The sequence below is a fragment of the Muntiacus reevesi genome, unplaced genomic scaffold (assembly GCF_963930625.1).
Source record: "Muntiacus reevesi unplaced genomic scaffold, mMunRee1.1 SCAFFOLD_138, whole genome shotgun sequence".
In the NCBI taxonomy this organism is placed as follows: domain Eukaryota; kingdom Metazoa; phylum Chordata; class Mammalia; order Artiodactyla; family Cervidae; genus Muntiacus; species Muntiacus reevesi.
The window spans coordinates 132,332-204,420 of NW_027077978.1; the positions used below are offsets into that span (position 1 = coordinate 132,332).

The 72,089-nt window shown below is 41.5% G+C and overlaps 2 long non-coding RNA genes and 2 other non-coding genes across 4 annotated transcripts; all 4 read left to right on the top strand.

Annotated features, from left to right (window-relative positions):
* The first annotated feature begins 14,836 nt into the window (after nucleotides 1–14,836).
* Nucleotides 14,837–27,673, top strand: LOC136155301 (uncharacterized). Its single transcript, XR_010660763.1, has 3 exons — nucleotides 14,837–15,123; nucleotides 16,625–16,792; nucleotides 27,446–27,673. It is a non-coding gene; the product is annotated as an uncharacterized lncRNA (long non-coding RNA).
* Nucleotides 27,483–27,589, top strand: LOC136155305 (U6 spliceosomal RNA). Its single transcript, XR_010660767.1, has one exon. It is a non-coding gene; the product is annotated as a U6 spliceosomal RNA (small nuclear RNA).
* A 23,701-nt stretch (nucleotides 27,674–51,374) lies between the features above and the next one.
* LOC136155302 (uncharacterized) lies at nucleotides 51,375–64,222 on the top strand. Its single transcript, XR_010660764.1, has 3 exons — nucleotides 51,375–51,690; nucleotides 53,191–53,358; nucleotides 64,012–64,222. It is a non-coding gene; the product is annotated as an uncharacterized lncRNA (long non-coding RNA).
* On the top strand, nucleotides 64,049–64,155 carry LOC136155306 (U6 spliceosomal RNA). Its single transcript, XR_010660768.1, has one exon. It is a non-coding gene; the product is annotated as a U6 spliceosomal RNA (small nuclear RNA).
* Nucleotides 64,223–72,089: the final 7,867 nt, after the last annotated feature.

Sequence of the window (72,089 nt, forward strand, 5' to 3'; positions counted from 1 at the left end):
AAGTTTATGGTATTCCCTTATTAAAGATTGCAGAAATTATAATGATAAGCCATTTCATTACTGATATTGATGATTTATGTCTTTTTATTTTCTATTTTGCAGTCTTGCTAGAAGTCTATTAACTAGTGTTTTATTGCATTTGTTTGTTTTATTTTGTTTTCTAATGTCATTGATTTCTGCTCTTTTTCCCTAACTTCTTGAGGTTATTGATATGAGACTTTCCTAATGTAATATGTCACATTTTTCTGAGCAATATTTAATGTGTAAATTACCTTCTTAGTACTACTTTAGCAACAACCCAGAAATTTTGATATGTTGTATTTTTGTTTTCATTCAGTTCTGTGGGTTTTTATTTTTTGTTTATTTTTAAAAATTTTCTTTCGGTCTTCTTTGACAAGGTATATGTGTGTGTGTGTGTGTGTGTGTGTGTTTCGGTGTGGTTTGTGGGATCTTAATTCCCCAACCAAGGATTGCACCTAGGCCCTTGGCAGTGAAAGTGGAGTCCTAACCAAGAGACTGCCAGGAAATTCAAACAAGGTATGATTTTAAAGTGTGGTGTTTAATTTCCAAGTATTTGGAAAATTTCCAGTTGCCTTTCATTGATTTTTAATTCAATTCCATAAGGGTCAGAGAACATACTTATGTCAATTCTTAAATGTGTTAACATTTGTTTTCTGACCTAGCATTTGGTCTATTATTGGTGCTTGAAGAAAAAACATGTGCATTCTGCTGTTGTGGGTAGAGTGTTCTATAAATGTCCTTTAGATCCTACTGTTTTATTGTACTGCTTAGGTCTTCTATATCTTTGCTCATTTTATGATTTTTAGTTCTATCAGTTGCTGAGAGAGGGATTTTGAAGTCCCCAGTTATAATTTCAGGGGTCCATGCCTTATGGGAGATGAATTTTTCTGTCCCTATTAAGAGAAAAAATATAAAATGTGAATACAAATTTAAGTATGAAAGTTAAGTATTTATTTAGAATGAGGAAAGAACCACAACAAATTACACATCTTGGAATGCTAACAGAAAATCAACAAACATCACAAAACCCAAGAAAGAACATAATAGGTTTATTATTTTACTACCTGATACAATTTCTATAATACTTTTTTCTTACACTTTTTGTCTAGATGCTCTTTTCTTTTCTTTGCATGTGACAGTTATTTTATCGTATTTGTATCAACTGAACAGATCATTCAGTTTTTCTTCAACTATGGTTGATCAAAAAATTTTTTATTGCTGATAGTTTTCATTTTTCCCCCCAGCTTGACAACTTGTAATTTTTTTTTAAGATTGTAGTCACATTTGGGGATGCTTCTATTAGGTTTCATTTATAGGAATTATAAAATTTGGAATAATTTCCCACAAATAGCTTCTGGCTCTATACATACTTCTGGTACAGATAACATAGGCTGTGTTCGTATTGCCACAGAACCTCTGGCCCTGCACCTTGGTGTTACAATCCTGGGAGAGCAGACAGTGGGCTGGAGGCAGATAGCTGGAAGCTATTCTTCTACAGCAATGGTTAACAATAAAATGCTACTTACATAAGTGACTGTGAATCATATAAATATCCTCCTACTCAATTCTAACAACTTGTATTTCAAACTAAACTTCCCTTTAACTGGAACCTCAAAATTACTCCAACCACTCTAATACTATCAGACACAAGGAGAACTGTGATAAAGGAGAACAATACAAACACATGAACATATTACTAAGGCACCTTCCAGGGCCTTGGAAAGGGCGTGTGTAAATGGGGGGCTTTGAAGCTTAACCCTCATTAGTTTCATTGAAAATTAAGCCCTGCTGCTGACATTTTACTGGGATGCATAGAGAAGGATGTAAATACTTGTACTTAGTTGGCTATCTTGAAGCAGAAGTTTCTTGGATGTCCTTTATAACACTTTTTATTATGAAAATTTCCAATTATACACCAAAGCAGTGAGAATGGTATAACAGATATTCATGGTTTACATCAAGTTCTAAAATGATCAGATTTTGCTGATCTTGTTTACTTGGGTGTGTCCAGTTCCAGAAATTTTTAGGGGATAGATACAAAGAAGAATGAGTCACAGGCTCTGCCCTCATGTATGTATCTGATGAGGAAGATGTGGCATGAGTCCAGCAAACCCTGTCACTGCCCACGGGAGACCTCGGATCTGGGAAGGAGAGAACACCCTCAACCAGGAATGACCAGTAATGGATTTGAGGAGGAAATAAGCTACTTAGCAAACAAGTACCAAGCTGAAACAGAATTGAAATATCTGAAATACATATTCTGGTTTTCACTCTAGAATCTTCCTCTCAGCTTTGGAGAAAAAGTTCAATCTCTTTGCTACTTACCTAAATCTTTAATACTCAAATTTATTCAGATGTAGAACTTCCCTTTCACTTTCATCAAGAGGCTCTTAAGTTCTTCTTTGCTTTCTGCCATAAGGGTAGTGTCAACTGCATGTCTGATGTTATTGATATTTCTCCCAGCAATCTTGATTCCAGCTTGTGCTTCATCCAGCCCAGTGTTTCTCATGATGTACTGTGCATATAAGTTAAATAAGTGCAGTGACAATGTATAGCCTTGATGTATTCGTTTCACTATTTGGAATCAGTCTGTTGTTCCATGTCCAGTTCTAACTGTTGCTTCCTGACCTGCATACAGATTTCTCAACAGGCAGGTCAGGTGGTCTGGTATTCCGGTCTCTTTCAGAATTTTCCACAGTTTGTTGTGATCCACAGAGTGGAACACTTTGTCATAGTTAATAAAGCAGAAGTAGACAATTTTCTGGTATTCTCTTGCTTTTTCGATGATCCAGTGGATGTTGGCAATTTGATCTCTGGTTCCTCTGCCATTTCTAAAACCAGCTTGAACATCTGGAAGTTCACAGTTCACATATTGTTGAAGCCTGGCTTGGAGAATTTTGAGCAGTACTTTACTAACGTGTGAGATGAGTGCAATTGTGCAGTACTTTGAGCATTCTTTGGCATTGCCTTTCTTAGGGATTGGAATGAAAACTGACCTTTTCCAGTCCTGTGGCCAATGTTGAGTTTTCCAAATTTGCTGGCATATTGAGGGCAGCACTTTGACAGCATCATCTCTTAGGATTTGAAATAGCTCAACTGGAATTCCATCACCTCCACTAGCTTTGTTTGTAGTGATGCTTCCTAAGGCCCTCTTGACTTCACATTCCAGGATGTCTGGCTCTAGGTGAGTAAGCATACCATCCTGATTATCTGGGTTGTGAAAATCTTTTTTGTACAGTTCTTCTGTGTATTCTTTTTTTTTTCCTTCTGTGTATTCTTGCCACCTCTTCTTAATATCTTCTGCTTCTGTTAGGTCCATACAATTTTTCCTTTATTGTGCCCATCTTTGCAAGAAATGTTCCCTTGGTATCTCTGATTTTCTTGAACAGATTTCTCGTCTTTCCCATTCTTTTGTTTTCCTCTATTTCTTTGCACTGGTCACTGAAGAAGGCTTTCTTATCTCTCCTTGCTATTCTTTGGAACTCTGCATTCAAATGGGTATCTCTTTCTTCTTCTTCTTTGCCTTTAGCTTCTGTTCTAGTCACAGGTATTTGTAAGGCCTCCTTGGACAACCATTTTGCCTTTTTGCATTTCTTTTTCTTGGGAATGGTCTTGCTCCCTGCCTCCTGTACAATGTCATGAACCTGTGTCCATAGTTCTTCAGGCACTCTATTAGATCTAATGCCTAGAATCTATTTCTCACTTCCACTGTATAATCGTAAGAGATTTGATTTAGGTCACAGGAGTGGCTGCAAGGAGATACACCACGTCCAGGGTCAGAGAAACCCCCATAAGACAGTAGGCGCTGGAGCAGCTATGAGGAGATACCTCACGTCGAAGGGCAAAGGAGAAGCCCTAGCAAGACAGTAGGAGGGGCAAATTCACGTTTAGAATCAAACCCCGTTCCTGCCAGAGATGCTCAGAGGGCTCAAACAAACCTTGTGCACACCAGGATACCGGGATCCCACAGAGACTGAGCCAGAACTGTGTTTGGGCGTCTCCTGTGGAGGTACGGGTCGGCAGTGGTCTGCCGCAGGGACAGGGGCTCTGGGTGTGGGTGTGGTGTAAGCCCTCTTGGAGGAGGTCAGCATTGACCCCACCACAGAGCTGTCAGAACTCACACAGGACTGGGAAACAGACTCTTGGCGGGCAAAATAGAGCCTTGTGCACTAGAAACCAGGAGGAGGGAACAGTAACCCCACAGGAGACTCTCCTCTGGGTGTCCCGGAGTCTCTGACAGAGGCATGGGTTGGCGGTGGCCTGCTGCAGGGCTAGGGGCATGGACTGCAGCAGTGCATGCATGAGATTTTTTGAGGGAGGTCACCATTATCTTCATTACCTCCACCATAGTTTGGCCCCAGGTAAATAGCAGGGAGGGAACACAGCTCCACCCATCAACAGAAAATTGGATTAAAGATCTATTGAGCATGGCCCTGGCCATCAGAACAAGACCTAGCACCCTCTCAGTCAGTCTATCCCATCAGGAAGTGTTCATAAGCCTCTTATCCTTCTCCATCAGAGGGCAGAGACTGAAAACCACAATCACAGAAAACTAACTAATTTAATCACATGGACCACAGCCTTGTCTAACTCAATGAAACTATGAGCCATGCAGGACCATTCATGATGGAGAGTTCTGACAAAACGTGGTCCACTGGAGAAAGGAATGACAAACCATTTCCGTATTCCTGCCTCGAGAACCCCATGAACAGTGTGAAAAGGCAAAAAGATAGGACACTGAAAGATGTAGTCACTGAGTTGGTAGGTGCCCAATATGCTCCTGGAGATCAGTGGAGAAATAACTTCAGAAAGAATGAAGAGACGGAGCTAAAACAAAAACAACACCCTGTTATGGATGTGACTGGTGATGGAAGCAAGGTCCGATGCTGTAAAGAGCAATATTGCATAGGAACCTGGAATCTTAGGTCCATGAATCAAGGCAAATTGGAAGTAGTCAAACAGGAGATGGCAAAACTGAACATCGACATTTTAAGAATCAGCAAACTAAAATGGACTGGAATGGGTGAATTTAACTCAGATGCCCATGATATCTACTACTGTGGGCAGGAATCCCTTAGAAGAAACGTCATAGTCAACAAAAGCACCCGAAATGTTTGGGTGCAGTCTCAAAAATGACAGAATGATCTCTGTTCATTTCCAAGGCAAACCATTCAACATCACAGTAATCCAAGTCTATACCCCAACCAGGAATGCTGAAGAAGCTGAAGGTGAACGGCTCTATGAAGACCTACAAGACCTTCTAGAACTAACACCCAAAAAAGATGTCCATTTCATTATAGGGGACTGGAATGCAAAAGGAGCAAGTTACTCCAAGTTACACCTGGAGTAACAGGCAAATTTGGCCTTGGAGTACAGAATGAAGCAGGGCAAAGGTTAATAGAGATCTGCCAAGAGAAAGCACTGGTCATAGCAAACACCCTCTTCCAACAACACAAGAGGAGACTCTACACATGGACATCACCAGATAGTAAACACCGAAATCAGATTGATTATATTCTTGGCAACCAAACATGGAGAAGCTCTATACAGTTAGCAAAAACAAGACTGGGAGCTGACTGTGGCTCAGATCATGATCTCCTTATTGCCAAATTCAGACTTAAGTTGAAGGAAGTAGGGAAAATCATTAGACCATTCAGGTATGACCTAAATCAAATCGCTTATGACTATAGAGGGGAAGTGAGAAATAGATTTAAGGAGCTAGATCTGACAGACAGAGTGCCTCATGAACTATGGACGGAAGTTCATGACATTGTACAGAAGACAGGGATCAAGACCATCCCCAAGAAAAAGAAATGCAAAAAGGCAAAATAGCTGTCTGAGGAGGCCTTACAAATAGCTGAGAAAAGAAGAGAAGCCACAAGGAAACAAGAAAAGGAAAGATACACCAATTTGAATGCAGAGTTCCAAAGAATAGCAAAGAGAGATAAGGCAGTCTTCCTCAATGATCAGTGCACAGAAACAGAGGGAAACAATAGAATGGGAAAGACTAGAGATGACTTCAAGAAAATCAGAGATACCAAGGGAATATTTCTTGCAAAGATGGGCTCAATAAAGGACAGAAATGGTATGGACTTAACAGAAGCAGAAGATGTTAAGAAGAGGTGGCAAGAATACACAGAAGAATTGTACAAAAAAAGATCTTCACAACACAGATAACCACCTTGGTGTGCTCACTCACCTAGAGCCAGACATCCTGGAATGTGAAGTCAAGTGGGCCTTAGGAAGCATCACTATGAACAGAGCTAGTGGAGGTGATGGAATTCCAGCTGAGCTACTTCAAATCCTAAAAGATGATGCTGTCAAAGTGTTGCACTCAGTAGGCCAGCAAATTGAGTGGCCACAGGACTGAAGAAGGTCAGTTTTCATTCCAATCCTTAAGAAAGGCAATGCCAAAGAATGCTCAAAGTACTGCACAATTGCACTCATCTCACACACTAGTAAAGTACTGCTCAAAATTCTCCAAGCCAGGCTTCAACAATATGTGAACCATGAACTTCCAGATGTTCAAGCTGGTTTTAGAAACGGCAGAGGAACCAGAGATCAAATTGCCAACATCTGCTGGATCGTCACAAAAGCAAGAGGGTTCCAGAAAAACATCTATTTCTGCTCTACTGACTATGCCAAAGCCTCTGACAGTGTGGACCACAACAAACTGGAAAATTCTGAAAGAGACGGGAATGCCAGACCACTTGACTTGCCTGTTGAGAAACCTGTATGCAGGTCAGGAAGCAACAGTTAGAACTGGACATGGAACAACAGACTGGTTCCAAATAGGAATAGGAGTACGTCAAGGCTGTATCTTGTCACCCTCCTTATTTAACTTATATGCAGAGTACATCATGAGAAACCCTGGGCTGGATGAAGCATAAGCTGGAATCCAGATTCCTGGGAGAAATATCAATAACATCAGATATGCAGATGACACCCTCCTTGTGGCAGAAAGTGAAGAAGAACTAAAGAGCCTCTTGATGAAAGTGAAAGAGGAGAGTGAAAAAGGTGGCTTAATGCTCAACACTCAGAAAACAAAGTTCATGGCATCTGGTCCCATCATTTCATGGCAAACAAATGGGGAAACAGTGGAATCAGTGGTAGACTATTTTTCTGGGCTCCAAAATCACTGCAGATGGTGACTACAGCCAAGAAATTAAAAGATTCTTACTCCTTGGATGAAAATTATGACCAAGCTAGACAGCATATTAAAAAACAGAGACATTACTTTGCCAGCAAAGGTCTGTCTAGTCAAGGCTATGGTTTTCCCAGTAGTCATGTATGGATGTGAGAGTTGGACTATAAAGAAAGTTTAGCACCAAAGAATTGATGCTTTGGAACTGTGATGTTGGAGAAGACTCTTGAGAGTCACTTGGACTGCAAGGAGATCCAACTAGTCCATCCTAAAGGAAATCAGTCCTGAATATTCATTGGAAGGGCTGATGTTGAAGCTCAAACTCCAATACTTTGGCCACCTGATGTGAAGAGCTGACTTATTTGAAAAGACCCTGGTGCTGGCAAAGGTTGAAGGCAGGAAGAGAAGGGGATAACAGAGTATGAGATGGTTGGATGACATCACCGACTCAGTGGACATGAGTTTGAGAAAACTGCAGGACTTGTTGATGGACAAGCATGCTGCAGTCCATGGGGTAGCAAAGATTCAGACATGACTGAGTAACTGAATTGAACTGAACTAAGTGCTTCCTTGGTGGCTCAGATGGTAAAGAATCCGCCTGTAATGCAAGAGACCTGGGTTTGATCCCTGGGTTGGGAAGATCCCTTGGAGGAGGGCATGGCAACCCACTCCAGTAATGCATCACTAGCTGCATTTCAGCGCCACAGGCTTAAATGATATTTTGGATGCAAGTGTACCTGTTAAGTCATCACTTAGCAGACATCTCAGACTCTTTTGTACGCCATGGGCTATTGCCCATCACGCTCCTTTACCCATGGGGTTTTGCCAGAAAAAATACTGGAGTGGACAGCCCATCCTCATCTCTTTCCTCTGCTTCAAGCAGTGACAGTTTCTTTCCTTTACTTCACGGCCTCACACACACACACACACACACACACACACACACACAGACACGAAGAGAGAGTGGGGTGTATTAGACTTTAAGGCCGCTATAACAAATTGCCATGAACTGGGTAGCTTAAAACAATGGATATTTATTGTCTCACAGTTTTGGAGCCTCTACATCTGATATCAAGTTGTTGACACGACTGTGTTTCCCCTCAAATCTGTAGAGAAATCCTCAATTGCCTCTTCCTCAGTTTTGGTGGCTGGCCAGCAGTCTTTGTTGTTCCTTGGCTTGCAGGTGCACGACACCAATCTTTGCCTTTGCCAACAAACAGCCTTCTCCCCGTGTGTCTCTTCCTCCATTTGGCTGTCTTCTTATAAGGACCCTAGTTATTGGATTAGGGGTCCACCTACTCCAGTATGGCCTCATTTGAACTTAATTACATCGGCAATGATCCTATTCCCAAATAAGCTCATATTGTTCAGTACTTGAGGTTAGGAATTCAACATATCTTTTGAAGAGTGGGTGAATATTCAACCAACAACAGATGGTAACCATGAGGAGAGCATCCCACAGAAACCAAAGACATTGCCTTGATTCCAGAATTTATTCCAAGAAGGAGTCCTACTACAGTGGTGGTAGAAGATCGAAGAATCTTTTGAAGTATGTATTCCCACCTACTATGTGGTTTGCTTAGGGACTAACTGGGTTTGATCGACAGGTGTATGCCATCATGAGTTAATGATATTAAAAAATCTGAATGCCTTCATGTAAAGGCTGAATGGCCCTGGATACAGGATAGCGGCCCTATCCTTTCTCGTAGTTTCCCCGAGCTATCCCGTTTGGAGGGAAATGATGGTGTATAATTTTGATGAGCAAATGGGATAAGTGATTGATGTGAAGAGGCTGTCACTCTTTGCCAGAGAACTGTCTTTGATGTCTAAAGTATTACTTGGGACCTAGATGAAAGAGTCATAAAATAACAAGCCTAACCAAGGGGATGCAGCTAGCATTTAGGAAATGCACCCATTTTTCTGTACCTCCTCTTTTCCTTTGATCAAACGTGTACACATTATTAATAAAAAGAAATACAAATTTTAAAAAGACATGAAGAGGGAATGGTAAAATGAACCCTGCCATAGTCCAAAAGAAAAAAAAAAATCACAGCAATTTCACATCAGGCCCTTTGTTGAGATCCTATACAAGAACAGCAGTATGATTGGGATTCTTAAATGGCAGTGGCTGAAATGTCTAATAAAAGCCTGCTAATGACACAGAATCAAATCACCAAACAAACCCATCTCAAAATCCAGTTTCTCTCGAAGGGAAGGGCATCAACTTTATGGTTGGCACTGTCTCTTAATGTAGGACCTTAGGCAAGTTACTTAATCTCTCTCAAGTTTGCTATGTATGAAACTAAGGATAACTACCTAGCAAGGCTGTAGTGACAATTAAGCCAAACGCAGGACACATGTAACAGGTGCTTCACTAAATCGAAGCCTTCCACCTCCCAGCCCTGCAATTATGCAAAATACAATCTTTGCACACTACCCGTCACCTACTCTTCGTCTCATTCTCTTCCTCTCTCTCTCTCTCTGCCAAAGTTCTTATTTATAGTCTAGCAGAGGGTATATAAACAGGAGATGACTTGCATTTATTTTTAAAAACCAGTGTAAAACAATGTAGTATACCACTGACTACTTAAGTGCTGACAAACTCGACATTCCTAAAAACAGCAAACACATATTGAGTGATCATTCATGCCAGGCATGGTGCTAGGCAAGAAGTATTCACTAGTAAGAGAAACAAATTCCCTCCCTGGTGGAGTTCAGTTTAGTGAACTGAATGGTGAAGAAGCAATGAATATATAATTGAAAAATATGTTCAGTGCCCATAAAGAAATGATCAGGTGCAATGATGGAGACTAATGAAAGGGCAGGTGGGATACTTAGTTTAGGAAGGATGGCCTTTCTGAGGTGACATTTAAACTGAAACCTGAAAGATGAGAAGCTAGATGTGTAAAGAACAAGAGCAAGTGTCTTCAAGACAGTGGAATCAGCATGTCCAGCGAGGCAGTCAGGAGATAAAAGTGTTTGAGGAGGAGTTCTGGCAGTGTCAGCAAGATGGAGGGTCTGCCATGAGGTAAAAATCCAGTTCTTACCATGGCCTCAATGTCCCACCTAAACTGCCTCTGACCCCACATCGCCCCCCCACATATCCTCCCCAGGTGTCCACATCACCTAGTCTTTCTGTCCTTTATGTGCTGGTCTCACTCCCACCTCAAGAATGAGAGGTTTGCTGCATTTGCTGTTCTTCTGTCTAGAATGCTCTGCCTGGATGACTCTCATAGCTTCTGGCCCCCGTGGTCAGTCAGGCCTCAGATCAAGTGTCATCTCTGGAGAGAGATCGCTAATTACCACCCCTCACCCAACATTAACTTTTGGTGTTTTTTTCCTCTTCCCATCCCTCACCACTATCAAACGTTATTTCGCTGATTGTTTGAAGTTTGTTTTTTTGTTTGTTTTATACTCTCCCCTAAAATAAAAGTCTCATGAGTTTATTTTCCTTATTGCTATAACCTAGAAGCATATCTAGAATATAAATGAAACTCAAATATTACTTGTTGAATTTACAATGAATGAAATAAAGCTCAAAGAGGTAAGGCGAGGTATTAAAAAAAAACTAACCAAATTGTGTGAGAGTAAGGACTTCCTGGAAGAGGTATGTTTTCAGTTATTAAAATCAAAGGGGCAAGAGAGCGAAGGTGGTGTGCAGGTAACAAACAAGAATTGTGGAAATCACTCGTTCATCCCCGTCCTTTTTCACTAGATTAGGAACACCTTTAGCACTGGACGGAGAAGGTGATGGCACCCCACTCCAATACTCTCATCTGGAAAATCCCATGGACGGAGGAACCTGGTGGGCTGCAGTCCATGGGGTAGCAAAGATTCGGACATGACTGAGCAACTGAATTGAACTGAACTGAGTGCTTCCTGGGTGGCTCAGATGGTAAAGAATCCGCCTGTAATGCAAGAGACCTGGGTTTGATCCCTGGGTTGAAAGATCCCTTGGAGGAGGTCATTGCAACCCACTCCAGTAATGCATCACTAGCTGCATATCAGCGCCACAGGCTTAAATGATATTTTGCATGCATGTGTGCCTGCTAAATCATCACTTAGCAGACATCTGAGACTCTTTGGTACCCCATGGGCTATTGCCCATCACGCTCCCTTGCCCATAGGGTTTTGCCAGAAAGAATACAGGAGTGAAAAGCCCATCCCCATCTCTTTCCTCTGCTTCAAGCCCTGACAGTCTCTTTCCTTTACTTCACGTCCACACACACACACACACACACACACACACACACACACACACACACACACACACACACAAAGAGAAAGTGCGGTGTATTAGATTTTAAGGCCGCTGTAACAAATTGCCATGAACTGGGTAGCTTAAAACAATGGGTATTTATTGTCTCACAGTTTTGGAGCCTCTACATCTGATATCAAGTCTTTGACACGACTGTGTTTCCCCTGAAATCTGTAGAGCAATCCTCACTTGCCTCTTCCTCAATTTTGGTGGCTGGCCAGCAGTCTTTGGTGTTCCTTGGCTGCAGGTGAACGACACCAATCTTTGCCTTTGCCATCAAACAGCCTTCTCCCCGTGTGTCTCTTCCTCCATTTGGCTGACTTCTTAGAAGGACACTAGTTATTGGATTAGGGGTCCACCTACTCCAGTATGGCCTCATTTGAACTTAATTACATCGGCAATGATCCTATTCTGAAAAAGTTCATATTGTTGAGTACTTTTTGTTAGGAATTCAACATATCTTTTGAGGAGTGCGAGAATATTCAACCAACAACAGATGGTAACCATGAGGAGAGCATCCCACAGAAACCAAAGACATTGCCTTGATTCCAGAATTTATTTCAAGAAGGAGTCCTACTACAGTGGGGGTAGAAGATCGAAGAATCTTGTTAAGTATGTATTCCCACCTACTATTTGGTTTCCTTATGGACTAACTGGGTTTGATTGACAGGTGTATGCTATCATGAGTTAATGATATTAAAAAAACTGAATGCCTTCATATAAAGGCTGAATGGCCCTGGATACAGGATAGCGGCCCTATCCTTTCTCGTAGTTTCCCCCTGCTATCCTGTTTGGAGAGAAATGTTGGTGTATAATTTTGATGAGCAAATGGGATAAGTGATTGTTGTGATGAGGCTGTCACTCTTTGCCAGAGAACTGTCTTTGATGTCTAAAGGATTACTTGGGACCTAGATGAAAGAGTCATAAAATAAAAAGCCTAACCAAGGGGATGCAGCTAGCATTTAGGAAATGCACACATTTTTCTGTATCTCCTCTTTTCCTTTGATCAAATGTGTACACATTATTAATAAAAAGAAATACAAATTTTAAAAAGACATGAAGAGGGAATGGTCAAATGAACCCTGCCATAGTGCATAAGAGAAAAAAAAATCTCAGCAATTTCACATCAGGCCCTTTGTTGAGATCCTATACAAGAACAGCAGGATGATTGGGATTCTTAAATGACAGTGGCTGAAATGGCTAATAAAAGCCTGCTAATGACACAGAATCAAATCACCAAACAAACCCATCTCAAAATCCAGTTTCTCTCGAAGGGAAGGGCATGAACTTTATGGTTGGCACTGTCTCTTAATGTAGGACCTTAGGCAAGTTACTTAATCTCTCTCAAGTTTGCTATGTATAAAACTAAGGATAACTACCTAGCAAGGCTGTAGTGACCATTAAGCCAAACGCAGGACACATGTAACAGGTGCTTCACTAAATCGAAGCCTTCCACCTCCCAGCCCTGCAAATATATGCAAAATACAATCTTTGCACACTACCCCTCACCTACTCTTCATCTCATTCTCTTCCTCTCTCTCTCTGCCAAAGTTCTTATTTATAGTCTAGCAGAGGGTATATAAACAGGAAATGACTTGCATTTATTTTTAAAAACCAGTGTAAAACAATGGAGTATACCACTGACTACTTAAGTGCTGACAAACTCGACATTCCTAAAAACAGCAAACACATATTGAGTGATCATTCATGCCAGGCATGGTGCTAGGCATGGAGTATTCACTAGTAAGTGAAACATCTTCCCTCCCTGATGGAGTTCAGTTTAGTGAACTGAATGGTGAAGAAGCAATGAATATATAATTGAAAAATATGTTCAGTGCCCATAAAGAAATGATCAGGTGCAATGATGGAGACTAATGAAAGGGCAGGTGGGATACTTAGTTTAGGAAGGATGGCCTTTCTGAGGTGACATTTAAACTGAAACCTGAAAGATGAGAAGCTAGATGTGTAAAGAACAAGAGCAAGTGTCTTCAAGACAGTGGAATCAGCATGTCCAGCGAGGCAGTCAGGAGCTAGAAGTGTTTGAGGAGGAGTTCTGGCAGTGTCAGCAAGATGGAGGGGCTGCCATCGGGTAAAAATCCAGTTTCTTACCATGGCCTCAATGTCCCACCTAAACTGCCCCGGTCCCCCGCCCCGCCCCCCCCACATATCCTCCCCAGGTGTCCACATCACCTAGTCTTTCTGTCCTTTATGTGCTGGTCTCACTCCCACCTCAAGAATGAGAGGTGTGCTGCATTTGCTGTTCTTCTGTCTAGAACGCTCTGCCTGGATGATTCTCATAGCTTCTGGCCCCCGTGGTCAGTCAGGCCTCAGATCAAGTGTCATCTCTGGAGAGAGATTGCTAATTACCACCCCTCACCCAACATTAACTTTGGTGGTATTTTCCTCCTCCCATCCCTCACCACTATGAAATGTTATTTCGTTGATTTTTTGAAGTTTGTTTTTTTTGTTTGTTTGTTTTATACTCTCCCCTAAAATAGAAGTCCCATGAGTTTATATTTCTTATTGCTATAACCTAGAACCATATCTAGACTATAAATGAAACTCAAATAGTACTTGTTGAATTTACAATGAATGAAATAAAGCTTAAAGAGGTAAGGCGAGGTATTAGAAAAGAACTAACCAAATTGTGTTAGAGTAAGGACTTCCTGGAAGAGGTATGTTTTCAGTTATTAAAATCAAAGGGGCAAGAGAGCGAAGGTGGCGTGCAGGTAACAAACAAGAATTGTGGAAATCACTCGTTCATCCCCGTCCTTTTTCACTAGATTAGGAACACCTTTAGCACTGGACGGAGAAGGTGATGGCACCCCACTCCAATACTCTCATCTGGAAAATCCCATGGACGGAGGAACCTGGTGGGCTGCATTGCCTGGGGTTGCTAAGAGTCGGACAGGGCTGAGCGAGTTCACTTTCAGTTTCATGCATTGGAGAAGGAAATGGCAACCCACTCCAGTGTTCTTGCCTGGAGAATCCCAGGGACCGGGGAGCCTGGTGACCTGCCATCTATGGGGTGGCACGGAGTCGGACACAACTGAAGCGATTTAGTAGCAGTGGCAGTTAGCGCTGAAGCCGCGTTTTACTAATCTTTCACCAGCGCCTGTCCCGGGACCTGGCACACAGATAGGGTTTTACACAATGACTGACTGTGAGGTGCGCAGAAGGGTCTATTAACTCGGCTGCGGTGCAGTTTGTGGCTGGCCACTAAGCTTGGCAGCACCCGTGCGAGGGAGCAGACGGCTTTGCGGAAGACGGCCTCGGCGGGTGGGGGTGGGGGGTGGGGTGGGAAGCGCCCCCCGCGCCTGCGCGTTATGGCGGGGAGCCGGCAGCGTCGGCGCGCGCCTGCGCAGTGCGGTCTTTCCCGCCTCCGACAAGATGGCGGCGGCCGAGTAGCGCGGGGGCGGGTTGTGGCCGCAGGAAGCCCGGCCGCTGCAGCGGGCCGAGGCGGGATGCTGTTCCCAGGGAGCGCAGTTGGCCACCGGTGAGGAAGGTCAAGCACAGAGCTGCCTTCCCGAGCCCCCCGGCGCCCCCTACGTACACCCCCGTCTGCTCGAGTGCGGTCGCCGCTTTGCCTACTTCGCTACCGCCCTGTGCTGTCGGGTCCGGAGCTCCGGCGGCGGCAGGGGCTGTGTCCGGCAGGAGAGGAAGCGCCCGTGCTTCTGTCCGCGGGGCGAGCGTCTGGCAGGTGGGTGAAGCTGCAAGCTTCGGTGTCTCCTCTTGGGGCAAAGCTTTCTTGGCTTTGCCCCGCCGTGGCTCAGACCCTGGTGGTGTTCAGCCAGAGTCCACCGCTGCTTTGTCTCCACGTCCCGCCCCCTCTCCGCGCCCCACTCCAGGCCTCCGGCTGGCCCCTGACTTTGCGTGCCCTCCATTCCCACGCAGGGGCCGGGGGTCGCAGCGCCGGCCGCCCTCCGAAACCTTTCCTGCCTCCTGCTGAAGCGTCAGCCCTTGCAAGCGGTCTCTCCTTCGCGTTAGGTGGGTGGGTCGTCTGCCTGTTTTAGTCACCTCCCCATCTTCCTGGTCTCGACCTTTTGCTTCCTTGAGAAGTCTTTTTAACTGTCTGGAAAGCTTTCCCAGGCTTATAGACTTACAGAGAAAAGCTTGCTATCCAGACGCCAGTGGATTTTGTTCATCTTGTCGGGGGGATCCAGCCCCCAGGAGACTTTGATGGTTTTGAGGAATGGTGCCAGTGACGGCAAGTGATTCTTCATCTAAATTAATCCTTTTCTGACTACAGCGAGTCTTCAGTCTCTAACCTTTTTTTGGAGGGGGGGGGGGCAGACGGAGGGACATATGTATACTAGATCCAGGGAAAGAATTGAGAAGTGGTCCTGGTTTTAAAAGAAGGCTTTGTGAGGGTAAGAAATGTAATAGCCCAAGAAAGGATAAGCGATTTTAGTGATTCTTTTATTCACTGTTAGCTAAATCGTCCGTTGAAGCTTCACAATCTTGTGTTGTCCAAGCCCTTTGTTTTATTTGGAAAGGACTGAAATGGAGAAAACGCTTTTTAAACTTGAAACTTCTCAAATTTCTTGGGTTCTCAATTGTTACTAGTACTACTTGGCAATCTTTCTTGTACTTGATATTTTCTGCAAAATTTAGATTGTGCCAGTGTCATTTCTTCTTCATTTATTACTAGGGCAAGAGTAGTCAGAATTAATGGTGTAAAAAGTGCAAACTGAAGGAGGGATGTGGTAGTGGAGGTTGCCATGTCTGATTTTTCCCAATTTTTTCCTGTAATTGGATAATGTGTCAAGAGCAGCAGAATGGTGAAAAATGAAGCTATGAGTATAAATGGTAGTGTATCCACTGAGATTGCAATGGGTGGAGCTTTTAAAATTAAATTGAGTGATATCCTTTTTTTGAAGCCATGCTAGGTGCTCTCCAGAGTTTCTAAAGCACAGACTGTTGTTGCCTTATTGGAAATTTATGCTAAAAGTCTTTTAACAGGTGGGTTACAATTGGCCTGACAGATTTAACTTTTTGTTCTACCTCCTGACACACATCTGCCTTAACCTTTATTGTAGACTTTTAGCCTCTTGATGAATTTCTTAAATTTGGAGATAGAATTGTTCATTTTAAAAGGAGAGGAGATATTTTAAGTGTTTGATTCCTGTACGGGCAGATTCATTCACTTGTTTGTTGCTGTGCTATGCTAAGTCGCTTCAGTCACGTCCATCTCCTTGCAGTCTCCACAGGACAGCCAGACTCCTCTGTCCATGGGACTTCTCCAGGCACGAATATTGGAGCAGGTTGCCATTTCCTCCTCCACAGGACTTTCCCGACCTAGGGATCAGAGCCACATCTCTTCTGTCTCCTGCGTTGGCAGGTGGGTTCTTTACCACTAGCGCCACCAGGTAAGCCTGTTTGTTTCCTGCACCCGAGGACTGCGTGTTTTTACAGGCACTTGTCTCTCAATTCTGTGCTTTTAGCTGACGGGGTAGTGCTCAGCCCTAGGCAGTAGCTCATTGCCTGAGGCATTGTGTCAAGACCTGTCTGACCACAAACAAGCACTCTTCCACACTTATGGAACCCGTTTTCTCTCTCTCTTTCTTCCCCTCTTCCTGTCTTTAGGAACCCTCCCGTCTTTGTGTCTATTCATTCAATTCTTTAGCCTACTGCTCTTTTCATTTGCCTCCCCTAGTCACCAGGATCCCATGGTCATCAGTTTTTACCAGCCCATCATTGATACCTTAGAATACTTAACTTTATGTCAATTTATCTTTCTAGTGCCCAGTTCTGAACAGGCCTAATCACTATCTTGATCCCTGAAGGATACAAGAGACAGTTGTGTGAGGATTTTGGATTGTTTTCATACCAGTTAGTGTTCTGTTATCCTCCAGATCTATAATGTCGATTGTGAGGGGTTTTTTTGTCTTACTTCATGAAAGTGTTTATAGCAAATAACTTGATCTTTTCCTTTCCTGAGAAAAATCTCAAGCATCTGAGGTATAATCTTTTCTATCCTGATATCATTTCTTTATTTACTCTTCTCTGAAAAGAAGGAATTGTCCTTCCTTTTCTTCAAGAGCAACCTTCTCCAGATGTGTCCATGATCATCCCTCTTTATCTTTCTTTCTCAGTAATTATCCATGATCACTCCTTTTTAAGTTTTGCCCTCTCTAGCCTCCATGCATGCTTAAATATACCTTTGCCAGGGCTGCCAAACACCATGCTGTGTGCCGTGCAGCTCACAGAAGCCAGTCTGAATTTTGAGCCTGCTGTGCCACTGTATTTTTATTCTTTAATCCTAGGAGCCTGGTGTAGTTGTTGTTCAGTCGCTCAGTTGTGTCCAACTCTTTGCAACACCAAGAACTGCAGCATGGCAGGCTCCTCTGTCCTCCATTACCTCCTGGGGTTTGCTCAAATTTATGTTCATTGAGTCGGTGACACTACCTAGCCATCTCATCCTCTACCACCTCCTTCTCCTTTTGGCTTCAGTCTTTCCTAGCATCAGGGTCTTTTCCAGTGAGTTGGCTTTTCGCATCAGGTGGCCAAAGTATTGGCGCTTCAGCTTCAGCATCAGTGCTTCCAGTGAATATTCAGGGTTGATTTCCTTTAGGATTGGTTGATCTTCTTGCAGTCCCAGGACGCTTAAGAGCCTTCCCCAGCACCACAATTCTCAATTCTTTGACACTCAGTCTTTATGGTCCAACTCTCACATCCATACATGACCACTGGAAAAACCATAGCCTCGACTCGACGGACCTTTGTCGGCAAAGTGATGTCTCTGCTTTTTAGTATGTTGTTGAGGTTTGTCATAGCATTTCTTCCAAGGAGCAAGCATCTTTTAATTCCATGGCTGCAGTCACCATCCACAGTGATTTTGGAGCCCCAAAAAATAAAGGTCTGACACTGTTTCCACTGTTTCCCCATCTATTTCCCATGAAGTGATGGGACCAGATGCCATGATCTTAGTTTTCTGAATGCTGAGTTTCAAGCCAACTTTGTCATGCTCTTCTTTAACCCTTATCAAAAGGCTCGTTAGTTTCTCTTCACTTTCTGCCCTTAGAGTGATATCATCTTCATATCTGAGGTTATTGATATTTCTCCCAGCAGTCTTGATTCCAGCTTGTGCTTCATCCAACCCAGTGTTTCTCATGATGTACTCTGCATAGAAGTTAAATAAGCAGGGTGACAAGATACAGCTTTATTATAACTCTTTCCCAGTCAGTTGTTCAATGTCCGATTCTAACTTGCTTCTTGACCTGCATACAGGTTTCTCAGGAGGCAGGTAAGGTGGTCTGGTACTGGTGTTTCTTTAAGAATTTTCCACAGTTTGTTACGATCCACACATTCAAAGGCTTTAGCGCAGTCAATGAAGCAGAAGCAGACGTTTTTCTGGAATTCTGTTGCTTTCTCTATAATCGAACAAATGTTGGCAGTTTGCTCCCTGGTTCCTCTGCATTTTCAAAACCTAGCTTGTACATCTGAAAGTTCTAGGTTCACATTCTTTTGAAGCCTAGCTTGAAGGATTTTGAGCGTAACCTTTTTAGCATGTGAAATGAGTGCCATTGTATGGTAGTTTGAACATTCTTTGACATTACCTTTCTTTGGGATTGAAATGAAAACTGTGAACTTTTTCAGTCTTGTAGCCACTACTGAGTTTTCCAAATTTGTTGACATATTGAGTGCAACACTTTAACAGCATCATCCTTTAGAATTTCAAATAGCTCAACTGGGATTCCGTCACCTCCACTAGCTTTGTTGGTAGTAATGTTCCCTAAGGCCCCCTTGACTTCACGCTCCAGGATGTCTGGCTCTGGGTGAGTGACCACAGTGACTGGTGTACTGTTCTCTGTGTATTCGTGCCACCTCTTCTTGATATCTTTTCCTTCTATTAGGTGCGTACCATTTCTGTCCTTTATGGTGTCCATCCTTGCATGAAATGTTCCCTTGATGCCTCCAGTTTTCTTGAAGAGATCTCTAGTCTTTCCCATTGTGTTGTTTTCTTTGCATTGTTCACTTAAGAAGGGTTTCTTATCTCTTCTTGGTATTCTCTGGATCTCTGCACTCAGTTGAGTATATCTTTCCCTTTCTCCCTTGCCTTTCACTTCTCTCCTTTCCTCAGCTCTTTCTAATGTCTCCTCAGACAATCACTTAAGCTTCTTGCATTTCTTTTTCTTGGACTAGTTTGGTCACTGCCTCCTATACAATGTTACGAACCTCTTTCCAGTGATGAACCTCGTATATAAACTCATATAAAACATATGAATCTCTTTCAATAAACTCATATATGAACCTCTTTCAGTTTTACGAATCTGGTAGACACTTTCTCTACCAGATCTCATCTCGAATCCATTTGTCACCTCCACTGTATAATCATACGGGATTTAATTTAGGTCGTATCTAAATGACCTAGTCGTTTTCCCTACGTTCTTCACTTTAAACCTGAATTTTGCTATTAGGAGCTCACGACCTGAGCCACAGACAGCTCCAGGTCTTCTTTTTGCTGTCTGTGTAGAGCTTTTCCATCTTCAGCTGCAAAGAACATAATCTGATTTTGGTATTGACCATCTGGTGATGTCCGTGTGTATAGCTGTCTCTTGGTTGTTGGAAAAGGGTGTTTGCTATGACCAGCGTGTTCTTTTGACAAAACTCTGTTAGCCTTTGCCCTGCTTTTGCCCTCCAAGGCAAAACTTGCCTATTATTCTGGGTGTCTCTTGGCTTCCTATTTTGTATTCCAATCCCCTGTGATGAAAAGGACATCCTTTTTTTTTTTTTTTTGGTGTTTGTTCTAGAAGGTGTAGTTCGAGAACTACAGCAGTTCTACTTCATAGAACTGTTCAGCTTCAGCTTCTTTGGCATTAGTGGTTGGGGCAGAGACTTAAGATAACACTGATATTGAACAGTTTGCCTTGGAAATGAACTTAGATTATTTTTTTTTTTCCTGAGGTTGCTCCCAAGTACTGCATTTAGAACTCTTGTTGACTTTTAAGGGCTACTTCCTTTCTCCTAAGGGATTCTAGGCCACAGTAGTAGACATAACAGTCATCTGAATTAAATTCGCCCATTCTCATCCATATTAGTTCAGTGATTCCTAAGATGTTCATTCTTGCCATCTGCTTCACCACATCCGATTTGCCTTGATTCACGGACCTGCCGTTCCAGGTTCCCATGCAAAAAAAGAGCAATAGCTCTTTACAGCGTCGGACTTGACTTTAACCATCAGACACATCCACACAACTGAGCGTCATATCCGCTTTGGTCCAGCCACTTCATTCTTTCTGGAACTAACGACTGCCCTCCACTCTTCCCCAGGAGCATATTGGACACCTTTTGATTGTGGTGCTCATCTTCGGTGTCTTATTTTTCTGCCTCATGCTGTTCGTGGGGTTCTCGCAGCAGGACTGCTGGAGTGGTTTGCCGTTCCCTCCTCCAGTGGGCCACGTTTTGTCGGAACTCTTCACCAGGACCCGTCTGTCTTGGCTGGCCCTGCACGGCATGGCCCATGGCTTCACTGAGTTACACAAGCCCCTTCACCACGACGAGTCTGTGATCCATGAAGGGGTATAGTAGGAAGGACATTTACTTTTAAGCTTCAAAGATCTGATTTTGAAGTCTACTGAAACCAGTTACTGTCTGTGTGGCTGTGGGCAACTTACTACTCAGGCTGTGTTCTTTGTCTGTAAAGTAGAATGTTATACGAGGAAGACATGGCAACCCAATGCAGTATTCTTGTTGGAGAGTCAGCATAGACAGAGGAGCTTGGTGGGCTGTAGTCCATGGGGTCACAAAGAGTCGGACAAGACTGAGCGACTAAGGACACCACAGAATGTTATACTTACCTCACAGAGTTGTAATCGACGGAGTTTAACACACGTTACATGTCTTTCCAAGGGTTTGGTGCATTATGGAGTTCTTAAAAGTGTAAATTATTCTTTCCTTTGCACTCTGACTTCCCTTACCATCGCAGCACCGAAATTGGTTTTTAAAAAGTCATCTTGATGATCTAATTACCAAAGCTAACGGCCTTATCTCAATCATCCAGGTTTTCTTAGACCACTTCTGAAATATACTCCATAGGAATGAAATGATCTGATTTCTTGTTTCTTGGCTTTATAGTTCCTGATTCTCTTACGTCTGAAAGTTTCTTTACATTCCCTGCAGTGTCTCGATTTTGCTCTTTCCCCTAAACATAGCTGTTTCCTGTATCAGTTAGGATGCAAATAGGATTTAAAAACAGAAGAAGTGTATTAGCTCAGGTAATTGGCAAAGGCATAGGTAGGATTAGTTTAAAGGGCAATTTGTGCATAAGCTTGGCTTTGCTCAGTCCTCAGTCCTCAGTCAGCACAGAGGTTCTGTGTTTCCGTTTCCTCTAAACTGCCCTCCCATTTGGGTTCCTGCTCAGACTGGCTTCCCCTCTAGATTGAATCCAAGTGCTTTCCATCTTTATCTGTAGTGTGGCGACCTTTGTGCTCAGGTTTATCCTTTCATAGTTGCATGTTTCTCTTTCTGCTCCAGGCATCACATTCTGACACAACCACCAAAGACGGGAGGAAGTTTGCCCTCTCATCTCTTGATGAAGCAAGTAAACCTTTTACAGAAAGCCTGTATCAGATTTCATTTTGGCCTTATTACTTATGCCCTAGTTGCAAGGGGACTAGAAAAACCAATATCTAGCATTTCAGTCTAGGAAGAAATTAAATGAATGGCTACAGGGAAGATAACCAACATTGTCAGTGACATATATTGATAATATTGTATGGAGAAGTAAGCTTAAATGAATGAGAATTTTCAGATAGTAGTGGCATTCTTAAAGCACTGCTTATCTCAAGAGCAGGTATAAGCTGTGCTTAGGACTGAATCAGTCATTTAGATAGTCATGAATGACTAATTAAAATGGATTACTATATAAAATTAGTATATTTGAGTGGTATATCCCAGTTCTTTTAAGGTTGTTGTTAAGAACATTTACGCGTGCACTGTGAGGAATGGATACAGGTAGCAACTAACAGGGAATAGACCTGTGGTTCTTCTTGAAGATGAGTGGTGTTTGGAAATCTGTGGGTCTGGTAGAGACGAGATATACCAAGTGTCCTGTGATGTTTGCCCGCAAAACAAGAATTGTCCCTTCCAGAATACCAATAGTGCCCCTGTACACTGAAAAAACAAATGCTTTGGTTTTTTCCAAAGAATTCGCTGAGATTCCTCTGTATACTTATATTGCAAGTGACAGAAAACCAAATTCAGACTGGCTACACAGTAAAGGGCATGATTAGGTCTTGTCCTTGAACTTCATCTGGGGCTTCATCCAGTCTGAAATCATCAAGGACTTGGCTTAGTTTCTCTGGTCCTGCTCTGGCATTCCTCTTGTTTTGGTTTCGCTCTCAAGCGAGCTTATCTCATGGTAGCAAATTACTGTAGCACTTTCAGACTTAATACTCTCATTTCATATGTAAAGTAAAATGAAGCATATCTTTTGTTATTTGGTTTTGCAAGTGTTTGTTGAATGTCATCACTGTTGAAACTTCCCTGAACACCTGCCCCTAAAAGTGGATTACTTCCTCTGTTATGTTACAACTTCACAGAACTCTGTTGCATGCCATGTTCTATGGTTATTATGCTCATATGTCTCATGCATTAACTTGCCTTAATTGTCTGTGTGTTCTTAATGTGTAGAATACTCTCTGACTTAGTGGTACACAGTAACCATTTATGGATGAATGAGAGGAAGGAAGGATATGGAAAGGGGCAGAGAAACATAAGAAGTCCCCATTCCTTCCTGTTACTGAACCCTGAATTGTGAACGTTGTACTCCTACCACCAAAGTATGTGTGTCATGCTCTTGTGATTGAGAATGAATTCATTTGAAAGCTTTACTGAATTCTAGTAGTGTTCCATCATTATTTTCTCAGCAAAACTAAAACCAGTTACCATCTTTTGTTCTTTCAACAAGTATTTTTGAAAGCCTGCTATTGGCAGTCATGTGACACAATGGTAAACAAAGTAGAGCTGTGCTTCCTGAGCTTAAATATCAGCGAGGGGCATAGACATTATTCATGTGTGCACACTCAGTCGCACACACACGTCAGGGAGCTCACAGGTTTTGAAGCAGAATAAGATAGATTCAGGGGATTAAAAAGTAACAGGATACTGTAATACTTCAGGTAGTTTGGTGAGAAAAGGCTTTTTGAGAAGCCCTTTTCTGAGTGAAGTGGATTAAGCCATGGAACTATCTGGAAGGAAATGTTCGGGTAGAGCAAGCAGCAGCTTCTAACGTGGAAATGTCCTTGGCATGTTGGAAGAGCAGCATGTGGGAGGCCGTGGCTGAAGCGGGGGTGGGGGGTGTGTGGCAGGGCAGGTCAGAGGGTAGGTGTGGGCAGGGTAGACCAAGGGGAGTTCTGAAGGTCATTTAAGGACTTGATTTTATTAGCTAGAAAGTCTGGAGAAGGCAATGGCACCCCACTCCATTACTCTTGCCTGGAAGATCCCATGGATGGAGGAGCCTGGTGGGCTGCAGTCCCTGGGGTCGTGAAGAGTCAGACACGACTGAGCGACTGCTCTTTCACTTTTCACTTTTGTGCTTTGGAGAAGGAAATGGTAACCCACTCCAGTGTTCTTGCCTGGAGAATCCCAGGGATGGGGGAGCCTGGTGGGCTGCCGTCTATGGGGTTGCACAGAGTTGGACACGACTGAAGCGACTTAGCAGCAGCAGCAGCTAGCTAGAAAGTCACTCAGTCGTGTCTGACCTTTGTGACCCCATGGACTGTACCAGGTCTCCCACATTGCAGGCGGATTCTTTATCAGCTGAGCCACAGGGAAGCCTCAAGGGAACTTCCCTGGTGGCTCAGATGGTAAAAGCATCTTCTTGCAATGCAGGAGACCCGGCTTTGATCCCTGGGTGGGGAAGATCCTCTGGAGAAAGAAACAGCAACTCTCTCCAGTACTCGTGCCTGGAAAATTCCGTGGATGGAGGAGCCTCGTAGGCTACAGTCCATGGGGTCGCAAAGAGCTGGACACAGCTGAGTGGCTTCACTTTCACTTTTCACTTTCTAGCCAGAAAATTGGAGATGATATATCTTTGGAAATCTAATTATTATTTTTAAGTTATATTATTTTAAGTACTAATTATGATTAAAGTTCTCTCTGTGCTAAGTAACTAGCATATGATAGACTTAACACAATTTAAATGTTAAATAATTTATCTGAATAAAATGGTACTGAGATAAAAGTTGAAATTTTAAAGTTACCCTTTGAAGGAACTTCTTAAAATATTTAGGATACTTTACTTAGGTTTGTGATTATTTTCTTCAGCTCTTATGTACCCCATTACTAAAGTTTTCTGTAGTCATTAAAGAAAATTCAGGAAATGCAGAAGTACAGATGACATTCATAAGCTCAACATATGAAGAAAACCAGTTGAGTTTTCGTCTCTCCCAACCCTTCCCTCCCGCTTTCAGTACCCTCTGTCCCTCTCTTCTTCCCTCTGTCTTTCACTTTCTTCTTTGTGCCTATGACTTTTTCCCCCTGTTACAGTGTAAACATGTGTATATGTCTAATTTTTTAAAAATTAGGTTATATTCATTTCTTGGAATATTTGATAAATCTTATTTTTATTGACTGTATAATCCCATTGTAAAAATTATTTTTCTTAATTGTTTCCTGGAGTTGGTTATTTAGTTTAGGTTTTCTATTTTATCATCATGTGGGCAGTGAATGTCTTAACACATGGATTTTTTTCTCTTTGTCTTTTTCCTTAGAATGGAATGATTGGCACTGGAGTAATGTAATGGAATAAGGTTTCATCTTAGACATTGTTAAGGTTCATGATACATGTTGCCACATTGTACCATGTCTTGTAAGCCCAATAAATGTTAACTGGTTTGAAAGTAACGGTAGCTGGGTGGTGGTGGGGAGGTGAGGACCTACGGAGTTGCCAAGCTTGAGTGATAGGCTAGGTTAGCCTTTTATTTCCAAATATTTCTTTCTTTTTTATCTTTAATATATATTTCAAGGTGTATATAAAAGCACCATGGAGAACTTTACATGTTACTGCAAACACACAAACACACATGAACTTATTGCTCAGGTCAAGACGCACAGCGCTGCCGCCACCCCAGAGCTCCTGCCCTTCTGGTTCCCGGTCTCCAAGAGGAAGCTTTCAGCATTTCCCTCCAGGCCTGTTTGCTCAAGTTCGTTTTGTTTTGTTTCTGTGAAACCCTTCATCATGTTTAAAGAAGTTCCCTTCTGTACCGGTTTACTAAGAATTTTGTGTTTTGTTCTGTTTGTTTGAATTTAATGCTTTTTTTGTTGTTGTTGCAGCTTTTCATTACTGTATGACTTTTCTCCTTCACTATGTTAATATATTGAATTACATATTATTTAAAATCTTAAACCTAACCTGATTTCTGAGGTAAACCTAATTTGGTTTTACAGTATTACTCTTTTTATGTATTTCTGGATTCAGTTTGATATTCTGTTAATAGTTTTGTATCAGTGAGGTGGCCTATATTGTCCTTGTCAGGATTTGAAATCAGCGGTTATCTCATACTAGCCTTATAAAATGAGCTGACCCTCATTTTCTATTCTGAAAAAGTTTAAGTAGGACTGAATTGTTCCATTAAATTTCTGTGAGAATCTGGCCGAGAAGCCATCTGGGCTGGTAATTTTCTTTGTGGAAAGATTTTTAATTACTCCTTTGATTTTTAATTTTTAACCTTCTCAGATTTTCTGTTGATTATTTTGGTAGTTTTCCCCCTAAGAAGTTGTCCTTTTCATCTAAACTTTTTAAATTTACTAGCATAAAATTATTTATAATAAATATTAGTATCCGTTTAATGGTTGCAGTAAAGAATTATCTTACTGTATCTGTTATAGGCTAAAACTACCTTCTGTTTTTCCTCATTCAGTCTCCCTGGGAATTTAGTAGTCATTCAAAGGAACCAAATTTTGAATCTTGCTGATTCCTTTTCTTTTTATTATATATTTGTTCTCTATTGCATTGATTTCCACTCTTTATTTCCTTCCTTCTACTTTTTGGGATTTACTTTTTTGTTCTTTTGCTAACTTCTTGTAGATCACTACTTTTCAGCATTTCTCCCTTTTAAATATATGCATTTAAGGCTGAGCATTTCCCTCTAAGTACTGTTTCAGCTAGCAACATTACTCAAATTTTAATATATAGTACTTTTATAATTCACTTTAAAATGGTTTCTAATTTTCACTGGTATCTACTTTAACACTTGGATAATTTGAATGTATTATATTTCTCGATTTCTGAACACATGGAGATTTTCTAGTTGTTTTCAAATGTCTTTTATTTCTAACAACATAAGGTATGTCATCAGAGAACGCTTAACAACATAGCAATGTCATCAGAGAACAATCTCAGTGTTTCAAAGGTCTGTGATTTCAGACCTTTAACATTTGAGATCTGCACTGTGGCCCCAGTATATTATTTTTTCCCTATAGCTATTGAATGTGGTGTTCTAATATATTTACATTGGATCTTGCTGGTTAATTCCGTATTTCAAATCTTCAGGGTCATAAGTGACCTTTTGTTTGCTTGTATCAATTACACAGACAAGAGTGTATTAAAATATCCCATTTACCACTGTAGATATTTCCCCTTGTATTCTCTCAGCTTTTGCTTTATTTATTTGAGACATTGCTAGTAGATGAACATATATATATACACTGTGCTTGGTTGCTCAGTCATGTCTGACGCTTTGCAACCCTTTAGACTGTAGCCCTCCGAACTCCCCTGTCCTTGTGATTTTTTAGGCAAGAATACTGGAGTGGGTTGCCATTTCCTTCTCCAGGGGATCTTCTCGACCCAGGGATTGAACCCACATCTCCTGTGTCTCATGCGTTGCCAGCAGATTCTTCCCCTGCTGAGCCATCAGGGAAGCCTAGTATTTGGATAGAAATGTGTAATAGTTATATCTGCTTAGTGACTTACTGTTACGAAGTATTCCACTTTTATTCTGAAAGTGCTTTTTGCATGAAGGTCTAGTTTGTCTGGGATTGATATAACAACACCAGTTTTCTTTTTATTGTTTTCTAAGGCTGATCTACATACGTGGTTTTAAAAAATCATATTCTGTGCTCGCTTCGGCAGCACATATACTAAAATTGGAACGATACAGAGAAGATTAGCATGGCCCCTGCGCAAGGATGACACGCAAATTCGTGAAGCGTTCCATATTTTTAACGGACCACCAGCCCAGGTGGGATGCATGAATCAGGTGCTCTTGCCTGGTGCACTGGGAGGACCCTGAGGAGTCGGGTGGGGAGGGAGGTGGGAGGGGGGATCGGGATGGGGAATACGTGTAACTATATGGTTGATTCATGTCAATGTATGACAAAACCCACTGAAATGTTGTAAAGTGATTGGCCTCCAACTAATAAAATAATATTTAAAAAAAAAATAAAAAAAAAAATAAAAAATCATATTCTGCTTTTATGTTATCAAAGCCTGATTGTTTCTTGTCGTATCATCTTGGGTGTTTCTAGCATTGTAACATGTAACTTGCTTCAAATGTAGGCACTAATAAGATACTGAGATAATGTCTTACTTGGTTGAATTTAAAAAGTAATGAGCATGATTTTGAATAAGTACTGAAGTTGTTTTAGGTTTCTCTTATTTTAAACATTAAAAAATGTAGTTTTGTCAGGAAGAGACTTAAAGATTTATATTCTTGAGCAGATATTACCGGCGTGCAGTATACATATCAAAACCTGCAAGAGAAAACGAAATGAAAATAAATATGCTGTCCCTGTCTCTTCCCTGGTGGCTTAGACGGAAAAGAACCTGCCTGCAATGCAGGAGACCCTGCTTCAGTTCCTGGGTTGGGAAGACACCCTGGAAAAGGAATGGCAACCCACTCCAGTATTCTTGTCTGGAGAATTTCCTGCACAGAGGAGTCTGGTGGGCTATAGTCCATGGGGGTCACAGAATCAGACACAACTGAACGACTCACACTTTGACTTTTCATCCGTGTCTCTTAGTTACACATGTCCCCTCCACAGAAGCAATCACTGTGTGATTAACACAGGTAACAGTGTAATCACTGTGACCAGTTTCTTGATTAGCTTTTCACACTGTAGTCCACAGAAACCCAAATTTTGCAAATTCAGCTTGTTAGGTGGGCAAATATATACACTACTGTGGTAAACTCTAATTTGTGTCTTCATCACAAGGTAGCATTCTAGAACATGCATTTTAAATCATAATGATAACTCTCATTCAAGCTCCAGAACAGTTTTTTTTTTACTTCAAAAGTTACAAAGCAGATACTGGAAGAGGATAAACAGCTTTCTGCTTCAGTCTGATTAGCCAGTCCTTCAGTTTCGAAATCCTACTGGTTTGGGCTTTAACAGAAGTGGTCCCATGGTTAAGATAATTGGGGAAATTCTGACAAGGATGGCTCATTTGCTAGTTATTCAAGGGGGTGGTTAGGAGGAATTTCTGTTATGGATTACAGTAAGGTGAAAGAATCTGTGTATTTTGCTTATTCTCTGTCTACATGAGCAACAAGTGCTGAGTAGGGCTAGAGGATCGGCTTCCGGGGTCATTCACTCACTCATCTGGCTGGCAAGTTGGTAGTCATTGTAAGGACACTCAGGTAACCTTATGGAAAGGCCATCCTGGGACCCAAATGTTGACCTTTCCATAAGGTTACCTGAGTGGCCTGAGTGTCCTGATAACCCAGAGGCTGGCTCCACAGTAAGCAATCCAAGGGACCAGGGTAGAAGCCACAGTGTCTTACAGTGACGTAGCCTCAGAAGTCACACGCTTCTGCAATGTTTTATTGGTCACTCATGTGTGCTTAGTCATGTTCAATTCTTTGTGACCCTGTGAACAGTAGCCCAGCAGGCTCCTTTGCTCTTGGGATTCTCCAGGCAAGAATACTGGAGTGGGTTGCCATGTCCTCTTCCAGGGGATCTTCTGACCCAGGGACCGAATTCGAGTCTCCTGCGTCTCCTGCATTGGCAGGTGGATTCTTCACCGCTGAGCCACTGGGAAGCCACTGGTCACTCAGGTCAGCTCTGTTCAGCATAGGTGAACACTGTGCTAAAGCTTGCATATCAGAATTTAAAGATTTTTAAGGATAGTCTTTGAAAGTGGCTCTGGTGCCACTCCCCATTTAAATAAGCATTGGATCAGCGATCTTACAACTGCTGTTTTTGGTAATCTCAAGGTGAATTTATTCAAAAAAGTAATGCTTTTAGGGTGCTGCATACTTTTCTATTATGCATTGCTCAGGAAAATGCCTGTTTGATTGCCAACGTTTTCACAGTGATTTATTTTTTGTTGTATTTGATGCCTGATAAGAACAACATTCACGTAATCTGGGAATATCTAAAGAATTAGCATTCTGGCTTCCTCTTAGAAATTGTAGAATACATCCTCGAGCTTTAATGTGGTGCTGAGATCTTGCCTGCCTTATCTATTGATGTTACTGCTTTAATCTAGCCATTGGATCCAGGTGTCATTCAGAACCCTCACTGTATATAGGGCGTTTTTATTCAGAAAATAATGAATTCTGACTATACTCTTCACAAAATAAGGTGGTGTGAGTGGTAAAGAACCCACCTGCCAGGGCAGGATATGTAAGATACGTAGGTTCAATCCCTGGGTTGGGAAGATCCCCTGGAGGAGGACATGGCAACCCACTCCAGCATTCTTGCCTGGAGAATCCAATGGACAGAGGAGCCTGGTGGGTTACTGTCCATAGGGTCGAAAGAGTCAGACACGACTGAAGTGACTTAGCACATACATACTCAGGCTGCTGTAATAGTGTGGAAGAGCAAGGCTGCCCCTGTAAGAGAAGAAAAAAAAAATTGTCCCTGTATTCTTTGTGACAGAAATCTTCAGAGGAGTAGGTATTTGAAGATTTAAATCTCATAGGGAGAGGGCCAGGAAATTTGTGAATCAGGTATCTGTTTATTTTAAATGTATCCAAGTGAAATATCAGATAGATAGTTGGATATTCACAGAAGAGGGTTAGGATTTAAATTTGAGATTTAACATCATTCAGTTCAGTTCAGTCACTCAGTCGTGTCCGACTCTTTGCGACCCCATGAACTGCAGCACGCCAGGCCTCCCTGTCCATCGCCAACTCCTGGAGTCCACCCAAACCCATGTCCATCGAGTCAGTGATGCCATCCAACCATCCCATCCTCTGTCTTCCCCTTCTCCCCCTGCCCCCAATCCCTCCCAGCATCAGGGTCTTTTCCAATGAGTCAACTCTTTGCATGAGGTGGCCAAAGTACTGGAGTTTCAGCTTCAGCATCAGTCCTGCCAATGAACAGCCAGGGCTGATCTCCTTTAGGATGACCTGGTTGGATCTCCTTGCAGTCCAAGGGGCTCTTCAGGAGTCTTCTCCAACACCACAGTTCAAAAGCATCAATTTTTCGGCGCTCAGCTTGCTTTATAGTCCGACTCTCACATCCATACATGACCACTGGAAAAACCATAGCCTTGACTACGCGGACCTTTGTTGGCAAAATAATGTCTTCTTTTTAATAGGCTGTCTAGGTTGGCCATAACTTTCCTTCCAAGGCGCAAGCGTCTTTTAATTTCATGGCTGCAATCACCATCTGCAGTGATTTTGGAGCCCCCCAAAATAAAGTCAGCCACTGTTTCCACTGCTCCCCCATCTATTTGCCATGAAGTGATGGGACCAGATGCCATGATCTTAGTTTTCTGAATGTTGAGCTTTAAGCCAACTTTTTCACTTTCATCAAGAGGCTCTTTAGTTCTTCCTCACTTTCTGCCATAAAGGTGGTGTCATCTGCATGTCTGAGGTTATTGACGTTAAAGCCTTGGGAGTAGGTGAGAAAACAGGAGAGAAAGCAGTCCTGGTACAAGTCCTCAGGCACTCATGTTTTAGAAGACGCCTGAAGAGACAAAACAAACCAATAGAGGAAATCAGAGGGAGGAGGAAAGCCAGAAGAACAAGTAGAGGACAAGAGAAGACATCTACTTCAAGTAGAAGAGAGTGGTCTGCTTGGTCTAATGTTCCTGAAGAGGTTACTGTACTAAGATGAGGCAATGGAATTAGGCCACTGGGTAGTCATTAGTGACCTTGACAATTGAGTTTCAGGAGATTGTTTAGGATTAGGGTGGGTTAAAGAGTAAATTAAAGGTGAGAAAATAGAGATAGGAAATGAAGGCCACTAGATGAAGAAGTTTTGCTGTGAGTAGAACAAAGAAATGGTCATATGTAATTGGTGGGGTGGGGGAGGTGAAGGGGAGCTGAGGTCAGGAGAGGAATTTCCTGGCCCAGAGATCGAAACCAGGTCTCCTGCATTGCAGTCAGATTCTTTACCATCTGAGCTATCGGGAAGTCCTGAGGAATTTCTTAAGATGTGTAATAATAGAGCACATTTGTTCATGATAGTGGTTCAGTAGAAGAGGAGAAACTGACTATACGGGAGAGAGAGAGGTTAGTCAGTGGTTTTCTTGCAAAGACAGGAGTAGTTGGACTCCATGCCCACGTTAGGGTATTGATCTTTGATAGAAGCAGTGCTGCTTTTTCTATTTTAATAGAAGAGAAGCAGTGTAGAAGCACTACAATTCTACCGATCTTACGGGACTTGGCAAAGAAAGTTTTTTTAAAGATTTATGAAGTAAATATAAGTTTCAGTTTTAAAAATATTTATCTATATTGAAAGAAGGAATTAAATTTGTTAGTTTGCCTTGATTTTCCTTTCTCTCTTTCACTTTCATAGTGTGAAGTGTTCATGTTGAACTCTTACTGTGATTCATTCTCTCAATCCCTAAAATGAATCTGTGTATTAGATCTACTCTGAGTAGTGCAAGTGACCCAGAGGTTTCTGATTTGATTGACACAATCCAGTAATGCCAGGTAGATTTGGTTTTGTCATTTTACTTAAGAATAAATTTGGATTGTTTACCCTGTAATAGAAAACATTTATCTTCAGATACTCAGAAATGAAATAATTTCATAGGCTATACATTGCCTTACATGCTAAAATTCAGCATAAAGCAGGAGGGAGGGACGACATTAAAAAAAGCAGGAAATGGTAGTATTAGGCAATGCTATCTTCAGTATATCGGGTATTGAAAAGGTCATTGTTTTCTCATCCAAGGTAAGAACTTGAGGATACCGTGTAAGAATAAAAGTCTTGACCCAAGTATTTGGTTTGAGGTTCTAATAAATAAACATCATTGTTACGCCATAAATTTATTCTTGCATATACAGTAGATTTTGTCTTTAATGTCAATTTAAAAATTGGACTTTTTCTTATCAAATCAAATGTATTTCCAGGGCTCTTTTGTGTGCTATAAACTGATAAAATGATTGGCCAAGTGATCTAAGTATTTTAAATGTTAAGGTGATGGTAGTTTTAATTGTGTTTTGGAAAAAAGGCTATTTTTTAAAAACTCATTCTGTGTGCTCCTTTTTCTTGAATTCACAGTGATACCGTAAACATTTGGTGCTGTTTTGGTAATTTAAGTCCCTGAACTCTTTAGTGTTGACATCTCATCTTTATGGAGGAGGGTTTCTAAGTTTGTATTGTAAATTGTACCTTTGGGAGCAGTGTTATAGCTGTTTTAGGTTTTTAGTAAAGATCAAAGCTGAAAACATTAAACAAGACAACAAGACATGATTTTAAAAAGACACATGGGGAGACATAAAATTCTGCTTTAAACATTTATTAAAAAAAAATTAATCAGAATTTGATTTTTTTTTCCCCAGACGAAAGATTGCTTAAAACATTGGATGACCAGAAAGTGGAATTTTATCAGATTAGAGCACATTAAGAATTTAGAAAAAACGTTTCCTTTACTAACGAGGAGATGTTTGAATATTTTTTAATTTGGTAAAATGATTGTCAGAGGTGATTTTTTAGTTCTTTGTCTTATTAAAAACATAAATTAGTAAGTATGCTGTCAAAATTGTCAAAATAAGACTAATTAAAACAATTAAGTTTATTATAGAGTGTAAAATTTTGTGTTTTTTTTTTTCCTGTTGTCATGTTTTTCAATTGAAAAAGTCTTTGGTCATTAGTTTTAACTATAAATTAGTAGTATATGCATATAATGCTTGGTTATTTCTTCTCTAAAGTAAGAAATATCAACTGGTTCTATTAACTTTTGTAAATCTTGCCATAATCATGTATCCTTCCTTATTTGAAATGTCTGTATTTTTCATTGCCTATAAGAAGATGTCTAAAGTTTTTAGCCTACCAGACAAAATGTAAAACTGCCCTAAAATTCCTAAATATCTTTAAAGGCTACTTCTCTTGCTACTTTCTCTCTGAACTCATTCTTGATTGCCTAGCCAGAAATTATCAAATCTCTCATCCTTTGGTACAGATGTTACCTCGTATTAAAACTTTTCCTGTGCACATTTGTAAGTTGATATCTTACTCCTCTTTGTATCATCTACATTCATACATTCAGCAGTGTTATTGGATGTCTGCTGTGCCCCAAACACTGTTGTAGGTGTGAAGGCAACAGCAGTGCATGAGAATCCAGGTCCCTATCCTCATGAAATTTATGTTCTAGTTTGGGAATGATAATGAGGGAGACAAAATTAAATAAACAGATAGATGCCTAGAGCCTTTTAGATGTTAAATGTTTTGAGGAGAAAACAGTGTATATGATAGAAGGTTTAAGGACAGTACCAGTGTTGATTTGATGGCGATGGAAGATCTCTTTGAAGATGTGACATTTATGCCAAAGCTGAACGATAACAGTGAAGATTTGGGAGCAGAGTTCTCGAACTGAAAGACACACAGTGCAAAGGCATTAGAGAGAGGAAAGAACGGGGGAGGTGGGGGAAGAGGGTGGGAATGGAAGCAGGAGGTAGGTTATACAGTCTTGTAAGCAGAGGTAAGGGATTTGAAATTTATTCTAATTTAATTTCGAAGCCTGAGAATTGTTGTTTAGTTGATAAGTTGTGTTTGACTTTGCAACCCCATAGACTGTAGCCCATCAGGCTCCTCTGTCTGTGGGATTTCCCAGGCAAGGCTACTGAAGTGGCTTGCCATTTCCTTCTCCAGGGCATCTTCCCCACACAGGGATCAAACCTGCATCTCCTACATTGGCAGGCGAGTTCTTTACTACTGAGCCACCAGGGAAGCCCCGCATTTACGGGTTCATGTGATTACATTGGGCCCACTCAGGGCCACGCTCCCCCTCCTTTATTGAGAGTGTACTATACAACCAGCACAGTACTAGGCACTGATGTGTATTGCTGAGCAAGCAAAGATTTTAATCCAAAAGCCACATAAAAACAAGACGGAAGTGACCTCCATTCTCAAGGAAAGTCCATGTCAAAATGTCCAGGACCATAGTGCTCTGGAATTGGCCTACTTGAATCATAGGAGTTTGACTGTGGTTGTAAGAGTTATTCCTTACAAGTTACAAGGTAACTTTCTCATGTCTCTCAGTTCAGCTCAGTTCAGTCACTCGGTCGTGTCTGACTCTGTGCGACCCCATGAACTGCAGCACACCAGGCCTTCCTGTCCATCCCCAAATCCCAGAGTCCATCCAAACCCATGTCCATCGAGTTGGTGATGCCATCCAACCATCTCATCCTCCATTGTCCCCTTCTCCTCCTGCCCTCAGTCTTTCCCAACATCAGGGTCTTTTCAAATGAGTCAGCTCTTCACATCAGGTGGCCAAAGTATTGGAGTTTCAGCTTCAGCATCAGTCCTTCCAATGAACACCCAGGACTGATCTCCTTTAGGATGGACTGGTTGGATCTCCTTGCAGTCCAAGGGACTCTCGAGTCTCCTCCAGTACCACAGTTCAAAAGCATCAATTCTTCGGTGCCCAGCTTGCTTTATAGTCCAACTCTCACATCCGTACATGACCACTGGAAAAACCATAGCCTTGACTAGACGGACCTTTGTTGACAAAGTAATGTCTCTGCTTTTTAATATGCTGTATAGGTTGGTCATAACTTTCCTCCCAAGGAGTGAGCGTCTTTCAATTTCATGGCTGCCATCACCATCTGCAGTGACTTTGGAGCCCAGAAAAATAAAGTCAGCCACTGTTTCCTCATCTGTTTGTCATGATGTGATGGGACCGGATGCCATGATCTTCGTTTTCTGAATGTTGAGCTTTAAGCCAGCTTTCTCACTCTCCTCTATTTCACTTTCATCAAGAGACTCTTTAGTTCTTCTTCACTTTCTGTCATAAGGGTGGTATCATCTGCATATCTGAGGTTATTGATATTTCTCCCGGCAGTCTTGATTCCAGCTTGTGCTTCCTCCAGCCCAGCATTTCTCATGATGTACTCTGCACATAAGTTAAATAAGCAGGGTGACAATGTACAGCTTTGACATACTCCTTTTCCTATTTGGAACCAGTCTGTTGTTCCATGTCCAGTTCATTTTTTGTTTGTTTGTTGTTTTTTGGTTTTTTCCATGTCCAGTTCTAACTGTTGCTTCCTGACCTGCATACAGGTTTCTCAACAGGCAGGTCAGGTGGTCTGGTATTCCCGTCTCTTTCAGAATTTTCCTGTTTGTTGTGATCCACACAGTCAAAGGCTTTGGCAAGTCAACAAAGCAGAAATAGATGTTTTTCTGGGACTCTCTTGCTTTTTCGGTGATCCAGCAGATGTTGGCAATTTGATCTCTGGTTCCTCTGCCTTTTCTAAAACCAGCTTGAACATCTGGAAGCTCACGGTTCACGTATTGCTGAAGCCTGGCTTGGAGAATTTTGAGCATTACTTTACTAGCGTGTGAGATGAGTGCAATTGTGTGGTCGTTTGAGCATTCTTTGGCATTGCCTTTCTTTGGGGTTGGAATGAAAACTGACCCTTTCCAGTCCTGTGGCCACTGCTGAGTTTTCCAAATTTGCTGGCATACTGAGTGCTGCACTTTGACAGCAAGCATCATCTCTTAGGATTTGGAACAGCTCAACTGGAATTCCATCACCTCCACTAGCTTTGTTCATAGTGAGACTTCCTCAGGCCCATTTGACTTCGGACTCCAGGATGTCTGGCTCTAGGTGAGTGATCACACCATCGTGATTATGTGGGTTATGAAGATCTTTTTTCTCATGTCACTACATGGTTCTTTATTGCATCCATACTGGTCTTAACTAAAGCAGATATTTTCAATGCCAGCATTGGATAAATGTCAGCCAAACAGAGCCAAAACAAACTTTGCCATTGTTCTGAGCTTTAGGGCAAGGGTCACAGTGCTCTGGGGCTCATCTTCCCCATGTAAGCTCATTCTTTAGAGTGTGTTCCTTCTTTAGGGTTGCAGGCTACCATATGGCATGCAGAGAAAGTGCCAAACGAGTGACAGTGAATCTTGTCTCCTTTTTTTTAAAGTCTGCTAATTAATAACTTTAGTTACATCTGCCAAGTCCTTCTTACCATGTAATATAGCGTATTCACTACCGTAACACCAGGGCATACATGTTTGACGTCTTTAATATCATATAAGAGCAGTGAAGCAGAATTAACTCTGACAGAGTTAATTTTTGAGTCATTCCAGTTTTTAAATTTCTTTTACCTTTACTTGTATGCCTACCTTCAAGGATTACCTTGATAGTGACGCCTGATAGATTAGCCATACTCCATAAGACAACCCGAAACTGTTTATCTTTAGTTTTAGTTATTTAACTAACTGAACATAAAAATGTGGAAATGCCTCTTGCATTTAAAGAGATTTTGTTCTAGATATCTTCCAGAGAAAGCTGTGGTTACTCATTGATAAAAAGTTGTGGGTCAAGAGAATTTATTGATACTGTCTAAGCTGTTTGAGATTTTTTGTTTTCACTTATTCTGATTATTTAAGAAATGTATTCACTCAATAAATGCTTATTGAGCAGCGCTAGGTGCTAGGATGATAATAACTGAACACGTAACTTCTTTTGGTAATTAATTAATTTATTTCAATTGGAAGCTAATTACTTTACAGTGTTGTAGTGTGTTTTGCAGCACATTGACATGAATCAGTCATGGGTGTACATGTGTCCCCCATCCTGAACCCCCCTCCCACCTCCCTCCCCATCCCATCCCTCTGGGTCATCCCAGTGCACCAGCCCTGAGCACCGTGCCTCATGCATCAAGCCTGTCCGGGTGATCTGTTTCACATATGATAATATACATGTTTCAATGCTATTCTCTCAAATCATCCCACCCTCGCCTTCTCCCCCAGAGTCCAAAAGTCTGTTCTTCACGCATGTGTCTCTTTGGCTGTCTCGCATATAGATAGGGTCATCGTTACCGTCTTTCTAAATTCCATGTATATGCGTTAGTACACTGTATTGGTGTTTTTCTATCTTCACTCTGTATAAATAGGCTCCAGTTTCATCCACCTCATTAGAACTGATTCAAATGCATTCTTTTTAATGGCTGAGTAACATTCCACTGTATATATGTACCACAGCTTTCTTATCCGTTCGTCTGCCGATGGACAGCTAGGTTGCTCCCATGTCCTGGCTATTGTAAACAGTGCTGCGATGAACATTGGAGTACATATGTCTCCTTCAATTCTGGTTTCCTTGGTGTGTATGCCTAGCAGTGGGATTGCTCGGTCGTATGGCAGTTCTATTTCCAGTTTTTTAAGGAATCTCCACACTGTTCTCCACGGTGGCTGTACTAGTTTGCATTCCCACCAACAGTGAAAAGACAGCCTTCAGAATGCGAGAAAATAATAGCAAACAAAGCAACTCGCAAAGAATTAATCTCAAAAACATACAAGCAACTCCTGCAGCTCAGTTCCAGAACAATAAAAGACCCAATCAATAAATGGCCCAAAGAACTAAACAGACATTTCTCCAAAGAAGACATACAGATGGCTAACAGACACATGAAAAGATGCTCAACATCACTCATTATCAGAGAAATGCAAATCAAAACCACAATGAGGTACCATGTCACGCTAGTCAGAATGGGTGCTATCCAAGAGTCTGCAGGCAATAAGTGCTGGAGAGAGTGTGGAGGAAAGGGAACCCTCTTACACTGTTGGTGGGAATGCAAACTGAACACGTAACTTTTTAGGAATCATGAGACTCTGAAGGAGAAACAAGCTGCTCTGGGAGATAACACAGTCATCGTTTAGTAACTGTGAGTGGTTGGTTCTGAGACCTTGGAGGATATCAAAACCCAGAGATGCTCAAGTCCCTTTCATTAATATAAAACAGTATAGTATTTACATATAGTCTACATATATCCCTCCCATTATACTTTAAGTCGTCTCTAGGTTTGTTATAATAACCTTGTAAGTGCTATGTAAGTAGTTGCCAGGCTGCTTGGCAAATGCAAGTTTTGTCTTTTGGAACTTTCCCCAGATCTTTTCTGTATAGTTTTGACCCGTGGCTGGTTGAATCCACAGTGGTTGAATGGAGAACCCAAGGATACAGAGCACCTACTGTACGTATATCTAGGTAGGTGGTCTAGCATGATCTGCTCATGAGGATTTGACCAACACTGGCTTGCCACTTCACTGTGGGTGGACCTGAATTAACCTTGAAATTTCTTTGAGCGTCAGTTTTCTATGTATGTGAATAGTAATCTTTAATTGGAGTTCCTGTGCCCTTTTGCAGTAGCACTAGCAATTTTGAATTAATTTGTATTAAGAAAGGCTCCCCCACAATTTATATATGTACCTGAATCTGCCTTTGGCTCCCTTACTTTTCTTCTCCTTCAAATGTGATGATTTCAAATTGTGTCCAAACTAGAGGTACTTAACTTTTGGAGGAAAAAATACAGAAATAATGTGTGTTAGTTGGTAGAAGTGTTATAAAATTTAGAAAAATCACGATTTTTATCATTTCTACACCCAGGGAAGACCCTTGACATTTTAGTGATCTTTCAGTCTTCTCTGTGCACATACATAGTTCATTTAAAAAAAGACAAGGCTAGTTGGCTAGATAGTATCATATTACAAATACAGTATGTATTTAACTTTAATTCATAATTATTATGATCACTGTCATTTAATAAATTTATATAATTATTAGATTATATAAATTATACAACTATCATAATTTATATAATTTAACAAAATATTTATAATATATGTTATCTAGTTATAAATATTTGTGTATTAATAATTTGATAATTCTGCATTTTCACTTAATGCCACATGAATTACATAATACAATTGTATCTAATTATCTTCTATGACATAATTTAATTTTGTTAAGGTTGGAATGATGCATTTCTCAAATGTTTGGTAGAAGGTGTTTATAAAGCCATTTGAATCTGGTATTTTTGTGTGTGTTGGACAGAGGAAAGGGGAAACATTTAAACTCCTCTAGCTTTCAGTAGTTGTAGAACTATTAAGATTATCTATTTCTTTCTTGAGTCAATTCCCCCCACCTTTAAACTGTGTTCACTTTATATATTTGGGATCTTGTCTGTCTCTAATATTCAATCTTTTAAAGAAACTAACCTTTTGCTCTGAGCTTCAAACTTTACAAAAACGTATACAATGAAAAGGAAGGCATCTTCTCAGCAGAGCTGAGACCTTTCCAGAGGCAGTCAGTGTACTTTTTCTCAATGACATTTTTATCTTTTTACAACCCTTTTATTTTTTACTAAAACAGGATGAACCGTATGAGACGTAGTGATCTGTACTCTCTTGTTTTCTCTCTTCTTTTTGTTTGTTTATACATCAACCTCATTTTTAATGCCAGTGTAATATTCCACTTCATGGATGTATCCTGTTTAATTAAAAGTAGTTATGCTTTTTTCCCAGTAAAAACCTGTCCCATTTGTTTGATATAACCTAAGAACTTGATTTATTAACCCTATTGTAGTAATAGACATAATCATTTCAGAGGTCCAACAAGCCTTCCATGTGCCTTACCCTTTCACAAATAAGTTGAAATTAAAATGTTCGTTGCTCTATAATAGCCTCCTTGGAAGAGGGTATGTTCCATTTAAGTATTTTTAATTACAAACACAACTCTCTTCTGTAATTTAAATGCCATGTGATGTTGTTAGCACTTGAACCCCTGTTTCTTCTATAACTTACCCTAATGTGCAGTTTGAGAGATAGGTGCCGTCTTATGCTTCCTCATGGCTGCCCTTGCCACTTATTTATTTATTTATTTTTCATTTATTTTTATTAGTTGGAGGCTAATTACTTTACAGTATTGTAGTGGGTTTTGTCATACATTGACATGAATCAGCCATGGATACACATGTGTTCCCCATCTCGATCCCCCCTCCCACCTCCCTCTCCACCCGATCCCTCTGGGTCTTCCCAGTGCACCAGCCCCGAGCACTTGTCTCATGCATGCAACCTGGGCTGGTGATCTCTTTCACCATAGATAATATACATGTGTAGATGCTGTTCTCTCGAAACATCCCACCCTCGCCTTCTCCCACAGAGTCCAAAAGTCTGTTCTGTACATCTGTGTCTCTTTTTCTGTTTTGCGTATAGGGTTATCATTACCATCTTTCTAAATTCCATATATATGTGTTAGTATGCTGTAATGTTCTTTATCTCTCTGTCTTACTTCATTCTGTATAATGGGCTCCAATTTCATCCATCTCAGTAGAACTGATTCAAATGAATTCCTTTTAATGGCTGAGTAATATTCCATGGTGTATATGGACCACAGCTTCCTTATCCGTTCGTCTGCTGATGGGCATCTAGGTTGCTTCCATGTCCTGGCTATTATAAACAGTGCTGCGATGAACATTGGGGTGCACGTGTCTCTTTCAGATCTGGTTTCCTCGGTGTGTATGCCCAGAAGTGGGATTGCTGGGTCATATGCTTGCCGCTTATTTCAAGTTCATCTTCTTACATGTCTTTGAGATGCTACCTTTACTATGACTAACTTTTCATATACTTCTGGAATTTAAAAAAATGTGTTCCCTTGGTTGATCTGCCAGTATCATAGCTTTTTAAAGTCTTTTTATTTTTAAATGACTTTGTACTTATAAAAGAGAAAAATAAGAGAGTTCCTATGTACCCTTCAGTTAGTTTCTCCTAATGTTAACATCTTATATATCCATAGTATAATGATAAGAGCTAAGAAATTAGCTTACTGATACAGTACATTTGACTTCGTACTCTTTTACTTATAATGGCTTTGCAGCAATTATTTAATATGTCATAGGAATACTCTTGCTCTTCCCTTCATATTTTCCCTTTTTTTTGCTTGTTTTTTCTTTCCAGTTGTCTAGCTGTAGCAAACAAAATAAAAAAAAATTTATATAGTATTTATTTGGGGACCATGTAAAATTAACTCAGGGAGAAAGAACATCATTATGCTACTGAATCTTTAGTACAGAAGCAAGATATGTCTTTCCATTTGTTGAAATCTACCTTTGTGTCTCTCAGAAGTGTTCCATAGTTTTTCTCATACATGTTTTGAACTCTTTATTCAGTTTATACCTGTCTTTTTAAAAATTATAGATAAGATCTTTTCTTTCATTTTATCGTTTATCTGGTTTCTCTTTGTACATATAAAGGAAAGATTTCTTTATGATTTGTACTTGACTAAACTACTAGATTATCTTGTTGTAGTAATATTTAGTTGGTTCTTTTGGATATTCTAGTTATTTAATTGTACCCCTACCAGTAGTATTCCTTTCTAATTTCATTCTCTGTGTTGACTGATAAAAATGAGTAACAGTGGTAAAAATGGGGCTTTCCCTGACTCTAGTAATATAGTATATCTAGTATTTCCTCATCGGGTGGTGTTGGCTTATTGTGGGTCTGAAATATATTGTGTTTAAAAAGTGTGCTTTTATATCCAGTATTTTCAGTAAGAATGGGCATTGAGTTTTTAAGGCGTCTTTTCATCACCTTCGGCATGATAATATTTTTCTTCTATGTAGCTCTATTAATGTGTTGGGTGATATCAGTTTTACAACAGTGACTTTTGTTGTAAATTTTTGTTGATCTAAGTCAAATCCCTTGTGACTATACAGTGGAAGTGAGAAATAGATTTAAGGAACTAGATCTGACAGACAGAGTGCCTCATGAACTATGGACGGAGGTTCATGACATTGTACAGAAGACAGGGATCAAGACCATCCCCAAGAAAAAGAAATGCAAAAAGGCAAAATAGCTGTCTGAGGAGGCTTTACAAATAGCTGAGAAAAGAAGAGAAGCCACAAGCAAACAAGAAAAGGAAAGATACACCAATTTGAATGCAGAGTTCCAAAGAATAGCAAAGAGAGATAAGGCAGTCTTCCTCAATGATCAGTGCACAGAAACAGAGGGAAACAATAGAATGGGAAAGACTAGAGATGACTTCAAGAAAATCAGAGATACCAAGGGAATATTTCTTGCAAAGATGGGCTCAATAAAGGACAGAAATGGTATTTACCTAACAGAAGCAGAAGTTGTTAAGAAGAGGTGGCGAGAATACACAGAAGAATTGTACAAAAAAAGATCTTCACAACACAGATAACCACCTTGGTGTGCTCACTCACCTAGAGCCAGACATCCTGGAATGTGAAGTCAAGTGGGCCTTAGGAAGCATCACTATGAACAGAGCTAGTGGAGGTGATGGAATTCCAGCTGAGCTACTTCAAATCCTAAAAGATGATGCTGTCAAAGTGTTGCACTCAGTAGGCCAGCAAATTGAGTGGCCACAGGACTGAAGAAGGTCAGTTTTCATTCCAATCCTTAAGAAAGGCAATGCCAAAGAATGCTCAAAGTACTGCACAATTGCACTCATCTCACACACTAGTAAAGTAATGCTCAAAATTCTCCAAGCCAGGCTTCAACAATATGTGAACCATGAACTTCCAGATGTTCAAGCTGGTTTTAGAAACGGCAGAGGAACCAGAGATCAAATTGCCAACATCTGCTGGATCGTCACAAAAGCAAGAGGGTTCCAGAAAAACATCTATTTCTGCTCTACTGACTATGCCAAAGCCTCTGACAGTGTGGACCACAACAAACTGGAAAATTCTGAAAGAGACGGGAATGCCAGACCACTTGACTTGCCTGTTGAGAAACCTGTATGCAGGTCAGGAAGCAACAGTTAGAACTGGACATGGAACAACAGACTGGTTCCAAATAGGAATAGGAGTACGTCAAGGCTGTATCTTGTCACCCTCCTTATTTAACTTATATGCAGAGTACATCATGAGAAACCCTGGGCTGGATGAAGCATAAGCTGGAATCCAGATTCCTGGGAGAAATATCAATAACATCAGATATGCAGATGACACCCTCCTTGTGGCAGAAAGTGAAGAAGAACTAAAGAGCCTCTTGATGAAAGTGAAAGAGGAGAGTGAAAAATGTGGCTTAATGCTCAACACTCAGAAAACAAAGTTCATGGCATCCGGTCCCATGATTTCATGTCAAATAGATGGGGAAACAGTGGAATCAGTGGTAGACTTTATCTTTCTGGGCTCCAAAATCACTGCAGATGGTGACTACAGCCAAGAAATTAAAAGATGCTTACTCCTTGGATGAAAATTATGACCAAGCTAGACAGCATATTAAAAAACAGAGACATTACTTTGCCAGCAAAGGTCTGTCTAGTCAAGGCTATGGTTTTCCCAGTAGTCATGTATGGATGTGAGAGTTGGACTATAAAGAAAGTTTAGCACCAAAGAATTGATGCTTTGGAACTGTGATGTTGGAGAAGACTCTTGAGAGTCACTTGGACTGCAAGGAGATCCAACCAGTCCATCCTAAAGGAAATCAGTCCTGAATATTCATTGGAAGAGCTGATTTTGAAGCTCAAACTCCAATAATTTGGTCACCTGATCTGAAGAGCTGACTAATATGAAAAGACCCTGGTGCTGGCAAAGGTTGAAGGCAGGAAGAGGAGGGGATAACAGAGGATGAGATGGTTGGATGACATCACCGACTCAGTGGTCATGAGTTTGAGAAAACTCCACCACTTGTTGATGGAAAAGCATGCTGCAGTCCATGGGGTAGCAAAGATTCGGACATGATGAGCAACTGAATTGAACTGAACTGAGTGCTTCCTTGGTGGCTCAAATGGTAAAGAATCCACCTGTAATGCAAGAGACCTGGGTTTGATCCCTGGGTTGGAAGATCCCTTGGAGGAGGGCATGGCAACCCACTCCAGTAATGCATCACTAGCTGTATTTCAGCGCCACAGGCTTAAATGATAATTTGGATGCATGTGTGCCTGCTAAGTCATCACTTAGCAGACATCTCAGACTCTTTGGTACCCCATGGGCTATTGCCCATCACGCTCCTTTGCCCATGGGGTTTTGCCAGAAAGAATACTGGAGTGGGCAGCCCATCCCCATCTCTTTCCTATGCTTCAAGCCCTGACAGTCACTTTCCTTTACTTCACGTACACACACACACACACACACACACACACACACACACACACACACACGAAGAGAGAGTGGGGTGTTTTAGACTTTAAGGCCGCTATAACAAATTGCCATGAACTGGGTAGCTTAAAAGAATGGATATTTATTGTCTCACAGTTTTGGAGCCTCTAAATCTGATATCAAGTTGTTGACACGACTGTGTTTCCCTGAAATCTGTAGAGAAATCCTCACTTGCCTCTTCCTCAGTTTTGGTGGCTGGCCAGCAGTCTTTGGTGTTCCTTGGCTTGCAGTTGCACGACACCAATCTTTGCCTTTGCCATCAAACAGCCTTCTCCCCGTGTGTCTCTTCCTCCATTTGGCTGACTTCTTAGAAGGACACTAGTTATTGGATTAGGGGTCCACCTACTCCAGTATGGCCTCATTTGAACTTAATTACATCGGCAGTGATCCTATTCCCAAATAAGCTCATATTGTTGAGTACTTGAGGTTAGGAATTCAACATATCTTTTGAGGAGTGGGAGAATATTCAACCAACAACAGATGGTAACCATGAGGAGAGCATCCCACAGAAACCAAAGACATTGCCTTGATTCCAGAATTTATTCCAAGAAGGAGTCCTACTACAGTGGGGATAGAAGATCGAAGAATCTTTTGAAGTATGTATTCCCACCTACTATTTGGTTTGCTTATTGGCTAACTGGGTTTGATTGACAGGTGTATGCTATCATGAGTTAATGATATTAAAAAAACTGAATGCCTTCATATAAAGCCTGAATGGCCCTGGATACAGGATAGCGGCCCTATCCTTTCTCATCGTTTCCCCCAGCTATATTGTTTGGAGGGAAATGATGGTGTATGATTTTGATGAGCAAATGGGAGAAGTGATTGTTGTGATGAGGCTGTCACTCTTTGCCAGAGAACTGTCTTTGATGTCTAAAGTATCACTTGGGACCAAGATGAAAGAGTCATAAAATAACAAGCCTAACCAAGGGGATGCAGCTAGCATTTAGGAAATGCACCCATTTTTCTGTATCTCCTCTTTTCCTTTGATCAAATGTGTACACATTATTAATAAAAAGAAATACAAATTTTAAAAAGACATGAAGAGGGAATGGTCAAATGAACCCTGCCAGAGTCCAAAAGAAAAAAAAAAATGACAGCAATTTCACATCAGGCCGTTTGCTGAGATCCTATACAAGAACAGCAGTATGATTGGGATTCTTAAATGGCAGTGGCTGAAATGGCTAATAAAAGCCTGCTAATGACACAGAATCAAATCACCAAACAAACCCATCTCAAAATCCAGTTTCTCTCGAAGGGAAGGGCATGAACTTTATGGTTGGCACTGTCTCTTAATGTAGGACCTTAGGCAAGTTACTTAATCTCTCTCAAGTTTGCTATGTATAAAACTAAGGATAACTACCTAGCAAGGCTGTAGTGACCATTAAGCCAAACGCAGGACACATGTAACAGGTGCTTCACTAAATCGAAGCCTTCCACCTCCCAGCCCTTCAAATATATGCAAAATACAATCTTTGCCCACTACCCCTCACCTACTCTTCATCTCATTCTCTTCCTCTCTCTCTCTCTCTGCCAAAGTTCTTATTTATAATCTAGCAGAGGGTATATAAACAGGAAATGATTTGCATTTATTTTTAGAAACCAGTGTAAAACAATGGAGTATACCCCTGGCTACTTAAGTGCTGACAAACTCGACATTCCTAAAAACAGCAAACACATATTGAGTGATCATTCATGCCAGGCATGGTGCTAGGCATGGAGTATTCACTAGTAAGTGAAACATCTTCCCTCCCTGATGGAGTTCAGTTTAGTGAACTGAATGGTGAAGAAGCAATGAATATATAATTGAAAAATATGTTCAGTGCCCATAAAGAAATGATCAGGTGCAATGATGGAGACTAATGAAAGGGCAGGTGGGATACTTAGTTTAGGAAGGATGGCCTTTCTGAGGTGACATTTAAACTGAAACCTGAAAGATGAGAAGCTAGATGTGTAAAGAACAAGAGCAAGTGTCTTCAAGACAGTGGAATCAGCATGTCCAGCGAGGCAATCAGGAGCTAGAAGTGTTTGAGGAGGAGTTCTGGCAGTGTCAGCAAGATGGAGGGGCTGCCATCGGGTAAAAATCCAGTTTCTTACCATGGCCTCAATGTCCCCCCTAAACTGCTCCTGTCCCACCCTGCACCCCCCCACATATCCTCCCCAGGTGTCCACATCACCTAGTCTTTCTGTCCTTTATGTGCTGGTCTCACTCCCACCTCAAGAATGAGAGGTTTGCTGCATTTGCTGTTCTTCTGTCTAGAACGCTCTGCCTGGATGATTCTCATAGCTTCTGGCCCCAGTGGTCAGTAAGGCCTCAGATCAAGTGTCATCTCTGGAGAGAGATCGCTAATTACCATCCCTCACCCAACATTAACTTTTGGTGGTTTTTTCCTCTTCCCATCCCTCACCACTATGAAACGTTATTTCGTTGATTGTTTGAAGTTTGTTTTTTTTGTTTGTTTGTTTTATACTCTCCCCTAAAATAGAAGTCCCATGAGTTTATATTTCTTATTGCTATAACCTAGACACATATCTAGACTATAAATGAAACTCAAATAGTACTTGTTGAATTTACAATGAATGAAATAAAGCTTAAAGAGGTAAGGCGAGGTATTAGAAAAGAACTAACCAAATTGTGTGAGAGTAAGGACTTCCTGGAAGAGGTATGTTTTCAGTTATAAAAATCAAAGGGGCAAGAGAGCGAAGGTGGCGTGCAGGTAACAAACAAGAATTGTGGAAATCACTCGTTCATCCCCGTCCTTTTTCACTAGATTAGGAACACCTTTAGCACTGGACAGAGAAGGTGATGGCACCCCACTCAAATACTCTCATCTGGAAAATCCCATGGACGGAGGAACCTGGTGGGCTGCAGTGCATGCGGTAGCAAAGATTCGGACATGACTGAGCAACTGAATTGAACTGAACTGAGTGCTTCCTTGGTGGCTCAGATGGTAAAGAATCCGCCTGTAATGCAAGAGACCTGGGTTTGATCCCTGGGTTGAAAGATCCCTTGGAGGAGGTCATTGCAACCCACTCCAGTAATGCATCACTAGCTGCATATCAGCGCCACAGGCTTAAATGATATTTTGCATGCATGTGTGCCTGCTAAATCATCATTTAGCAGACATCTCAGACTCTTTGGTACCCCCATGGGCTATTGCCCATCACGTTCCCTTGCCCATGGGGTTTTGCCAGAAAGAATACAGGAGTGGGCAGCCCATCCCCATCTCTTTCCTCTTCTTCAAGCCCTGACAGTCTCTTTTCTTTACTTCACGTCCACACACACACACACACACACACACACACACACACACACACACACACACACACACTAGGAGAGAGTGGGGTGTATTAGATTTTAAGGCCGCTGTAACAAATTGCCATGAACTGGGTAGCTTAAAACAATGGGTATTTATTGTCTCACAGTTTTGGAGCCTCTACATCTGATATCAAGTCTTTGACACGACTGTGTTTCCCCTGAAATCTGTAGAGCAATCCTCACTTGCCTCTTCCTCAATTTTGGTGGCTGGCCAGCAGTCTTTGGTGTTCCTTGGCTGCAGGTGAACGACACCAATCTTTGCCTTTGCCATCAAACAGCCTTCTCCCCGTGTGTCTCTTCCTCCATTTGGCTGACTTCTTAGAAGGACACTAGTTATTTGATTAGGGGTCCACCTACTCCAGTATGGCCTCATTTGAACTTAATTACATCGGCAATGATCCTATTCTGAAAAAGTTCATATTGTTGAGTACTTTTTGTTAGGAATTCAACATATCTTTTGAGGAGTGCGAGAATATTCAACCAACAACAGATGGTAACCATGAGGAGAGCATCCCACAGAAACCAAAGACATTGCCTTGATTCCAGAATTTATTTCAAGAAGGAGTCCTACTACAGTGGGGGTAGAAGATCGAAGAATCTTGTTAAGTATGTATTCCCACCTACTATTTGGTTTCCTTATGGACTAACTGGGTTTGATTGACAGGTGTATGCTATCATGAGTTAATGATATTAAAAAAACTGAATGCCTTCATATAAAGGCTGAATGGCCCTGGATACAGGATAGCGGCCCTATCCTTTCTCGTAGTTTCCCCCTGCTATCCCGTTTGGAGAGAAATGTTGGTGTATAATTTTGATGAGCAAATGGGATAAGTGATTGTTGTGATGAGGCTGTCACTCTTTGCCAGAGAACTGTCTTTGATGTCTAAAGGATTACTTGGGACCTAGATGAAAGAGTCATAAAATAAAAAGCCTAACCAAGGGGATGAAGCTAGCATTTAGGAAATGCACACATTTTTCTGTATCTCCTCTTTTCCTTTGATCAAATGTGTACACATTATTAATAAAAAGAAATACAAATTTTAAAAAGACATGAAGAGGGAATGGTCAAATGAACCCTGCCATAGTGCATAAGAGAAAAAAAAATCTCAGCAATTTCACATCAGGCCCTTTGTTGAGATCCTATACAAGAACAGCAGGATGATTGGGATTCTTAAATGACAGTGGCTGAAATGGCTAATAAAAGCCTGCTAATGACACAGAATCAAATCACCAAACAAACCCATCTCAAAATCCAGTTTCTCTCGAAGGGAAGGGCATGAACTTTATGGTTGGCACTGTCTCTTAATGTAGGACCTTAGGCAAGTTACTTAATCTCTCTCAAGTTTGCTATGTATAAAACTAAGGATAACTACCTAGCAAGGCTGTAGTGACCATTAAGCCAAACGCAGGACACATGTAACAGGTGCTTCACTAAATCGAAGCCTTCCACCTCCCAGCCCTGCAAATATATGCAAAATACAATCTTTGCACACTACCCCTCACCTACTCTTCATCTCATTCTCTTCCTCTCTCTCTCTGCCAAAGTTCTTATTTATAGTCTAGCAGAGGGTATATAAACAGGAAATGACTTGCATTTATTTTTAAAAACCAGTGTAAAACAATGGAGTATACCCCTGGCTACTTAAGTGCTGACAAACTCGACATTCCTAAAAACAGCAAACACATATTGAGTGATCATTCATGCCAGGCATGGTGCTAGGCATGGAGTATTCACTAGTAAGTGAAACATCTTCCCTCCCTGATGGAGTTCAGTTTAGTGAACTGAATGGTGAAGAAGCAATGAATATATAATTGAAAAATATGTTCAGTGCCCATAAAGAAATGATCAGGTGCAATGATGGAGACTAATGAAAGGGCAGGTGGGATACTTAGTTTAGGAAGGATGGCCTTTCTGAGGTGACATTTAAACTGAAACCTGAAAGATGAGAAGCTAGATGTGTAAAGAACAAGAGCAAGTGTCTTCAAGACAGTGGAATCAGCATGTCCAGCGAGGCAGTCAGGAGCTAGAAGTGTTTGAGGAGGAGTTCTGGCAGTGTCAGCAAGATGGAGGGGCTGCCATCGGGTAAAAATCCAGTTTCTTACCATGGCCTCAATGTCCCACCTAAACTGCCCCGGTCCCCCGCCCCGCCCCCCCCACATATCCTCCCCAGGTGTCCACATCACCTAGTCTTTCTGTCCTTTATGTGCTGGTCTCACTCCCACCTCAAGAATGAGAGGTGTGCTGCATTTGCTGTTCTTCTGTCTAGAACGCTCTGCCTGGATGATTCTCATAGCTTCTGGCCCCCGTGGTCAGTCAGGCCTCAGATCAAGTGTCATCTCTGGAGAGAGATTGCTAATTACCACCCCTCACCCAACATTAACTTTGGTGGTATTTTCCTCTTCCCATCCCTCACCACTATGAAATGTTATTTCGTTGATTTTTTGAAGTTTGTTTTTTTTGTTTGTTTGTTTTATACTCTCCCCTAAAATAGAAGTCCCATGAGTTTATATTTCTTATTGCTATAACCTAGAACCATATCTAGACTATAAATGAAACTCAAATAGTACTTGTTGAATTTACAATGAATGAAATAAAGCTTAAAGAGGTAAGGCGAGGTATTAGAAAAGAACTAACCAAATTGTGTTAGAGTAAGGACTTCCTGGAAGAGGTATGTTTTCAGTTATTAAAATCAAAGGGGCAAGAGAGCGAAGGTGGCGTGCAGGTAACAAACAAGAATTGTGGAAATCACTCGTTCATCCCCGTCCTTTTTCACTAGATTAGGAACACCTTTAGCACTGGACGGAGAAGGTGATGGCACCCCACTCCAATACTCTCATCTGGAAAATCCCATGGACGGAGGAACCTGGTGGGCTGCATTGCCTGGGGTTGCTAAGAGTCGGACAGGGCTGAGCGAGTTCACTTTCAGTTTCATGCATTGGAGAAGGAAATGGCAACCCACTCCAGTGTTCTTGCCTGGAGAATCCCAGGGACCGGGGAGCCTGGTGACCTGCCATCTATGGGGTGGCACGGAGTCGGACACAACTGAAGCGATTTAGTAGCAGTGGCAGTTAGCGCTGAAGCCGCGTTTTACTAATCTTTCACCAGCGCCTGTCCCGGGACCTGGCACACAGATAGGGTTTTACACAATGACTGACTGTGAGGTGCGCAGAAGGGTCTATTAACTCGGCTGCGGTGCAGTTTGTGGCTGGCCACTAAGCTTGGCAGCACCCGTGCGAGGGAGCAGACGGCTTTGCGGAAGACGGCCTCGGCGGGTGGGGGTGGGGGGTGGGGTGGGAAGCGCCCCCCGCGCCTGCGCGTTATGGCGGGGAGCCGGCAGCGTCGGCGCGCGCCTGCGCAGTGCGGTCTTTCCCGCCTCCGACAAGATGGCGGCGGCCGAGTAGCGCGGGGGCGGGTTGTGGCCGCAGGAAGCCCGGCCGCTGCAGCGGGCCGAGGCGGGATGCTGTTCCCAGGGAGCGCCGTTGGCCACCGGTGAGGAAGGTCAAGCACAGAGCTGCCTTCCCGAGCCCCCCGGCGCCCCCTACGTACACCCCCGTCTGCTCGAGTGCGGTCGCCGCTTTGCCTACTTCGCTACCGCCCTGTGCTGTCGGGTCCGGAGCTCCGGCGGCGGCAGGGGCTGTGTCCGGCAGGAGAGGAAGCGCCCGTGCTTCTGTCCGCGGGGCGAGCGTCTGGCAGGTGGGTGAAGCTGCAAGCTTCGGTGTCTCCTCTTGGGGCAAAGCTTTCTTGGCTTTGCCCCGCCGTGGCTCAGACCCTGGTGGTGTTCAGCCAGAGTCCACCGCTGCTTTGTCTCCACGTCCCGCCCCCTCTCCGCGCCCCACTCCAGGCCTCCGGCTGGCCCCTGACTTTGCGTGCCCTCCATTCCCACGCAGGGGCCGGGGGTCGCAGCGCCGGCCGCCCTCCGCAACCTTTCCTGCCTCCTGCTGAAGCGTCAGCCCTTGCAAGCGGTCCCTCCTTCGCGTTAGGTGGGTGGGTCGTCTGCCTGTTTTAGTCACCTCCCCATCTTCCTGGTCTCGACCTTTTGCTTCCTTGAGAAGTCTTTTTAACTGTCTGGAAAGCTTTCCCAGGCTTATAGACTTACAGAGAAAAGCTTGCTATCCAGACGCCAGTGGATTTTGTTCATCTTGTCGGGGGGATCCAGCCCCCAGGAGACTTTGATGGTTTTGAGGAATGGTGCCAGTGACGGCAAGTGATTCTTCATCTAAATTAATCCTTTTCTGACTACAGCGAGTCTTCGGTCTCTAACCTTTTTTTGGAGGGGGGGGGGCAGACGGAGGGACATATGTATACTAGATCCAGGGAAAGAATTGAGAAGTGGTCCTGGTTTTAAAAGAAGGCTTTGTGAGGGTAAGAAATGTAATAGCCCAAGAAAGGATAAGCGATTTTAGTGATTCTTTTATTCACTGTTAGCTAAATCGTCCGTTGAAGCTTCACAATCTTGTGTTGTCCAAGCCCTTTGTTTTATTTGGAAAGGACTGAAATGGAGAAAACGCTTTTTAAACTTGAAACTTCTCAAATTTCTTGGGTTCTCAATTGTTACTAGTACTACTTGGCAATCTTTCTTGTACTTGATATTTTCTGCAAAATTTAGATTGTGCCAGTGTCATTTCTTCTTCATTTATTACTAGGGCAAGAGTAGTCAGAATTAATGGTGTAAAAAGTGCAAACTGAAGGAGGGATGTGGTAGTGGAGGTTGCCATGTCTGATTTTTCCCAATTTTTTCCTGTAATTGGATAATGTGTCAAGAGCAGCAGAATGGTGAAAAATGAAGCTATGAGTATAAATGGTAGTGTATCCACTGAGATTGCAATGGGTGGAGCTTTTAAAATTAAATTGAGTGATATCCTTTTTTTGAAGCCATGCTAGGTGCTCTCCAGAGTTTCTAAAGCACAGACTGTTGTTGCCTTATTGGAAATTTATGCTAAAAGTCTTTTAACAGGTGGGTTACAATTGGCCTGACAGATTTAACTTTTTGTTCTACCTCCTGACACACATCTGCCTTAACCTTTATTGTAGACTTTTAGCCTCTTGATGAATTTCTTAAATTTGGAGATAGAATTGTTCATTTTAAAAGGAGAGGAGATATTTTAAGTGTTTGATTCCTGTACGGGCAGATTCATTCACTTGTTTGTTGCTGTGCTATGCTAAGTCGCTTCAGTCACGTCCATCTCCTTGCAGTCTCCACAGGACAGCCAGACTCCTCTGTCCATGGGACTTCTCCAGGCACGAATATTGGAGCAGGTTGCCATTTCCTCCTCCACAGGACTTTCCCGACCTAGGGATCAGAGCCACATCTCTTCTGTCTCCTGCGTTGGCAGGTGGGTTCTTTACCACTAGCGCCACCAGGTAAGCCTGTTTGTTTCCTGCACCCGAGGACTGCGTGTTTTTACAGGCACTTGTCTCTCAATTCTGTGCTTTTAGCTGACGGGGTAGTGCTCAGCCCTAGGCAGTAGCTCATTGCCTGAGGCATTGTGTCAAGACCTGTCTGACCACAAACAAGCACTCTTCCACACTTATGGAACCCGTTTTCTCTCTCTCTTTCTTCCCCTCTTCCTGTCTTTAGGAACCCTCCCGTCTTTGTGTCTATTCATTCAATTCTTTAGCCTACTGCTCTTTTCATTTGCCTCCCCTAGTCACCAGGATCCCATGGTCATCAGTTTTTACCAGCCCATCATTGATACCTTAGAATACTTAACTTTATGTCAATTTATCTTTCTAGTGCCCAGTTCTGAACAGGCCTAATCACTATCTTGATCCCTGAAGGATACAAGAGACAGTTGTGTGAGGATTTTGGATTGTTTTCATACCAGTTAGTGTTCTGTTATCCTCCAGATCTATAATGTCGATTGTGAGGGGTTTTTTTGTCTTACTTCATGAAAGTGTTTATAGCAAATAACTTGATCTTTTCCTTTCCTGAGAAAAATCTCAAGCATCTGAGGTATAATCTTTTCTATCCTGATATCATTTCTTTATTTACTCTTCTCTGAAAAGAAGGAATTGTCCTTCCTTTTCTTCAAGAGCAACCTTCTCCAGATGTGTCCATGATCATCCCTCTTTATCTTTCTTTCTCAGTAATTATCCATGATCACTCCTTTTTAAGTTTTGCCCTCTCTAGCCTCCATGCATGCTTAAATATACCTTTGCCAGGGCTGCCAAACACCATGCTGTGTGCCGTGCAGCTCACAGAAGCCAGTCTGAATTTTGAGCCTGCTGTGCCACTGTATTTTTATTCTTTAATCCTAGGAGCCTGGTGTAGTTGTTGTTCAGTCGCTCAGTTGTGTCCAACTCTTTGCAACACCAAGAACTGCAGCATGGCAGGCTCCTCTGTCCTCCATTACCTCCTGGGGTTTGCTCAAATTTATGTTCATTGAGTCGGTGACACTACCTAGCCATCTCATCCTCTACCACCTCCTTCTCCTTTTGGCTTCAGTCTTTCCTAGCATCAGGGTCTTTTCCAGTGAGTTGGCTTTTCGCATCAGGTGGCCAAAGTATTGGCGCTTCAGCTTCAGCATCAGTGCTTCCAGTGAATATTCAGGGTTGATTTCCTTTAGGATTGGTTGATCTTCTTGCAGTCCCAGGACGCTTAAGAGCCTTCCCCAGCACCACAATTCTCAATTCTTTGACACTCAGTCTTTATGGTCCAACTCTCACATCCATACATGACCACTGGAAAAACCATAGCCTCGACTCGACGGACCTTTGTCGGCAAAGTGATGTCTCTGCTTTTTAGTATGTTGTTGAGGTTTGTCATAGCATTTCTTCCAAGGAGCAAGCATCTTTTAATTCCATGGCTGCAGTCACCATCCACAGTGATTTTGGAGCCCCAAAAAATAAAGGTCTGACACTGTTTCCACTGTTTCCCCATCTATTTCCCATGAAGTGATGGGACCAGATGCCATGATCTTAGTTTTCTGAATGCTGAGTTTCAAGCCAACTTTGTCATGCTCTTCTTTAACCCTTATCAAAAGGCTCGTTAGTTTCTCTTCACTTTCTGCCCTTAGAGTGATATCATCTTCATATCTGAGGTTATTGATATTTCTCCCAGCAGTCTTGATTCCAGCTTGTGCTTCATCCAACCCAGTGTTTCTCATGATGTACTCTGCATAGAAGTTAAATAAGCAGGGTGACAAGATACAGCTTTATTATAACTCTTTCCCAGTCAGTTGTTCAATGTCCGATTCTAACTTGCTTCTTGACCTGCATACAGGTTTCTCAGGAGGCAGGTAAGGTGGTCTGGTACTGGTGTTTCTTTAAGAATTTTCCACAGTTTGTTACGATCCACACATTCAAAGGCTTTAGCGCAGTCAATGAAGCAGAAGCAGACGTTTTTCTGGAATTCTGTTGCTTTCTCTATAATCGAACAAATGTTGGCAGTTTGCTCCCTGGTTCCTCTGCATTTTCAAAACCTAGCTTGTACATCTGAAAGTTCTAGGTTCACATTCTTTTGAAGCCTAGCTTGAAGGATTTTGAGCGTAACCTTTTTAGCATGTGAAATGAGTGCCATTGTATGGTAGTTTGAACATTCTTTGACATTACCTTTCTTTGGGATTGAAATGAAAACTGTGAACTTTTTCAGTCTTGTAGCCACTACTGAGTTTTCCAAATTTGTTGACATATTGAGTGCAACACTTTAACAGCATCATCCTTTAGAATTTCAAATAGCTCAACTGGGATTCCGTCACCTCCACTAGCTTTGTTGGTAGTAATGTTCCCTAAGGCCCCCTTGACTTCACGCTCCAGGATGTCTGGCTCTGGGTGAGTGACCACAGTGACTGGTGTACTGTTCTCTGTGTATTAGTGCCACCTCTTCTTGATATCTTTTCCTTCTATTAGGTGCGTACCATTTCTGTCCTTTATGGTGTCCATCCTTGCATGAAATGTTCCCTTGATGCCTCCAGTTTTCTTGAAGAGATCTCTAGTCTTTCCCATTGTGTTGTTTTCTTTGCATTGTTCACTTAAGAAGGGTTTCTTATCTCTTCTTGGTATTCTCTGGATCTCTGCACTCAGTTGAGTATATCTTTCCCTTTCTCCCTTGCCTTTCACTTCTCTCCTTTCCTCAGCTCTTTCTAATGTCTCCTCAGACAATCACTTAAGCTTCTTGCATTTCTTTTTCTTGGACTAGTTTGGTCACTGCCTCCTATACAATGTTACGAACCTCTTTCCAGTGATGAACCTCGTATATAAACTCATATAAAACATATGAATCTCTTTCAATAAACTCATATATGAACCTCTTTCAGTTTTACGAATCTGGTAGACACTTTCTCTACCAGATCTCATCTCGAATCCATTTGTCACCTCCACTGTATAATCATACGGGATTTAATTTAGGTCGTATCTAAATGACCTAGTCGTTTTCCCTACGTTCTTCACTTTAAACCTGAATTTTGCTATTAGGAGCTCACGACCTGAGCCACAGACAGCTCCAGGTCTTCTTTTTGCTGTCTGTGTAGAGCTTTTCCATCTTCAGCTGCAAAGAACATAATCTGATTTTGGTATTGACCATCTGGTGATGTCCGTGTGTATAGCTGTCTCTTGGTTGTTGGAAAAGGGTGTTTGCTATGACCAGCGTGTTCTTTTGACAAAACTCTGTTAGCCTTTGCCCTGCTTTTGCCCTCCAAGGCAAAACTTGCCTATTATTCTGGGTGTCTCTTGGCTTCCTATTTTGTATTCCAATCCCCTGTGATGAAAAGGACATCCTTTTTTTTTTTTTTTTGGTGTTTGTTCTAGAAGGTGTAGTTCGAGAACTACAGCAGTTCTACTTCATAGAACTGTTCAGCTTCAGCTTCTTTGGCATTAGTGGTTGGGGCAGAGACTTAAGATAACACTGATATTGAACAGTTTGCCTTGGAAATGAACTTAGATTATTTTTTTTTTTCCTGAGGTTGCTCCCAAGTACTGCATTTAGAACTCTTGTTGACTTTTAAGGGCTACTTCCTTTCTCCTAAGGGATTCTAGGCCACAGTAGTAGACATAACAGTCATCTGAATTAAATTCGCCCATTCTCATCCATATTAGTTCAGTGATTCCTAAGATGTTCATTCTTGCCATCTGCTTCACCACATCCGATTTGCCTTGATTCACGGACCTGCCGTTCCAGGTTCCCATGCAAAAAAAGAGCAATAGCTCTTTACAGCGTCGGACTTGACTTTAACCATCAGACACATCCACACAACTGAGCGTCATATCCGCTTTGGTCCAGCCACTTCATTCTTTCTGGAACTAACGACTGCCCTCCACTCTTCCCCAGGAGCATATTGGACACCTTTTGATTGTGGTGCTCATCTTCGGTGTCTTATTTTTCTGCCTCATGCTGTTCGTGGGGTTCTCGCAGCAGGACTGCTGGAGTGGTTTGCCGTTCCCTCCTCCAGTGGGCCACGTTTTGTCGGAACTCTTCACCAGGACCCGTCTGTCTTGGCTGGCCCTGCACGGCATGGCCCATGGCTTCACTGAGTTACACAAGCCCCTTCACCACGACGAGTCTGTGATCCATGAAGGGGTATAGTAGGAAGGACATTTACTTTTAAGCTTCAAAGATCTGATTTTGAAGTCTACTGAAACCAGTTACTGTCTGTGTGGCTGTGGGCAACTTACTACTCAGGCTGTGTTCTTTGTCTGTAAAGTAGAATGTTATACGAGGAAGACATGGCAACCCAATGCAGTATTCTTGTTGGAGAGTCAGCATAGACAGAGGAGCTTGGTGGGCTGTAGTCCATGGGGTCACAAAGAGTCGGACAAGACTGAGCGACTAAGGACACCACAGAATGTTATACTTACCTCACAGAGTTGTAATCGACGGAGTTTAACACACGTTACATGTCTTTCCAAGGGTTTGGTGCATTATGGAGTTCTTAAAAGTGTAAATTATTCTTTCCTTTGCACTCTGACTTCCCTTACCATCGCAGCACCGAAATTGGTTTTTAAAAAGTCATCTTGATGATCTAATTACCAAAGCTAACGGCCTTATCTCAATCATCCAGGTTTTCTTAGACCACTTCTGAAATATACTCCATAGGAATGAAATGATCTGATTTCTTGTTTCTTGGCTTTATAGTTCCTGATTCTCTTACGTCTGAAAGTTTCTTTACATTCCCTGCAGTGTCTCGATTTTGCTCTTTCCCCTAAACATAGCTGTTTCCTGTATCAGTTAGGATGCAAATAGGATTTAAAAACAGAAGAAGTGTATTAGCTCAGGTAATTGGCAAAGGCATAGGTAGGATTAGTTTAAAGGGCAATTTGTGCATAAGCTTGGCTTTGCTCAGTCCTCAGTCCTCAGTCAGCACAGAGGTTCTGTGTTTCCGTTTCCTCTAAACTGCCCTCCCATTTGGGTTCCTGCTCAGACTGGCTTCCCCTCTAGATTGAATCCAAGTGCTTTCCATCTTTATCTGTAGTGTGGCGACCTTTGTGCTCAGGTTTATCCTTTCATAGTTGCATGTTTCTCTTTCTGCTCCAGGCATCACATTCTGACACAACCACCAAAGACGGGAGGAAGTTTGCCCTCTCATCTCTTGATGAAGCAAGTAAACCTTTTACAGAAAGCCTGTATCAGATTTCATTTTGGCCTTATTACTTATGCCCTAGTTGCAAGGGGACTAGAAAAACCAATATCTAGCATTTCAGTCTAGGAAGAAATTAAATGAATGGCTACAGGGAAGATAACCAACATTGTCAGTGACATATATTGATAATATTGTATGGAGAAGTAAGCTTAAATGAATGAGAATTTTCAGATAGTAGTGGCATTCTTAAAGCACTGCTTATCTCAAGAGCAGGTATAAGCTGTGCTTAGGACTGAATCAGTCATTTAGATAGTCATGAATGACTAATTAAAATGGATTACTATATAAAATTAGTATATTTGAGTGGTATATCCCAGTTCTTTTAAGGTTGTTGTTAAGAACATTTACGCGTGCACTGTGAGGAATGGATACAGGTAGCAACTAACAGGGAATAGACCTGTGGTTCTTCTTGAAGATGAGTGGTGTTTGGAAATCTGTGGGTCTGGTAGAGACGAGATATACCAAGTGTCCTGTGATGTTTGCCCGCAAAACAAGAATTGTCCCTTCCAGAATACCAATAGTGCCCCTGTACACTGAAAAAACAAATGCTTTGGTTTTTTCCAAAGAATTCGCTGAGATTCCTCTGTATACTTATATTGCAAGTGACAGAAAACCAAATTCAGACTGGCTACACAGTAAAGGGCATGATTAGGTCTTGTCCTTGAACTTCATCTGGGGCTTCATCCAGTCTGAAATCATCAAGGACTTGGCTTAGTTTCTCTGGTCCTGCTCTGGCATTCCTCTTGTTTTGGTTTCGCTCTCAAGCGAGCTTATCTCATGGTAGCAAATTACTGTAGCACTTTCAGACTTAATACTCTCATTTCATATGTAAAGTAAAATGAAGCATATCTTTTGTTATTTGGTTTTGCAAGTGTTTGTTGAATGTCATCACTGTTGAAACTTCCCTGAACACCTGCCCCTAAAAGTGGATTACTTCCTCTGTTATGTTACAACTTCACAGAACTCTGTTGCATGCCATGTTCTATGGTTATTATGCTCATATGTCTCATGCATTAACTTGCCTTAATTGTCTGTGTGTTCTTAATGTGTAGAATACTCTCTGACTTAGTGGTACACAGTAACCATTTATGGATGAATGAGAGGAAGGAAGGATATGGAAAGGGGCAGAGAAACATAAGAAGTCCCCATTCCTTCCTGTTACTGAACCCTGAATTGTGAACGTTGTACTCCTACCACCAAAGTATGTGTGTCATGCTCTTGTGATTGAGAATGAATTCATTTGAAAGCTTTACTGAATTCTAGTAGTGTTCCATCATTATTTTCTCAGCAAAACTAAAACCAGTTACCATCTTTTGTTCTTTCAACAAGTATTTTTGAAAGCCTGCTATTGGCAGTCATGTGACACAATGGTAAACAAAGTAGAGCTGTGCTTCCTGAGCTTAAATATCAGCGAGGGGCATAGACATTATTCATGTGTGCACACTCAGTCGCACACACACGTCAGGGAGCTCACAGGTTTTGAAGCAGAATAAGATAGATTCAGGGGATTAAAAAGTAACAGGATACTGTAATACTTCAGGTAGTTTGGTGAGAAAAGGCTTTTTGAGAAGCCCTTTTCTGAGTGAAGTGGATTAAGCCATGGAACTATCTGGAAGGAAATGTTCGGGTAGAGCAAGCAGCAGCTTCTAACGTGGAAATGTCCTTGGCATGTTGGAAGAGCAGCATGTGGGAGGCCGTGGCTGAAGCGGGGGTGGGGGGTGTGTGGCAGGGCAGGTCAGAGGGTAGGTGTGGGCAGGGTAGACCAAGGGGAGTTCTGAAGGTCATTTAAGGACTTGATTTTATTAGCTAGAAAGTCTGGAGAAGGCAATGGCACCCCACTCCATTACTCTTGCCTGGAAGATCCCATGGATGGAGGAGCCTGGTGGGCTGCAGTCCCTGGGGTCGTGAAGAGTCAGACACGACTGAGCGACTGCTCTTTCACTTTTCACTTTTGTGCTTTGGAGAAGGAAATGGTAACCCACTCCAGTGTTCTTGCCTGGAGAATCCCAGGGATGGGGGAGCCTGGTGGGCTGCCGTCTATGGGGTTGCACAGAGTTGGACACGACTGAAGCGACTTAGCAGCAGCAGCAGCTAGCTAGAAAGTCACTCAGTCGTGTCTGACCTTTGTGACCCCATGGACTGTACCAGGTCTCCCACATTGCAGGCGGATTCTTTATCAGCTGAGCCACAGGGAAGCCTCAAGGGAACTTCCCTGGTGGCTCAGATGGTAAAAGCATCTTCTTGCAATGCAGGAGACCCGGCTTTGATCCCTGGGTGGGGAAGATCCTCTGGAGAAAGAAACAGCAACTCTCTCCAGTACTCGTGCCTGGAAAATTCCGTGGATGGAGGAGCCTCGTAGGCTACAGTCCATGGGGTCGCAAAGAGCTGGACACAGCTGAGTGGCTTCACTTTCACTTTTCACTTTCTAGCCAGAAAATTGGAGATGATATATCTTTGGAAATCTAATTATTATTTTTAAGTTATATTATTTTAAGTACTAATTATGATTAAAGTTCTCTCTGTGCTAAGTAACTAGCATATGATAGACTTAACACAATTTAAATGTTAAATAATTTATCTGAATAAAATGGTACTGAGATAAAAGTTGAAATTTTAAAGTTACCCTTTGAAGGAACTTCTTAAAATATTTAGGGTACTTTACTTAGGTTTGTGATTATTTTCTTCAGCTCTTATGTACCCCATTACTAAAGTTTTCTGTAGTCATTAAAGAAAATTCAGGAAATGCAGAAGTACAGATGACATTCATAAGCTCAACATATGAAGAAAACCAGTTGAGTTTTCGTCTCTCCCAACCCTTCCCTCCCGCTTTCAGTACCCTCTGTCCCTCTCTTCTTCCCTCTGTCTTTCACTTTCTTCTTTGTGCCTATGACTTTTTCCCCCTGTTACAGTGTAAACATGTGTATATGTCTAATTTTTTAAAAATTAGGTTATATTCATTTCTTGGAATATTTGATAAATCTTATTTTTATTGACTGTATAATCCCATTGTAAAAATTATTTTTCTTAATTGTTTCCTGGAGTTGGTTATTTAGTTTAGGTTTTCTATTTTATCATCATGTGGGCAGTGAATGTCTTAACACATGGATTTTTTTCTCTTTGTCTTTTTCCTTAGAATGGAATGATTGGCACTGGAGTAATGTAATGGAATAAGGTTTCATCTTAGACATTGTTAAGGTTCATGATACATGTTGCCACATTGTACCATGTCTTGTAAGCCCAATAAATGTTAACTGGTTTGAAAGTAACGGTAGCTGGGTGGTGGTGGGGAGGTGAGGACCTACGGAGTTGCCAAGCTTGAGTGATAGGCTAGGTTAGCCTTTTATTTCCAAATATTTCTTTCTTTTTTATCTTTAATATATATTTCAAGGTGTATATAAAAGCACCATGGAGAACTTTACATGTTACTGCAAACACACAAACACACATGAACTTATTGCTCAGGTCAAGACGCACAGCGCTGCCGCCACCCCAGAGCTCCTGCCCTTCTGGTTCCCGGTCTCCAAGAGGAAGCTTTCAGCATTTCCCTCCAGGCCTGTTTGCTCAAGTTCGTTTTGTTTTGTTTCTGTGAAACCCTTCATCATGTTTAAAGAAGTTCCCTTCTGTACCGGTTTACTAAGAATTTTGTGTTTTGTTCTGTTTGTTTGAATTTAATGCTTTTTTTGTTGTTGTTGCAGCTTTTCATTACTGTATGACTTTTCTCCTTCACTATGTTAATATATTGAATTACATATTATTTAAAATCTTAAACCTAACCTGATTTCTGAGGTAAACCTAATTTGGTTTTACAGTATTACTCTTTTTATGTATTTCTGGATTCAGTTTGATATTCTGTTAATAGTTTTGTATCAGTGAGGTGGCCTATATTGTCCTTGTCAGGATTTGAAATCAGCGGTTATCTCATACTAGCCTTATAAAATGAGCTGACCCTCATTTTCTATTCTGAAAAAGTTTAAGTAGGACTGAATTGTTCCATTAAATTTCTGTGAGAATCTGGCCGAGAAGCCATCTGGGCTGGTAATTTTCTTTGTGGAAAGATTTTTAATTACTCCTTTGATTTTTAATTTTTAACCTTCTCAGATTTTCTGTTGATTATTTTGGTAGTTTTCCCCCTAAGAAGTTGTCCTTTTCATCTAAACTTTTTAAATTTACTAGCATAAAATTATTTATAATAAATATTAGTATCCGTTTAATGGTTGCAGTAAAGAATTATCTTACTGTATCTGTTATAGGCTAAAACTACCTTCTGTTTTTCCTCATTCAGTCTCCCTGGGAATTTAGTAGTCATTCAAAGGAACCAAATTTTGAATCTTGCTGATTCCTTTTCTTTTTATTATATATTTGTTCTCTATTGCATTGATTTCCACTCTTTATTTCCTTCCTTCTACTTTTTGGGATTTACTTTTTTGTTCTTTTGCTAACTTCTTGTAGATCACTACTTTTCAGCATTTCTCCCTTTTAAATATATGCATTTAAGGCTGAGCATTTCCCTCTAAGTACTGTTTCAGCTAGCAACATTACTCAAATTTTAATATATAGTACTTTTATAATTCACTTTAAAATGGTTTCTAATTTTCACTGGTATCTACTTTAACACTTGGATAATTTGAATGTATTATATTTCTCGATTTCTGAACACATGGAGATTTTCTAGTTGTTTTCAAATGTCTTTTATTTCTAACAACATAAGGTATGTCATCAGAGAACGCTTAACAACATAGCAATGTCATCAGAGAACAATCTCAGTGTTTCAAAGGTCTGTGATTTCAGACCTTTAACATTTGAGATCTGCACTGTGGCCCCAGTATATTATTTTTTCCCTATAGCTATTGAATGTGGTGTTCTAATATATTTACATTGGATCTTGCTGGTTAATTCCGTATTTCAAATCTTCAGGGTCATAAGTGACCTTTTGTTTGCTTGTATCAATTACACAGACAAGAGTGTATTAAAATATCCCATTTACCACTGTAGATATTTCCCCTTGTATTCTCTCAGCTTTTGCTTTATTTATTTGAGACATTGCTAGTAGATGAACATATATATATACACTGTGCTTGGTTGCTCAGTCATGTCTGACGCTTTGCAACCCTTTAGACTGTAGCCCTCCGAACTCCCCTGTCCTTGTGATTTTTTAGGCAAGAATACTGGAGTGGGTTGCCATTTCCTTCTCCAGGGGATCTTCTCGACCCAGGGATTGAACCCACATCTCCTGTGTCTCATGCGTTGCCAGCAGATTCTTCCCCTGCTGAGCCATCAGGGAAGCCTAGTATTTGGATAGAAATGTGTAATAGTTATATCTGCTTAGTGACTTACTGTTACGAAGTATTCCACTTTTATTCTGAAAGTGCTTTTTGCATGAAGGTCTAGTTTGTCTGGGATTGATATAACAACACCAGTTTTCTTTTTATTGTTTTCTAAGGCTGATCTACATACGTGGTTTTAAAAAATCATATTCTGTGCTCGCTTCGGCAGCACATATACTAAAATTGGAACGATACAGAGAAGATTAGCATGGCCCCTGCGCAAGGATGACACGCAAATTCGTGAAGCGTTCCATATTTTTAACGGACCACCAGCCCAGGTGGGATGCATGAATCAGGTGCTCTTGCCTGGTGCACTGGGAGGACCCTGAGGAGTGGGGTGGGGAGGGAGGTGGGAGGGGGGATCGGGATGGGGAATACGTGTAACTATATGGTTGATTCATGTCAATGTATGACAAAACCCACTGAAATGTTGTAAAGTGATTGGCCTCCAACTAATAAAATAATATTTAAAAAAAAATAAAAAAAAAAATAAAAAATCATATTCTGCTTTTATGTTATCAAAGCCTGATTGTTTCTTGTCGTATCATCTTGGGTGTTTCTAGCATTGTAACATGTAACTTGCTTCAAATGTAGGCACTAATAAGATACTGAGATAATGTCTTACTTGGTTGAATTTAAAAAGTAATGAGCATGATTTTGAATAAGTACTGAAGTTGTTTTAGGTTTCTCTTATTTTAAACATTAAAAAATGTAGTTTTGTCAGGAAGAGACTTAAAGATTTATATTCTTGAGCAGATATTACCGGCGTGCAGTATACATATCAAAACCTGCAAGAGAAAACGAAATGAAAATAAATATGCTGTCCCTGTCTCTTCCCTGGTGGCTTAGACGGAAAAGAACCTGCCTGCAATGCAGGAGACCCTGCTTCAGTTCCTGGGTTGGGAAGACACCCTGGAAAAGGAATGGCAACCCACTCCAGTATTCTTGTCTGGAGAATTTCCTGCACAGAGGAGTCTGGTGGGCTATAGTCCATGGGGGTCACAGAATCAGACACAACTGAACGACTCACACTTTGACTTTTCATCCCTGTCTCTCTTAGTTACACATGTCCCCTTCACAGAAGCAATCACTGTGTGATTAACACAGGTAACAGTGTAATCACTGTGACCAGTTTCTTGATTAGCTTTTCACACTGTAGTCCACAGAAACCCAAATTTTGCAAATTCAGCTTGTTAGGTGGGCAAATATATACACTACTGTGGTAAACTCTAATTTGTGTCTTCATCACAAGGTAGCATTCTAGAACATGCATTTTAAATCATAATGATAACTCTCATTCAAGCTCCAGAACAGTTTTTTTTTTTACTTCAAAAGTTACAAAGCAGATACTGGAAGAGGATAAACAGCTTTCTGCTTCAGTCTGATTAGCCAGTCTTTCAGTTTCGAAATCCTACTGGTTTGGGCTTTAACAGAAGTGGTCCCGTGGTTAAGATAATTGGGGAAATTCTGACAAGGATGGCTCATTTGCTAGTTATTCAAGGGGGTGGTTAGGAGGAATTTCTGTTATGGATTACAGTAAGGTGAAAGAATCTGTGTATTTTGCTTATTCTCTGTCTACATGAGCAACAAGTGCTGAGTAGGGCTAGAGGATCGGCTTCCGGGGTCATTCACTCACTCATCTGGCTGGCAAGTTGGTAGTCATTGTAAGGACACTCAGGTAACCTTATGGAAAGGCCATCCTGGGACCCAAATGTTGACCTTTCCATAAGGTTACCTGAGTGGCCTGAGTGTCCTGATAACCCAGAGGCTGGCTCCACAGTAAGCAATCCAAGGGACCAGGGTAGAAGCCACAGTGTCTTACAGTGACGTAGCCTCAGAAGTCACACGCTTCTGCAATGTTTTATTGGTCACTCATGTGTGCTTAGTCATGTTCAATTCTTTGTGACCCTGTGAACAGTAGCCCAGCAGGCTCCTTTGCTCTTGGGATTCTCCAGGCAAGAATACTGGAGTGGGTTGCCATGTCCTCTTCCAGGGGATCTTCTGACCCAGGGACCGAATTCGAGTCTCCTGCGTCTCCTGCATTGGCAGGTGGATTCTTCACCGCTGAGCCACTGGGAAGCCACTGGTCACTCAGGTCAGCTCTGTTCAGCATAGGTGAACACTGTGCTAAAGCTTGCATATCAGAATTTAAAGATTTTTAAGGATAGTCTTTGAAAGTGGCTCTGGTGCCACTCCCCATTTAAATAAGCATTGGATCAGCGATCTTACAACTGCTGTTTTTGGTAATCTCAAGGTGAATTTATTCAAAAAAGTAATGCTTTTAGGGTGCTGCATACTTTTCTATTATGCATTGCTCAGGAAAATGCCTGTTTGATTGCCAACGTTTTCACAGTGATTTATTTTTTGTTGTATTTGATGCCTGATAAGAACAACATTCACGTAATCTGGGAATATCTAAAGAATTAGTATTCTGGCTTCCTCTTAGAAATTGTAGAATACATCCTCGAGCTTTAATGTGGTGCTGAGATCTTGCCTGCCTTATCTATTGATGTTACTGCTTTAATCTAGCCATTGGATCCAGGTGTCATTCAGAACCCTCACTGTATATAGGGCATTTTTATTCAGAAAATAATGAATTCTGACTATACTCTTCACAAAATAAGGTGGTGTGAGTGGTAAAGAACCCACCTGCCAGGGCAGGATATGTAAGATACGTAGGTTCAATCTCTGGGTTGGGAAGATCCCCTGGAGGAGGACATGGCAACCCACTCCAGCATTCTTGCCTGGAGAATCCAATGGGCAGAGGAGCCTGGTGGGTTACTGTCCATAGGGTCGAAAGAGTCAGACGCGACTGAAGTGACTTAGCACATACATACTCAGGCTGCTGTAATAGTGTGGAAGAGCAAGGCTGCCCCTGTAAGAGAAGAAAAAAAAATTGTCCCTGTATTCTTTGTGACAGAAATCTTCAGAGGAGTAGGTATTTGAAGATTTAAATCTCATAGGGAGAGGGCCAGGAAATTTGTGAATCAGGTATCTGTTTATTTTAAATGTATCCAAGTGAAATATCAGATAGATAGTTGGATATTCACAGAAGAGGGTTAGGATTTAAATTCGAGATTTAACATCATTCAGTTCAGTTCAGTCACTCAGTCGTGTCCGACTCTTTGCGACCCCATGAACTGCAGCACGCCAGGCCTCCCTGTCCATCGCCAACTCCTGGAGTCCACCCAAACCCATGTCCATCGAGTCAGTGATGCCATCCAACCATCCCATCCTCTGTCTTCCCCTTCTCCCCCTGCCCCCAATCCCTCCCAGCATCAGGGTCTTTTCCAATGAGTCAACTCTTTGCATGAGGTGGCCAAAGTACTGGAGTTTCAGCTTCAGCATCAGTCCTGCCAATGAACAGCCAGGACTGATCTCCTTTAGGATGACCTGGTTGGATCTCCTTGCAGTCCAAGGGGCTCTTCAGGAGTCTTCTCCAACACCACAGTTCAAAAGCATCAATTTTTCGGCGCTCAGCTTGCTTTATAGTCCGACTCTCACATCCATACATGACCACTGGAAAAACCATAGCCTTGACTACGCGGACCTTTGTTGGCAAAATAATGTCTTCTTTTTAATAGGCTGTCTAGGTTGGCCATAACTTTCCTTCCAAGGCGCAAGCGTCTTTTAATTTCATGGCTGCAATCACCATCTGCAGTGATTTTGGAGCCCCCCAAAATAAAGTCAGCCACTGTTTCCACTGCTCCCCCATCTATTTGCCATGAAGTGATGGGACCAGATGCCATGATCTTAGTTTTCTGAATGTTGAGCTTTAAGCCAACTTTTTCACTTTCATCAAGAGGCTCTTTAGTTCTTCCTCACTTTCTGCCATAAGGGTGGTGTCATCTGCATGTCTGAGGTTATTGACGTTAAAGCCTTGGGAGTAGGTGAGAAAACAGGAGAGAAAGCAGTCCTGGTACAAGTCCTCAGGCACTCATGTTTTAGAAGACGCCTGAAGAGACAAAACAAACCAATAGAGGAAATCAGAGGGAGGAGGAAAGCCAGAAGAACAAGTAGAGGACAAGAGAAGACATCTACTTCAAGTAGAAGAGAGTGGTCTGCTTGGTCTAATGTTCCTGAAGAGGTTACTGTACTAAGATGAGGCAATGGAATTAGGCCACTGGGTAGTCATCACTGACCTTGACAATTGAGTTTCAGGAGATTGTTTAGGATTAGGGTGGGTTAAAGAGTAAATTAAAGGTGAGAAAATAGAGATAGGAAATGAAGGCCACTAGATGAAGAAGTTTTGCTGTGAGTAGAACAAAGAAATGGTCATATCTAATTGGTGGGGCGGGGGAGGTGAAGGGGAGCTGAGGTCAGGAGAGGAATTTCCTGGCCCAGAGATCGAAACCAGGTCTCCTGCATTGCAGTCAGATTCTTTACCATCTGAGCTATCGGGAAGTCCTGAGGAATTTCTTAAGATGTGTAATAATAGAGCACATTTGTTCATGATAGTGGTTCAGTAGAAGAGGAGAAACTGACTATACGGGAGAGAGAGAGGTTAGTCAGTGGTTTTCTTGCAAAGACAGGAGTAGTTGGACTCCATGCCCACGTTAGGGTATTGATCTTTGATAGAAGCAGTGCTGCTTTTTCTATTTTAATAGAAGAGAAGCAGTGTAGAAGCACTACAATTCTACCGATCTTACGGGACTTGGCAAAGAAAGTTTTTTTAAAGATTTATGAAGTAAATATAAGTTTCAGTTTTAAAAATATTTATCTATATTGAAAGAAGGAATTAAATTTGTTAGTTTGCCTTGATTTTCCTTTCTCTCTTTCACTTTCATAGTGTGAAGTGTTCATGTTGAACTCTTGCTGTGATTCATTCTCTCAATCCCTAAAATGAATCTGTGTATTAGATCTACTCTGAGTAGTGCAAGTGACCCAGAGGTTTCTGATTTGATTGACACAATCCAGTAATGCCAGGTAGATTTGGTTTTGTCATTTTACTTAAGAATAAATTTGGATTGTTTACCCTGTAATAGAAAACATTTATCTTCAGATACTCAGAAATGAAATAATTTCATAGGCTATACATTGCCTTACATGCTAAAATTCAGCATAAAGCAGGAGGGAGGGACGACATTAAAAAAAGCAGGAAATGGTAGTATTAGGCAATGCTATCTTCAGTATATCGGGTATTGAAAAGGTCATTGTTTTCTCATCCAAGGTAAGAACTTGAGGATACCGTGTAAGAATAAAAGTCTTGACCCAAGTATTTGGTTTGAGGTTCTAATAAATAAACATCATTGTTACGCCATAAATTTATTCTTGCATATACAGTAGATTTTGTCTTTAATGTCAATTTAAAAATTGGACTTTTTCTTATCAAATCAAATGTATTTCCAGGGCTCTTTTGTGTGCTATAAACTGATGAAATGATTGGCCAAGTGATCTAAGTATTTTAAATGTTAAGGTGATGGTAGTTTTAATTGTGTTTTGGAAAAAAGGCTATTTTTTAAAAACTCATTCTGTGTGCTCCTTTTTCTTGAATTCACAGTGATACCGTAAACATTTGGTGCTGTTTTGGTAATTTAAGTCCCTGAACTCTTTAGTGTTGACATCTCATCTTTATGGAGGAGGGTTTCTAAGTTTGTATTGTAAATTGTACCTTTGGGAGCAGTGTTATAGCTGTTTTAGGTTTTTAGTAAAGATCAAAGCTGAAAACATTAAACAAGACAACAAGACATGATTTTAAAAAGACACATGGGGAGACATAAAATTCTGCTTTAAACATTTATTAAAAAAAAATTAATCAGAATTTGATTTTTTTTTTCCCCAGACAAAAGATTGCTTAAAACATTGGATGACCAGAAAGTGGAATTTTATCAGATTAGAGCACATTAAGAATTTAGAAAAAACGTTTCCTTTACTAACGAGGAGATGTTTGAATATTTTTTAATTTGGTAAAATGATTGTCAGAGGTGATTTTTTAGTTCTTTGTCTTATTAAAAACATAAATTAGTAAGTATGCTGTCAAAATTGTCAAAATAAGACTAATTAAAACAATTAAGTTTATTATAGAGTGTAAAATTTTGTGTTTTTTTTTTTCCTGTTGTCATGTTTTTCAATTGAAAAAGTCTTTGGTCATTAGTTTTAACTATAAATTAGTAGTATATGCATATAATGCTTGGTTATTTCTTCTCTAAAGTAAGAAATATCAACTGGTTCTATTAACTTTTGTAAATCTTGCCATAATCATGTATCCTTCCTTATTTGAAATGTCTGTATTTTTCATTGCCTATAAGAAGATGTCTAAAGTTTTTAGCCTACCAGACAAAATGTAAAACTGCCCTAAAATTCCTAAATATCTTTAAAGGCTACTTCTCTTGCTACTTTCTCTCTGAACTCATTCTTGATTGCCTAGCCAGAAATTATCAAATCTCTCATCCTTTGGTACAGATGTTACCTCGTATTAAAACTTTTCCTGTGCACATTTGTAAGTTGATATCTTACTCCTCTTTGTATCATCTACATTCATACATTCAGCAGTGTTATTGGATGTCTGCTGTGCCCCAAACACTGTTGTAGGTGTGAAGGCAACAGCAGTGCATGAGAATCCAGGTCCCTATCCTCATGAAATTTATGTTCTAGTTTGGGAATGATAATGAGGGAGACAAAATTAAATAAACGGATAGATGCCTAGAGCCTTTTAGATGTTAAATGTTTTGAGGAGAAAACAGTGTATATGATAGAAGGTTTAAGGACAGTACCAGTGTTGATTTGATGGCGATGGAAGATCTCTTTGAAGATGTGACATTTATGCCAAAGCTGAACGATAACAGTGGAGCAGTCATTTGAAGATTTGGGAGCAGAGTTCTCGAACTGAAAGACACACAGTGCAAAGGCATTAGAGAGAGGAAAGAACGGGGGAGGTGGGGGAAGAGGGTGGGAATGGAAGCAGGAGGTAGGTTATACAGTCTTGTAAGCAGAGGTAAGGGATTTGAAATTTATTCTAATTTAATTTCGAAGCCTGAGAATTGTTGTTTAGTCGATAAGTTGTGTTTGACTTTGCAACCCCATAGACTGTAGCCCATCAGGCTCCTCTGTCTGTGGGATTTCCCAGGCAAGGCTACTGAAGTGGCTTGCCATTTCCTTCTCCAGGGCATCTTCCCCACACAGGGATCAAACCTGCATCTCCTACATTGGCAGGCGAGTTCTTTACTACTGAGCCACCAGGGAAGCCCCGCATTTACGGGTTCATGTGATTACATTGGGCCCACTCAGGGCCACGCTCCCCCTCCTTTATTGAGAGTGTACCATACAACCAGCACAGTACTAGGCACTGATGTGTATTGCTGAGCAAGCAAAGATTTTAATCCAAAAGCCACATAAAAACAAGACGGAAGTGACCTCCATTCTCAAGGAAAGTCCATGTCAAAATGTCCAGGACCATAGTGCTCTGGAATTGGCCTACTTGAATCATAGGAGTTTGACTGTGGTTGTAAGAGTTATTCCTTACAAGTTACAAGGTAACTTTCTCATGTCTCTCAGTTCAGCTCAGTTCAGTCACTCGGTCGTGTCTGACTCTGTGCGACCCCATGAACTGCAGCACACCAGGCCTTCCTGTCCATCCCCAAATCCCAGAGTCCATCCAAACCCATGTCCATCGAGTTGGTGATGCCATCCAACCATCTCATCCTCCATCGTCCCCTTCTCCTCCTGCCCTCAGTCTTTCCCAACATCAGGGTCTTTTCAAATGAGTCAGCTCTTCACATCAGGTGGCCAAAGTATTGGAGTTTCAGCTTCAGCATCAGTCCTTCCAATGAACACCCAGGACTGATCTCCTTTAGGATGGACTGGTTGGATCTCCTTGCAGTCCAAGGGACTCTCGAGTCTCCTCCAGTACCACAGTTCAAAAGCATCAATTCTTCGGTGCCCAGCTTGCTTTATAGTCCAACTCTCACATCCGTACATGACCACTGGAAAAACCATAGCCTTGACTAGACGGACCTTTGTTGACAAAGTAATGTCTCTGCTTTTTAATATGCTGTATAGGTTGGTCATAACTTTCCTCCCAAGGAGTGAGCGTCTTTCAATTTCATGGCTGCCATCACCATCTGCAGTGACTTTGGAGCCCAGAAAAATAAAGTCAGCCACTGTTTCCTCATCTGTTTGTCATGATGTGATGGGACCGGATGCCATGATCTTCGTTTTCTGAATGTTGAGCTTTAAGCCAGCTTTCTCACTCTCC